Source organism: Vigna umbellata, chromosome 10 (genome assembly GCF_029865625.1).
Source record: "Vigna umbellata cultivar VRB3 chromosome 10, Vumbellata_1.0, whole genome shotgun sequence".
Taxonomy (NCBI): domain Eukaryota; kingdom Viridiplantae; phylum Streptophyta; class Magnoliopsida; order Fabales; family Fabaceae; genus Vigna; species Vigna umbellata.
The window spans coordinates 20,486,750-20,558,838 of record NC_142174.1 but is presented as its reverse complement, the minus strand read 5'-3'; the positions used below and the strand labels follow the sequence as shown (position 1 = coordinate 20,558,838).

General features: G+C 32.6%; 5 protein-coding genes and 1 pseudogene across 7 annotated transcripts; 2 read left to right on the top strand and 4 right to left on the bottom strand.

Annotated features, from left to right (window-relative positions):
* Positions 1-19,192: 19,192 nt before the first annotated feature.
* On the bottom strand, positions 19,193-23,390 carry VPS25 (E2F/DP family winged-helix DNA-binding domain-containing protein). The gene is made up of 6 exons (XM_047300984.2): positions 23,021-23,390; positions 22,592-22,731; positions 22,405-22,458; positions 22,232-22,320; positions 22,070-22,145; positions 19,193-19,466 (listed from the first exon to the last, which is right to left on the bottom strand). Exons 1-6 carry the CDS (start codon positions 23,077-23,079, stop codon positions 19,345-19,347), a joined length of 540 nt encoding a protein of 179 aa, XP_047156940.1. The 5' UTR covers positions 23,080-23,390; the 3' UTR covers positions 19,193-19,344.
* An 11,535-nt stretch (positions 23,391-34,925) lies between these two features.
* On the bottom strand, positions 34,926-35,991 carry LOC148192145 (uncharacterized). The gene is made up of 2 exons (XM_088100018.1): positions 35,928-35,991; positions 34,926-35,470 (listed from the first exon to the last, which is right to left on the bottom strand). Exons 1-2 carry the CDS (start codon positions 35,989-35,991, stop codon positions 34,926-34,928), a joined length of 609 nt encoding a protein of 202 aa, XP_087956144.1.
* A 5,452-nt stretch (positions 35,992-41,443) lies between these two features.
* On the top strand, positions 41,444-48,021 carry XLG3 (extra-large GTP-binding protein 3). Of its 3 annotated transcripts, none has more exons than XM_088100437.1 (9): positions 41,444-41,761; positions 42,481-43,501; positions 43,767-43,904; positions 44,325-44,429; positions 44,525-44,704; positions 45,063-45,258; positions 46,004-46,248; positions 46,732-46,904; positions 47,235-48,021. In XM_088100437.1, the coding sequence occupies exons 2-9, from the start codon at positions 42,545-42,547 to the stop codon at positions 47,830-47,832; spliced, it is 2,592 nt and encodes an 863-aa protein (XP_087956563.1). In that variant the 5' UTR covers positions 41,444-41,761; positions 42,481-42,544; the 3' UTR covers positions 47,833-48,021. The 3 variants fall into 3 exon arrangements, with proteins under 3 accessions (XP_087956563.1, XP_047156938.2, XP_047156939.2); XM_047300982.2 differs by having other exon boundaries at positions 42,446-43,501; XM_047300983.2 differs by having other exon boundaries at positions 41,447-41,761; positions 42,446-43,501; positions 45,063-45,240.
* A 2,101-nt stretch (positions 48,022-50,122) lies between these two features.
* Positions 50,123-51,902, top strand: LOC148192144 (zinc finger BED domain-containing protein DAYSLEEPER-like; annotated as a pseudogene).
* A 1,395-nt stretch (positions 51,903-53,297) lies between these two features.
* Positions 53,298-55,626, bottom strand: LOC124827826 (Tetratricopeptide repeat (TPR)-like superfamily protein). The gene has a single exon (XM_088100698.1). It carries the CDS (start codon positions 55,172-55,174, stop codon positions 53,357-53,359), a length of 1,818 nt encoding a protein of 605 aa, XP_087956824.1. The 5' UTR covers positions 55,175-55,626; the 3' UTR covers positions 53,298-53,356.
* A 2,038-nt stretch (positions 55,627-57,664) lies between these two features.
* LOC124827828 (26S proteasome non-ATPase regulatory subunit 13 homolog B) lies at positions 57,665-63,708 on the bottom strand. Its single transcript, XM_088100586.1, has 6 exons — positions 63,507-63,708; positions 62,030-62,476; positions 59,984-60,064; positions 59,639-59,835; positions 59,438-59,537; positions 57,665-58,187 (listed from the first exon to the last, which is right to left on the bottom strand). Exons 1-6 carry the CDS (start codon positions 63,654-63,656, stop codon positions 58,002-58,004), a joined length of 1,161 nt encoding a protein of 386 aa, XP_087956712.1. The 5' UTR covers positions 63,657-63,708; the 3' UTR covers positions 57,665-58,001.
* Positions 63,709-72,089: the final 8,381 nt, after the last annotated feature.

The following is a 72,089-nucleotide window of genomic DNA, read 5'->3' as shown; positions in this document are numbered from 1 at the left end:
TTTGAAACTCTCATGTATGGAATTTGTTCTTCAAAATCTTCTTTAAGATACGTGCTTTATTTCATTAATTGTTAGAGTTTTTCCTCTTTGCTCAAAGCATGCATTGTTTAACTTATTCCATGTCATGATCATTGATTTTGTCGATATGGACACATACGGGGAAATCTAGATCTGGGGAATCTCTCCCAATAGTAATATAAACCTAGACATAGGAGTATGATGGTTGGTTACCTTTAAGCTTCTGTTCACTATAATGCATGATTAATTGCTAGGGAGACAAGACATTGTAAACTAGTGATTATGATTAGGCTTTCTTCGCCGAGACATCGGGTTTAAGGTAATTTAGAAAGTGGCATTAACAATTAATGAAGAAAGATGAATTCCTGAATACATGAGAGTAGATAGGATGAAATTGATAAACCCCAACAACATAATCATCCATATATTTCAATTAACGTGTTTTGTTTCTTCTTACCATTGATCAATCCATGCATTCATATTTACTTTTGAGTCTTTGCATTTAAATCTTAATCAATCGGTTTTGCAAGTCTTAGCTAATCAACAAACCACACAATGGTCTAGGTCGTGAGTCCTTTGGGAGAACGATACTTGGTCTTACCAGGTTTATTACTTGATATGATTCAGTTACACTTGTCGAGGGTTTAACACCCAGCCAAGTTAAAAGCCAAGAAAAGCCCTTGTGACGAAAACATGCTTGTGAGTATGTTTGATTTTGGTTAAATGAAAGGCAAAATTAATTTGTGTGACATTGTGATAGCAGAGTGAAAGAAACACCAACACCTCACTATACACCTATGAGTTGAGTGATACAACTTTGAGTGCTTCAGTGATACACTTTTGAGTGCTTGAGTGAAACACTTTTGAGTGCTTGAGTGAAACACTTTCTTTGGTGAGGAGTAGTTCTCTGACTTTCTAATTGCATCTCTGCTTCATTGATTGATCATTCTTAAGGATAACATCTGTTGAAGTACATGAGCATCACACTGATTTTAATTGATTAAGGCATCTGTACATCTTAATTGACATATGTATGCTGAGTTGATCAAAGTGATTTCTTGCTTGGAGAAAAAAAGTTTTTGAAAAAGGTTGAATCATTGTAGTGATTGTTCTAAAAAGCTAAGTCAAAAGTTGTTTTGCTTCAGGACAAGCAAAGTTCTAAGTTTAGGGTTGTGTTAACGCTTGAAAATACCGTTATTTGTGATGTAATTTTTATACTAAATACACCCTTTTTCACTTAGAAACTTGCTTTGACTGATGGTTTTTCATTAAGTTGTGTGAATAAGAGAGTTGAGGTTGAATTTGACGATTTTATGACTAATTTCCCTTGTTTTGATAGGTAATGAGAGAATGCAGAAAGCATAGATGAAGTGCTAAGGAGTTAGAGCTCAGAAAGGCTTGGAAAAGCACCAAAAGGAGGAATCGCATGAAGTTTGGGCGCCCTATCTAGAGGCCAGACCCTCGGAAAAACGACGTTCATCGCTCGGGCGCCCTCCTAGGCCGCCTGAGCGGCGGACCCCGAAGCCTGGGCGTCCAATTGAAGGCTCAAGCCCTACATGAGGATCCTCCACTGCACGGGCGCCCTAAATGGGGCGCCCGAGCGTCGTGGATTATGCCCAATTTTTGCTCTCTTTCGACTCTATTGGACCGGGCCTTGTTTCTACTTTATTCCGACTCTATTTAAAGGACCCAGGCACTCTAGGTTTTGTATCTTTGGCTGGAGCAACACAACAGCACACTCTTCTACTCTCTAAAGGCGCATCTGGAGGCGGGAGCTTCGTCTTCTACTTTTAGGGTTTCACTATCTCATGTTTTTCCATTATTCATCTAGTTTCTCCATGTTTATGGGGAACTAAACTCTATTTGTTGTTTGGGGATGATGTAACCTTGTGAACTCTCATGTATTTGAATTGATTCTTAATTTATATGTTTTTTCATTAATTGTTAGGAAATTCATCTGTTTCAATGCATGCTCTATTTAACTCATTTAGTAGCATGATTTATGAATTGCATGAGTGCCGGGAGGTTCCTTGCAATTCAGGTTCTTGTTGAATTTTCCCAAGGGTAATATTTCTCATGGATGAGGGTATGAGTACTTGGTCGTCTTAAGCTCTTGATCTTCAGACTTAATTTTCTAAGAACGCTAGGAATTGCACGAACTAGGAATTAAGACAGGCTTATTGTGCCGAGGGATCGGGTTCTAAGTAATTTAGTGAGTGACGTTAACATTAATGTAAAAAGAATAATTCTTATATATATGAGAGTAAACTTGGTGAAATCAAACCCTAACAACATAATCATCTCATTTTATAAACAACCTTCGTTCATTATTTTGTTCTCTACTATTGATCAATTGCATTCATATTTAATTTTCTATTTTTGCATCCCAAATCAATGATCTCGTTTCTTTTAAGTCTTAATTAATTGAGTTATCATACAACTCTCTAGTGCCGAGAGTCTTCAGAGATACGATACTTGGTCTTACCATTTTATATTACTTGTGCGATTTGATACACTTGTCAATCCATCAACATCATTGGAGCCTAAAGAAAATATTGGAAAACAGTATGGGAGATCTTTGTTCTTTCTAGGATGTCATTCACAACGTCATTCTCTTGCAACATAATAAGATGAAAGCGTCCTTCGAAAAAAGTTTCAATCTTATGAGTGAAGCTTATAAAGGAATAAGGTACAGAAGACTTGTTGGACAAGTATCCACGTATGCTTTGGGACTAACTGGTGAAGAATTACAACGAGTACAACATATAGGACTAGATAAGGCAAGATGTGGATGCATACTTAGACGGACCTACGGTGTCCTCTATGCGTGTGAATTAGCATGTTATGACCCTGATGTCATTCCTTTGGCTGAATTTCATGTCATGTGGACAAGATTGAGTATTTCAGATATTGTATCAAATGAATTGCAGCCAGAGTTATCCATACAACATGAGCTTCATATGGTTGAAGAACGATTTAAAGAGGTTGATATTGGAGGTAAAGTGGCGATTAAATAAAAGTTAGGGTTAAATATGTTTTTAGTCCCTAAACTATTGACCGTTTCTGGTTTTCGTCCCTCTTCCAAAGTAAGGTACAATTTAGTCCTCAATCTTTAAAAAACGTTCGTTTTAGTCGAAAAAACGAACGTTTTGAGGACTAAAATGAGGGCTAAAAACAAAATTTTGAGGACTAAAACGAACGTTTTTCTAAAGAATGAGGACCAAATTGTACCTTACTTTGAAAGAGGGACGAAAACCAGAAACGCCCAATAGTTTAGGGACTAAAAACATATTTAACCCTAAAAGTTACTTGGCATTGATTGTCCTGCAATGACATATATGATACCTCCATTGCATAAAGTCAAGACGAAGGGTGCACAAAAGAAAAAACTTCAGAGAACAGAGAGGTCTATAAAGCGTGATCCGTCATATTTTGAGCATGAGGACACATTTCACCAACAATTGAATTTTCGTCTTGCTTCGGTGAGTCCCACTGAGCGGCATACAGTCTGTCTTCCTCGTACGAAGACACCTAACACCCTCTTCTCAACGTAGGAAAGTGCTCATATATCCAACTTTACAAAAAAAAATTAAAAAATCTTTCATACGGGAGAGGACAAAGACTATTTTATTATTTCATCTTCATTTCCAAAGTAAAATTTTATCCACATACATAATCAATATAAATCTTTTTACTTTTTTCTATAGTAACGGGTATATGTTTTTTACTATTTCAATATCAATTAATTAACTTTTATAAAAAAAATTATGAAAAAAAAGATACATTATAATATCAAATGTTAAATACAAAAGAAATATATTTAATATTAAATATTTAAAATATATATATATATATATATATATAATTATATAGATTTTAAATTAGAGTATTAAATAAAAATTAGATAAAAGTGAAATAAAATATTACGCGATTACTTAATTTTGAAAACGTTAAGGAAATAAAGTTCTTAAATAAGTTTATGTTAGGTATAAATAAACTTTAATATCTTAGGTGATATCTTAAAGTCCAACATGAAAATTTTATTAAAATAAAAATAAAAAATAATGTGAAACTCACGATAAAAAAAATTACACCTCATAGAACATAGACCAAGACCTATTATAAAAAATATTTTGAACTTATAATGTTCTTTATGAAGAAAAAAAAATGATTATGTTATCGTCACAAAGAATGTGAGAAACTTTAAACTCCATAAGTCACTTTTTAGTAGCATCATAACATCAAATGAAATAAATTGATAAGTGTTGAGGATCTCTACAAACACGTCTTCACACTTTGCTTCAAAATAGCTTAGGTAACTAGGTTTATCTTAGTCCAAGTCCTTTTTTATCCGTGTTCCAAACCGTCTGAGATACTTGTTAAAGGCACTTTGATGTTTAAGTCAGTAATTGGTCCGATCACAATAATGAATCCACCTACCTTCTTACCTTTGACCTTTATCTATAGGTTTCAAGATGGGTCTGAGATTAGTGAAACCCTAATCGCGGCTCAATCATGGCCCAAAACCACTTAGCAATGCTTACCTATAATCTTGATTTGACGTAGCATTTAAGAGTGGTTAGCGTTAAGAAATGTCCACTCGGCTTCCCCTCCTCTTCGGCCATTCGGTTCCCTCTGACGCTCTCGTTCGGTTAGTTTCGCCGAGTGATCGTCTAATCATACGATACAATAAGTGATATCAAATATGTGAAACATGGAGTCTTTTGTACCTAAAAGCCACATTTTACTAAAACATATTAGTGCTTATTAGAAGTCTTTATTTTGAAGGATTTAATAAACTCTCTTTGGTGGTCTACCTTTATGGGGTTTCCAAGTAGTTTGAATGGTTCATCATCTATTTGAGTATTAGAATTTTCTCTTTATGAATAATATTACCTCATTTAAAAGCTAATTTGAATTCCTCCGCAAGATGAGTTTCCTTAGTTATTAAAGAATTAAGAACTCTCTTAGAATTACTATAATGTAAATCAAATTATTGTAAATTCTACAAACTATTTACAATGTGAGTGTCAACCTCCAAAGAAGGTATATCACCTTAGGAATTAAACTCCATTGTCAGACTACCACTAAAAACATCCTAGTTATTATAATAAAAGAATATTCATTCAAGGCACGAGTATTATGAGGCTAAACAACAACACATTGTGACTAAGAAATAGGCTTCATCAAATAGACTTAACCAACACAGGTTGTACTGGTTGCTACCTTTAGGCTGAACCTCAATTTTCATTGACAGCTACCCCACAAGTTTTACTACAGGTTAAACCCCAGGCTACATTGATAGTTGTAGCACAAGCTCCACTATAGGCTTTACCACAAACTCCACCACAACATATGTTATAGGTTCCATCATAGTTGCACCACCGAAGAAGGTTAAGTCACAGGAACTGAATCTTGAGAAGAAAGAGTGTCACCCTTAGGATGATAATGTTGTATTTTTGTATCAACTTTTTTCTCTCTACTAGAATTAACTTTGACATCTTGTAGTCTTCTATAATTAGATAAATCATGACCAATCATTTTATATTCTAAACAAATAGAGACAGTTTCTCATACTCTACATGAGCAATAAACACAAATCTTTGTCTTTGCACTAAAATTTGGTTAGGTAATTTAGATAACAAATAAACATCCAATAAAATACAAGAAAAAAAGTTCATAAGACTTATTCATGGTGTAATCATTCAAAGATAAAGATATGCCAATTACAAGTTGATGAGTGCATATTTATGCCCACATTTATGTTTGAAAATTAAAATTTTGATGGGATAATTGTGTTTAAATGGTTGATTTTAAGTGAATTTGTGATGATTGAAATTATTGGGTTTGGGAAATAAAGAGAGGTAAAAAGTAAGTTTTAACGCATAAATTATTCTTGGATGTTCTAATGTTTATTTGTGCAGCTGAGAATATAAGTTTTATTGGTCCAAATGGCAATTCAAGGCCCAAAATCAGATTTTATTTGGAAAATTCAGAACGGGCTAAAGTGCAGATAGAAGAAATTTCAGGGCATTTGTGCAATTTTGGAAAGTCATAAAATCTAAAAGATAAAATTCAGTTGTTGAATTTAATTTGGGAATATCAACAGAAAATATCTTCCAAATAATTTTATCATTATCTAAATATTTTAGTTATTTGGAAGATATAGGATATAAGATAATTAAGTTAATATCTATCAAATATTCTTTAAAACTGATTTAATCTAATGAATATTTGAAAGATATAATATATCAACAGAAAATATCTTATCAACAAACTATTCAGAGTCCAAGCCCAATCAAGCCCTATTTAAAGAGACCCAGAGGACTTCACTACATTCATTCTCTCATACTCCTCTCACTTTTCTTTCATCTTGTATTCAACTCCATTCATGGAGAGCTAAGCATCTAGGGCTATTCTGCTGTAATTTCATGACGGATTCTGAGGTTACGTTCAGTTAATGCAATTGTTTACTTTGGTTATTGATTTAAGTTGTTCTCTCTATGTCTTTCATCTCTCTATCTTGTTAAAAGCAAAGATTTTTGCATCATAATATGTTTGAATCTACATGCATATTGATTATATGAGTTTTAGGGTTTCTAGGTTTAAATTGAGAATCTACTTTGATTTAATTTAGGAACTTTCATATGATTAAATGGTTTTTACTATCAATTGAGAATGTACTTTGGTTGGTAGTAATAATTTCAACTATAATCAATTGAGAATTTACTTTGATTGATTAACTTTTAACTTGGTTAGGAGATTTAAGAATAGACATGATTAAACACAATAGAATTTGATTGAGAATGTACTTTGGTTGAATTTATTGTGAATAATCTAGAAAGGTTTTGCATTTGATTGAGAATTTACTTTGGTTAAATGCATGATCGCCCTCAAATTAATTAAGAATGTACTTTAATTAATTTGAAACTTAAACAATAATCAATTGAACAATTATCCGTGAATAACCGATGATGAATCTATCTTGGAAAAGCAGTGGAATTAGCCTATTTAATCATAACTGTTTTTAAGTTTATTATTTGTTCTTTAAACATTCTCCAAACATCATTTTTATTCATAAGCATTGCATAGCATAAGAGTCAGATATTCAAAAGCAATTCCGTGTTCGTTGGGAGACGACTCAGGGTTACTTTAGCCCTATCTACCTTCTTGAATACTACTTGGCAATACTGAAGTTGCCTTGAAAAGTAGTATTAATTTGATAGCTTCAACGACAGCCTATCAAATTTGGCGCCGCTGCCGGGGAATACGGTTAGTATTTTAAATATTTTGATTCTTATTTTGATTTTTCTTTTTATTTTTTTAATTTTTAATTTTTTATTTTTATCTTTATTTTGTTTTATTTAACGCAGATACATTTAATTTAATTTGAGTTATTTTGTAGCCTTTAGTCATTCTTGTTTTAGCAAAAATCTTTTTTCTTGTTTTTATTAAGAATTTCTCTTGAGAAATACGTGAGGCTAGTTTGAATACACTCTGGCTAGGAAAGACTTGGTACTTAAGTTGTCCGTTGTGACGCACCTCTCTTTCCTGGGAGTGGACCCAACAAGTCTCTCTTATCTCTTATTTGAAATCTTTATCTAAAGCAAGAACAAAAGAAAAAGATAAGTAACAGAGGAACAATTTCCAGCAGATTGCGTAGTGCATGACCAGAGCTAACCCGGGAGAATTTTATCAAATTAACCCGGAAGTTGAAAGGAATTTGCGTAAGCTGCGGAGAAGATTGAAATTTGGGTGTTCTACTGAGGGAACACTTCCTACATCTGAAGTTATTCCACCTTCATTATCTCCAATCACAAACATACCATCCAATCCTTTACCTGATCCTAACCCAAACAATATGGCACAAAGAACCATCAGACAATTAGCTACCTCCCACAATACAGCTATCCGAAGTAACATTGAATACCCTAATGAGGAGTGGGAGTTGAGACCTGACCTGTTAAATGCCTTACCAAAGTTCAATGGGTTATCAAGGGAGAATCCACACAAGCACTTGAGACAATTTCACATGTTGTGTGAAAACTTTAGATCTCCCAGGATCACAATAGAGAGCCTTAAAATGAGAGCTTTTCCATTTACTCTTCAAGGCGCAGCTCAAGATTGGTGGTATTATCTCTCTGCACGGATTACAAATTGGGAAACTATTGAAAGACTCTTTCTTGAGAAGTATTTTCCTGCATCCAGATTATCAGCTATCCGTAGGGAAATTCAAGATATAAGACAGAGAGATAGAGAGAATCTTAGTGAATATTGGGAAAGATTCAAGAAACTATGTTCTTCATGCCCTCAAATCCAAATGGAAGATTTTATTCTAAGCTTTTATGAAGGCTTAAGTCCTACTGATAGGTCATGGGCAGATGCTGCAAGCGGAGGATCTTTCTTAGACAGGTCACCAGACGATGGTATAGATCTAATAGAACGGAAGGCAGTAGACAATCAACAATATGGCACAAGAGAAAATTCAGTGACTTTGCTGAAGGGAGTGCATGAAATTGAAAATGGTGCAGTTGATGGGAAGAAGATAGATGAAAGATTAAATAAGCTAGAAAGCAAACTTGACGAGATTGCAAATTTGTTTAAAACCTCAACTCCACAAATTGCTAAGAAGTGTGGAATTTGCATTTCAACTAACCATTATACTGATGAATGTCCTAGCTTGGTGGAAACCACTGTGGAAAACTCATCTCAAGCTTTTGCTGCAAACATGATTGGAGGAAATAGACCATACCAGAATTATCATGACTCATCCTCCAATAGGTATCAACAGAATAAACAACCTTATGTTCCACCTCAACAAAGGCAGCAACCTCAACCTGAAATGTCACTACAAGATTTCATGAAAACAATACTTGAGCAAAATTCAGAAATCAAGAAATCAATTGTAGAGTTGACTCAGAGGGTGGAAAAATTAGAGGCTAAGGAATCAAACAAATTGCCTGCACAAACAGTGATCAACCCGCAAAATGTAAGTGTTATTACTTTGAGAACGGGTAAGCAAGTAGAAAGCCCTGAAGGAGCCCAAGAGGATGAAGATAAGGAGAAAGAAGGAGCGCAAATTGATGACAATGGAGGACCGAGTGAACCATCACCTGAGACTACCATTGATAAATCCAGGTTAGTATCTTCTAACTCTTCTTCTAAAAATTCTTCTTCATCTTATTCTCCACCTCCTCCATATCCAAATCGGTTGAAGCCGAGAAACAAAAAAATGGAGGAATTAGATCAAGAGATCTTAAATACTTTCAAAAAGGTGGAGATCAATATTCCCTTGCTAGATGCTGTTCAACAAATCCCTAAATATGCCAAGTTTTTGAAAGAAATTTGTACAAATAGAAGGCGTTTTAGGGATAATGAGGTTGTGAATTTGGGAAGGAATGTGTCAAGTTTGATTAAGAAGCATATTGAAATACCGCGAAAATGCAAGGATCCAGGTATGTTTTCTGTTCCATGTGTTATTGGAAATTCAAAGTTTGACAATGCCATGCTAGATTTAGGGGCTTCCATAAATGTAATGCCTTTATCAGTGTTTACTTCTCTATCTTTGGGACCTCTTAAGACTACTGGTGTGGTCATTCAACTGGCCAACCGTAGCACAGTTAACCCTGCAGGTGTGCTTGAGGACGTCCTTGTCCAAGTAGACAAATTAATTTTTCCTGCAGATTTTTATATCTTGGACATGAAGGATGATGAAGGAATCAGTCCAACAACTATTATCTTGGGAAGACCCTTCATGATGACAGCACGAACCAAGATAGATGTGCATGCAGGATCACTGACAATGGAGATAGGAGACGAGAAGGTGCGGTTCAACGTGTTGGAAGCTGGGAAGCACCAGATTAAAGATCATTCTTTGTTTTGTATTGATTTATCAAGTGATGTTGTAAACAATTTTTCTTTTTCAAATATGTCGTCCCTAATTTTGGACGAAAAAGGAAACTGTAAAGCATGTGATATTGAGGACGCGGTATTAATAGATGATACCTTTGTGGCGTCCGAGTGTGATGAGAATACCTTAGGCAGTAAGATGTTGCCATCTGTGGTACAGCCACCCGTTTTGGAGAAGGATGCTAAACCAGTGAGACAACCTCAAGGAAGACTGAATCCTCAACTGATGGGGGTTGTAAAGAAAAAGGACACCAAGTTGCTACAAACAGGTCTTATATATTCAAATTCTGACAGCACTTGGGTGGGCCCTATACATGTGGTTCCCGAGAAATATGGAATCACAATGGTCAAGAACGACAAGGACAAGTTGACTCTTATTCAAGACAGAAGTGGGTCACATAATGTAGTAGTTGATCATCTTAGTAGGATTGAAAAGGGAAAAGATAGCATTCCTATCCAGGATGACTTTTCCAATGAAGTCCTACTAGCATTCCTTCCACCATGAAGGAGGTAAGTTCCCCCATACTTTTTCTTTGCATTTTATATATAAGGCATACATTGAGGACAATGCATAGTTTAAGTGTGGGGGTGTGGGGAAACAATTAATTTTGTTCCCTATTTTGTTTGTCTATTTTGTTTGTTTTAAATAAATATTTGCATTGGATTTGAGAGTTTGAATCAGTAACTGGAATGATCATGAATTCAAGAGAAAAAAAAATGAGTCATGTTGATATGAGTGGATTGCTTCTATGATTTGCTAATTGAGTTGACTTGAGAATTTCCTGATTAAATCTTTTGTGAAAGAAATTTGAAACCATGTGAGTTTTGGGCTTAATGTTAAGGATGGACCACCATGTGCCATACCTATTTTTTTTGTGTGATTTGCCCATGTTTTGTTGATACTCTAATAGTTAGCTTGATTCTATGTTGTGCAACAGAGGTGAATATGCATGATTTGATATGATTGAGGCATTTCTTGTTTTAGCTACTTGGCCAAATAAACTTGTCCTAACATTAATCCATTGGAACCCTCTTTGAGCCTTAAGCCTATTTTTTTTTTTTCTCTTGTTCCCAGTCATTGTCAAATGAAACAAAAAGAAGAAAAATCATATGTTCCTTACCTTAGGAAAGAAGAAGGAGTAATGGATTCTGTTAGAAGTAAGTGATGAATAAGTGTGTGGGTGAGCATCTCACCCACAAAACAATAAAAAGGGTAAAAAGGAAGATGAAAAATTGAAGTTAAAAAAAAAAAAGGAAAAGAAGAAGAAAGAAAAGTAAATCTTCCTTAAAAGAGCAAGAAATAGATTTGTTTTTGAAATCAAATATCATTACTCTTTCTATGTCAATTTCAAAAACTCAGAAATTCCAGAAAAATTCCCTACCTTTACCTTGGCCTCAATAAAACCTTAAAAAGCCCTCATGATCAATAATTGCATGTTTACTGAAGTGTGTGAATGTTAGAGTCATGCTAAATATCAAGGGTGTCTACTTACATGGGTATTTTGAGTGTAAACACAAGCCAAAAACACTTGAGAGAATTGGAGAGAAATAGATACATGTTGACTTGAGTATTGTCTTTCATATTTGATTTTCTTGGGAATTCAAAAAGGTTAACTCATGTGTGAAGAATAAAGTGATTCCATTTGCATGTCCATGACAAAGTAATGCCTAAAATGATTGATCTATATCTAGTGCTACTCCTTCTTTTGATCCAAGTGCAAATATGAAATAAAATGACTCAGAACAAAGTCTTGGAATTAATCAATTTTGCCCAGGAGTGCAAAAGGATAAGTGTGGGGGTGTGATGAGTGCATATTTATGCCCACATTTATGTTTGAAAATTAAAATTTTGATGGGATAATTGTGTTTAAATGGTTGATTTTAAGTGAATTTGTGATGATTGAAATTATTGGGTTTGGGAAATAAAGAGAGGTAAAAAGTAAGTTTTAACGCATAAATTATTCTTGGATGTTCTAATGTTTATTTGTGCAGCTGAGAATATAAGTTTTATTGGTCCAAATGGCAATTCAAGGCCCAAAATCAGATTTTATTTGGAAAATTCAGAACGGGCTAAAGTGCAGATAGAAGAAATTTCAGGGCATTTGTGCAATTTTGGAAAGTCATAAAATCTAAAAGATAAAATTCAGTTGTTGAATTTAATTTGGGAATATCAACAGAAAATATCTTCCAAATAATTTTATCATTATCTAAATATTTTAGTTATTTGGAAGATATAGGATATAAGATAATTAAGTTAATATCTATCAAATATTCTTTAAAACTGATTTAATCTAATGAATATTTGAAAGATATAATATATCAACAGAAAATATCTTATCAACAAACTATTCAGAGTCCAAGCCCAATCAAGCCCTATTTAAAGAGACCCAGAGGACTTCACTACATTCATTCTCTCATACTCCTCTCACTTTTCTTTCATCTTGTATTCAACTCCATTCATGGAGAGCTAAGCATCTAGGGCTATTCTGCTGTAATTTCATGACGGATTCTGAGGTTACGTTCAGTTAATGCAATTGTTTACTTTGGTTATTGATTTAAGTTGTTCTCTCTATGTCTTTCATCTCTCTATCTTGTTAAAAGCAAAGATTTTTGCATCATAATATGTTTGAATCTACATGCATATTGATTATATGAGTTTTAGGGTTTCTAGGTTTAAATTGAGAATCTACTTTGATTTAATTTAGGAACTTTCATATGATTAAATGGTTTTTACTATCAATTGAGAATGTACTTTGGTTGGTAGTAATAATTTCAACTATAATCAATTGAGAATTTACTTTGATTGATTAACTTTTAACTTGGTTAGGAGATTTAAGAATAGACATGATTAAACACAATAGAATTTGATTGAGAATGTACTTTGGTTGAATTTATTGTGAATAATCTAGAAAGGTTTTGCATTTGATTGAGAATTTACTTTGGTTAAATGCATGATCGCCCTCAAATTAATTAAGAATGTACTTTAATTAATTTGAAACTTAAACAATAATCAATTGAACAATTATCCGTGAATAACCGATGATGAATCTATCTTGGAAAAGCAGTGGAATTAGCCTATTTAATCATAACTGTTTTTAAGTTTATTATTTGTTCTTTAAACATTCTCCAAACATCATTTTTATTCATAAGCATTGCATAGCATAAGAGTCAGATATTCAAAAGCAATTCCGTGTTCGTTGGGAGACGACTCAGGGTTACTTTAGCCCTATCTACCTTCTTGAATACTACTTGGCAATACTGAAGTTGCCTTGAAAAGTAGTATTAATTTGATAGCTTCAACGACAGCCTATCACAAGTGTAATGAAAAAATAATCGCTTTCGATTATCAATATTCTAAAGAAAAACCATGTATACAAACTCAACGAAGTTTTCTTGAGTTTCATATGTACAAAGACAAATTCCTTTGTCCAACCAAAAACATGAAAAATACAAAGATATATTCCAAGTTCCAATATCTAAAACTCTTCTTATATCCTCTAACGAAGAGAAGGAAAATTCGTAGAATCCATGGTAAAAAATAATTGTCTTCCAGTGATCCAAATGCTTTCAAGCCACATCAAGTTTCTTTTAAAGATTAGGTGTGTAAAGAGTTTATCACTTTTTGTCAATAGAATACATCTAGTGATGGCAAAACAATCCTCGTTTAGGGGTACCCGTTGATAAAATCTGCGACAGATAGTTGGTATCCGTAGGTATTTATTATCCACGCGCTACAGGTAGCAGGTATTTTAATACTTGTTTATAAACAGGTCAAGTGCGAGTATTATACTATATGTACCCATGGATATCCGTTACCCGCAAAAAATAAAAATAAAATTTTAATTTCTATTTTATTAAGTTAATTTAATTAAAATTAAAATTAATTTATATTTTATTAGGTAAATTTTAATTAAAATTAAATTTTAATTTATATTATATTTTACATATTTTTTTGTAACTTTATTCAAATTTTATTTTAAAAATTTATAAAAATATATTTTTTAAATATTTGCGGGTATCTGCGAGTTTTAAAATACTTACGGGTATATTTTTAAACGGGTATTCGCGTGGATATCGGACGAGTAACGACTAGACATTATCTTGTACGACCTGATTCACTGTCACCCGTAAATACATCCATACAAAATGATTTTGGCACTCCTCCATATCCAGATAAATTTCTTCAAGAGATCATATCTCCTTTGATGCAAAAGAAGGTAATTGTAACAAATGAATATCACTGACTTTATTGAGATCTGGAACAAATATTTGTTTTTGTGCTCACATAATCGAAGATTATTTAGAGGAATATGACTAATTTTGGAAACAATCTCAACGGATACGAAATTTTGAAGAAAAATTATCCCAACACTAAAGAACTAGCAGCTGTTAGGATCACTACAGTATTAAACATCAATCAAATTTGTCTTCACCAAGAGTCATTCAATAATATTAACATCAAACAAAATAAAGCATTGATCAAGAAAGGTGTGAAACTGAAAAAAAAAATTACCCTAAATGATGGTCTTCTAATGAAATAAAATTTATAAAGTTAAAAAATATTTTTTTAAATTATAAAAAAAATTCAAATTTTTACTCTCTTCTTTTCAAATTATAATGAAATCTGATTTTAATACATCAATAAAGATTATAATATACTATTTAAATTAAATCATACATAGAAAAAATTTAACTAATAATAATTTGAATTTAGAAATAAATTTTGAATTTCATGATAATATATTAAATTATTATATTATAGTAAATGAAATATTTTTATATTTATGAGAATGAATTAAAAAATAATAAAAGTTATATAAAAATCATAAAACAATATTTTATATGATAAAAATAAGGGTTAAATATGTTTTTAGTCCCTGAACTATCAGACGATTTTGTTTTTAGTCCCTGCTCAGAACTTTGATGGTTTTTAGTCCTTATAGTTTTGAAACTCTGAGTAATAGTCCTTAAAAATGGACGGTGTTAAGTTTTTGTGGATGTGTCAAACGGCGATGCCACGTGAGCTGTGATCTCTGCCTTCACTCTCTGCCACGTGGAATGTTTAACTGTTGAACTTAGATTAAGCACTTCGTGATGTTTTATAAATGAGATTTGAAGAAGTTTGGTTCTTCTTCGTCGCTGCAGCTGAGGAGAAAGAACTTGGGTACATCTGAAGGTGAAAGAACTTGGGTACATTGTTGAGGTAAGTTCGTATGTTTTGGTTTTGGTCTTCTTCTGTTCTTCGTGTAAATATGAGGATTTGGGATATAGGGTTTCTGTGGGCACCAAAGCTGATGAAGGGATTGTTTTGTTGTAGTGAAATGAAAGGTGACAGTGGAGGAAATGGTTGGACGCGAAGGTCAATTGGTTCGTCTAAGTCGCAAAGCTGTGGATCATCTTCACGGCTACCTTCTAAATTGTGTGGTTGTGGTGAAGCATTGTTGGTTTTGAAGGCAACTACTGTGAAGAACAAAGGAAGATTGTTTTATAGATGTAGAAATTGGGCAGTAAGTGATTAAATATTTCATTTCATTTGCTGAATTTTGAATTCATCCTGTGTTGTTTTGATTGCAGAGTAATTCAAGTTGTAATTACTTTGAATGGCATGATGAAGGAGTTTCTGAAACTGAAGGAAGCTTTGAAAGAAAACGTGAAGAACTTCAAATGTGTTTGGAAAATGAAAAACTCGTATTGGATCTAAGGAAGAAGAACGACAAGTTGAAAAGGAAGTTAGAAGAAGAGAAGAAAGTTGGAAAAATGATGTTGTTGTTGTTTATCTTGTCATGGGTTTTCTTTTGTATTATGTTTTTGTTAAAGATGAATTGTAACTAAGAATTATGGTGTTGAATAAAATGAGGATTGTCTGGAAATTGTTTATGTTGTTGTTTGTTTTCCCTTTAACATTGGACTGATACTGTTACTGGTGTATTCATTTATGTTGATAAAGAAAACAGTTCACAGCATAAGAAAGCACAGGCAGAGTATCTGTAAATGTGGACTTGGAATAAATAAAGTTAACTTGCCATTATGCAAAGATGGAATACAACTCAAAGTTTAGTGGTCCCTTTGAAAATGAAGTGGTCACATACTATTAAATAACATAAGTTTAGTGGTCCCTTTCCACTACAAAAAATATTAAAAGCAACCACACCAACCACTGTAGCCAGTACTATAATTGTTCCCTTAGTGGGTCACTTTCAATTACAAAATTCAATACAATAAAGGGTTGGAACAAAGGCATCTTCAATTGGTACTAGCTTGGGACCCTAGATGTTGTGCAGCCAGTCTTGAGGATGTTCTTCTTCCAGCTTCGTGCCCTAATGCAGGTCCTGCTCCACTGGCACTTCTTCTTCCCCTTGAGGATGTTCCTCCTCCTTGGTGACTTGATGCAGCTCCTGCTTCACTGCCAGTTGTTCTTCCCCTTGATGCAGCTCCTTCTGACCTTGATGCAGCTCCTTGAGAACCTCCTGCACTGGAAGTGGCCCTTGTGCTGCCAAATCCTCCTGTACTGGAAGTGGCCCTTGTGTTCTGTAAATGGAAGTAAGCAACATTGCAATTGTAAGATTGTAAATAAGTTTGAATGTGTAAATAAGTGAACCAGTAAAAGATTGATTTTGTACCTTTTTGTTTGCCCTTTTACATGTTCTTACATTATGACCAAATTCATTGCAGCTGCTACACTTCATAAGAAGATTCTTCTTTGATAATTTTGTATGAGTGACATATTCATCAGCCTCCCTTCTTCTTAGTTTTTTAGGCCTCCCAGGGGGTGTTTTATAAATTGGAGGCAGTAGGGAAGGAAATTCAGAAGTAGACCACAGTTGTTGTCCATTGATTGGAACAATCTCAGGGCCATAACAAGTGTCATAAGCCTCTCTCTTGTAATAAGGATGTACATAGTCTTCAGGGTTTTCTTGTTTGTAATTGATGGCAGCCACAGCGTGCCTACAAGGAATTCCTACCAAATCCCAAAGGTAACAACTACATGAATGGTTACTAAGGTCAACTACAAATTTATCCATAGTAAACCCGTGAGTGATTTCAAATTTTGCTCCCCCTGCCCAAGTTGGAATCCAATTTCCACTCTTCTCAACTTCCCCAGCAAGCCTATTTCGTGGTTTAGGCATCACAACCCCTGTATATGTCTTTGCTTTTTCTCTAAGTGTTGCAAACCTCCTCATAATGTAAGTTCTAATCCATTCCATCATAGTTATGATAGGTTTGTCTCTAGCTAGTAAAATTGTACTATTAAATGACTCAGACAAATTATTTAACAAGACATCGCATCTAGGATAACTACTAAATGCATGTTTACACCAACGATTAGTTGGAATAGATAGCAACCAATTGTAAGCATCAGTGTTAACATTGGACAACTCACCCATTTTCTTTTCCCAATCCTGCTTGAATGTGGCCTTTGCAGCCCCCATCATAAGATCTCTAATAAGCACTCCTCCACCAAACTTCTTCTTGTAATTGTTATACAAGTGCCTTAAGCACAATCTATGTTCCACTCCTTCCAAGATCTCATCAAAAACTGTCATTAGTCCCTGCAAATCATAAAACTTTGTGATTAGTCCCTGCAATTCAGAAAAGGTCTTGCTCAAGAGTAAGTATTCCAGAACATGTTCAACATAAATTTCTACCTCTTCGTTATTCTCCTCTGCATAATTAGCCAAGTACAGTGCTTCTCTGTCATCACTCAATAATCTGACATTATTCATCAGCCTTTCTTTGGACCCCTTCCACCAAAGTTTGAACTCTGCATCATACTTAAATTCTCTAACTATTCCAACCGCTTCAAAATATGACCAACGATCCGGATCAACTCCTTTGATCACGTGTATCTCTCCTCCAACATACTGTAACCCCTTATTACTAACAAACTTCCCCATGTGATGCAAACAAATGTCGAAAACCATTTCTAGACCTACATTCACACATCAACGCTTTACGCACAAATTGGAACAACCATAACCGAAAAACAAAAACAATAGCTTAACTTACCTTTAAGCTTGTCTTTACGCTTGTCTTTGACGACCACCGGAACGACCACCGCAACCACCACCGCAAGGACAATCAAGATACAATGCTTCCTGTCAAAGCTTTCCACTACAATGCTTCCAGTAAAACTACGTTTTCCCCCCAATTGAAATATTTACTTTTCACAAATTCTGAACCCTATATCTAATTTCAATTAACAACGTAATTAACTGCTTAATCTAAGTTCAACAGTTAAACATTCCACGTGGCAGAGAGTGAAGGCAGAGATCACAGCTCACGTGGCATCGCCGTTTGACACATCCACAAAAACTTAACACCGTCCATTTTTAAGGACTATTACTCAGAGTTTCAAAACTATAAGGACTAAAAACCATCAAAGTTCTGAGCAGGGACTAAAAAATAATAAAAGTTATATAAAAATCATAAAACAATATTTTATATGATAAAAATAATACATAAACATATTAAAAAGTAAAAATTTCATATGTCCAAAGAATGATTTAATATGAAATTTATATATATATATATATATATATATATATATATATATATATATATATATATATATGTATATATATATATATATATTTAAGAGTACAATAAGATAAAAAATATCATAAAAATACAAAAAAAAAACTTTATAGATATTAAATTAGTCAGAAAAGATAAAAGTTATTTAAGTGAAACAAAAAGCTTTTTAAATAAAACAAAAAATAAAGATAAAAGATAACAAAAAGATTACTTGATAATTGAAATTGACGATATAGTTATAAAAAAAATATATTTAATCAAGATTATAATAAGACAAAAAATACTTAAAAAATGTGTGTGAATTTCATAGATATAAAACAAACTAAAAAAATGAAAAAATAAAAAATATCTTAAGCAAAAGAAAAAAATAATACAAAACTAAATACTACGAAACTATATATATATATATATATATATATATATATATATATATATATATATATATATATATATATATATATATATTACCTAATAACTAATAAATATTTTAGTAATTTAATAAAAAAACGATGATAAAAACGAGAACAAAGTATAAGATTAAGACGAGATGAAAACGAAATAAATATGTACATATTCATCCTCGTTTCTAATCCCATTTTAAAAAAAACAAATATTACCTATACTCATATCTATATTTTTTGTATATATACTACTGCAAAAATTTTCATCACATAACGAGTAAAAGGTGAGTATTATCCGTATCTCTGACTTTAACTAATATCATGCTTAGTTAAGACAAGGAAGCTTCCAAGATTCAAATTGATAGCAATTAACTACAGCTTGCTCTTGAACATCAACAAACTCATCAAGTAGACAGCAAAGAATTCTATTGTTGATTACAAATGTAAGATCCACCGAAATTCAATGGAGTAATACACAAAATTATATAGAAAATTTAATTCCTTCATCGTCAGCTGAAGTTCCTTTAAAGACCACAAGCTTTCCTTTCTGCTCCAATAGTTTCAGTGCACGATTCAAAATAGTTCGATCTATTCCATGAAGCTCTGCAGAATATAAAAAACAAAGAACCAACTTCGGTCAAAATATTAACACATGGAAGTATATATCTATGGGATTTTCACTTGTATTAATGTTTGGAAAAATTGGATTGATTTTCGCAATAATCCCTCCCTCAATTAAAATTCCCAAACAACCATTTTCACATTTTTTTTTCTCACAAATCATGCTTTCGCTGCCAAACTAGCTTTACTCATCACCATATCTTCGATCTTAAAAATCCCTGGGAATGGATGATGACACTACTTGTCCTTGCACTGCTTTTAGTTTTCAAGACACCACGCCCCTTTGACTCCCGTTTCAAGAAGACTATCGACACAAAGATTTGTATTCCATCAAACTACCAAGACACATCGCTGGGCTTCCGTCACCAAGACTTGGCACAAAGATCCCCGCTTGGATCCACCATCAGTTCCAATATACTCAATTAAATAAGTCACCAAGCCAAACCATTAACTTTGATACCATTACGAGGAAGAATCTCTCCTCTCACATAAAGAGGATCAGAGGTATGGGACACAAAAACAAAGATAAAACATAAAACGACATGAAACTCTTGCCACAGTCCGCAAAATTGTCTCAAAAGTATTCATTATATCACATCACATTACAAATGTTCTGGGCAAACCTGAGAAACCCTCCCCCATTACAAAACCACCCCCCTTAAATTTAGGGTGGCGACCTCCTCTCTCTAAATTGTGTGTATCATCTTCACATGATATATTTACATAGTAAAGGTTCATGGCTTCCTATAAATAAGACTTAGTGGGCCTTACTTTCCAACCTCTTCATCTGCGTCTCATTATTATAATGAATGAGATTTTCAAGAGTCAAGATAGATTCACCATCCACTTCGAATGCATCTCTTGGCTTTTAACTTTCTTGTATTAATGTTAGGAAAAATTGGATTGATTTTCACAACAATCTCCCTTTCAACCGTACAACTTTTGCAAGCGAAAACTCAACTTTTAACACGACCGATTCCATTTTATTCACCAGGGGTTAATTGATTAAGTAAAATCATCTCCATTGATTTATATTTAATATTAAACATTTATAATTCTTTTCATTTCCCAATTACTTTTTTTCCTTATTTTCGAATTTTCTGAGTTTAAAACAAAATGAAGAGGTTTCATCTTCCTCTTCTCTGAATTTGTCCGCGCTCCCATTCTCAAGCATATTTGGTCAGCAGTACAGCAACCACAGAAACCACTCTCAACATTAGGAACAAAAATTATAACATGATCTTTCACAATATCGACAGTTACTGTCGTAACAATTCATTCTCAAAAAATTATCTGATCACGTAAACACAAAGGGTTGGACAATATCAGTATAAAGTCAAAAAATTTACTGCTATTAGTTTGCCAACGTTTAGAATTTATAGATTCTGATTGAAAAAATCATCATGAAGCGGAAAATTGGCAAAAGTTACCTACTGGGGTGCATCTATCATAATAAATTGGATAAGGGTTGTTCAAGCACCATACATCTTTAGAAATTAGAAGACATATTATGGTGGTTTACAAGGGTACTTCTGATTCTGAAGGGAAGAAGTGAACTTTATGAGCTTTTTTTAACCTTCTTAAATAAAGGAAGCCACGTCCAAGGACACTATTTTCGATTTAACAAACATCCACAGCAGTCTAAAAACACCATTCACACTGAGAAGAAAATGTCTTTTGTTTTGCGTTTTTAAATTTTTATTTTCTTTTAGTTTCAACAACTTAAAAAATTATTTAAAGATAAAAATCAAAGGTTGTCTATTTGTTGGTCTAAACCTTTGCTTCAGCAATAGCACTATTGGTCTGAGGTTCAAGACAATATACTTCCTTTAATCACCAGAAAAGAAAAATAAATAAAAAATAAAAGGTTAAGACTATTTTACCGTTAGTCAACATAATATTTCAGTATAGGTTACTGAAATATTAAGACAACACCAAATCACAAAATTGAAACTAACTAAATTGGTTTTAGATTAAGAAAAATTCAAAGCTCAAAATCTGTAAACCACCACATGCGTATCTTTCCGTTTTAGTTGTTTTTCTATCTGTTCCATTGCTTGCACATTTTGCAATCACCCTTAAGTAAGATAAAAATAGAACATAAACTTCTCTAAACACTATTTCAAAAGCAACAAAAAATGTAAGGATAAATGAAGACTTAATGAATTCTTTTACCACAAATCATATCCAAAAATCCCTTTTGGCATACTGAATCTCTGCCAAGATTGCTTTCATATTATACTAAATTGAATTGAATCTAAATACAGGTGAAGAAATATTTACTGAAAGTTCGATCCTTCCCTCAACCTCCAGAACCACATAAATATTCAAAAGGTCCGATTCAACCAGATTGATTGGAAACAAATTGAGAAGTAACAATATTATTAGAAATACCTAGCAAAAGAACGACTATAAAGTCCTAGAAATATACTCGAACCCGAGACAATATGCATTGAAGCAGCATAATCGTCAAACTTGTCCTATCTCTAAGTATAGCTCACTATAGTAATCATTGTTTAAATTAGTGGAAAAAAGAAAAATAAAGGTATAGCTCACTATAGGACCTATAAGCGTTAACAAATTACCTGTTCCCTGAGACTCGGTCCCTGATCGTATTTCTTCAATCGTTACAACACCATCTTCCAGCCCATTGTCTTTTGCCTAATCAAATATTAAAGCAAATTCAATAACTAGGTAGTAAATACTAATTGCAGGCCCTGATTATCAAACTAGCAATTTAAACCTACAAATTGAATTAAAATGTCAGCCCAATCTTGAATCCGATGCCAGAGAATAAGACATTTCCTGTGTCCTTTATCCATCCATTCCGCACGGCCTGTCAAACCAGAATACACAGTTGAAACATTTTTCTCTGAGCCATTACAAAAAAAATAAATCCATAGATAGAAATTAAGCATACCTTCAGAAACTAAAGCCGAAAGGAAAGCTTCTCTGGCTTCATGAGTAAGAGACCCTGTAAGATGAAAAGTCTTAAAACAATCACAAAACAAAAGCGTGGAAACAAGCAAGACCAAATGATAGAGAAGCATTCATAGGACTTGTCAACTTCACATAAATGAAACAAAAAAGCAGGATTTTTAGCTTACTTTCAATTACATGGTTTGCAAATAGAGGAAATTCTTCTTCAAGGGCAATTACAAATGTCTTCTGTGTTTTACAATAATCCAAAATAAGCTCTTTCCATAGTTGTATCTGCTTCTCTCTTGTGTCTCTTACTGGCTGCAAACTGAAAGGTAGAAGCCAAGGTCACCGGCATAATCAACCACTAGTTAAAGACAGTCTTACTATCAACTCTCTTATCAATAAACACGAAGCACTAAACAGTGGATTTGGCAAATAAAGAGGCAAAACAATTGAACCACACAACAATAATACAATATCACACGCAACCAGAAAACATATCCAATACAGGCAGTGAAAAGGTCTCAGTAACTAAAACAAAATTAAGCTTTCTTCATATAATTGGAAAAGAAAACAAAACAAAACAAAATGCAAAGCATAAAAAGGTAGTTTACGTGAAATAGGGTGGGTAATTGAAGAAATGTGGCAGTTTGAAATCTCCCAATTTCTGCATCTTTCAAGTGCTTCAGCGCTATACACAGGGGTTTACGATCTTCTCAGAAGGTTAAACAATTTCCTGCTGATTACTTACAGACACGTAACAGAATATCGTACAGTGCACGTGTAACCGTTGATTTCTCGGGTTGTGCGGACAAAACTGCGAAGGAATCTCGACGTGGATGCGAAGTGAAGAAATGTAGGGAAACTTCGATTCTGCGAACCCTAACAAGATCACGACGGAGGAAGAAGACCACCGATACAGAAGCAAATCGTGTCGCATGAAACGACTGCGTTTTGCAGGTTGCACACGTTTGGCGCATTAAGAATTTTCTTAATGTCTTCACATAAATTAATTCGTAAATTGTAGCTTGATAATATTTAATTAGAATATAAATTTCATGAGTAAATAGACATTTATATGTTTTTTTAAATACTTATATATATAATTACATATAAAATAATTCCTCTTCTTTTATCTGATTTTGCTTTCCAATTTTATTTTATTTTCCTCTTTTAAAATTTATCATATGATAGTTTGTAATTGGATTGTAATTACATTGATAGGATATTTTAACTAAATTTAACAATTATTTTGTAACTAAAAATAATTTACCCTCGTCTCTTCCATTTTTATTTTAAAATAACATATTACTAACCAATACTCAAATAAAAATAAAGAAATTAAAATTGCTTAAAAACGTAAAAGAGATAAGAACTTTTTTTTATAGGAAAATCATTTGAATGACTAAATTATGGAAAGTTACATCCATGATATTAAAGTTTGTTAGTTTTAAAATATATATCAATTTTTTCATGTAATTTTAATAAACTATAGCATTCATATTCCTTATTCTATTTAAATTTATATTTGAATAAAATTGTATGTAAATATAATAATAAGTTAATAAACTTAATTATATATTTTAAAACTACATATTTCATATTAAATAACATTTTCAAGAGTATATTTTTAATTTTTATTATTGAGTGACAATTGTTAATATTTGTAAATATTTAGAAAATAACATTTTAATGCAGTAGTAGTTTAAAAATAATGAGATTTCATTATTTAAATCTTAAAAAGTTTTAATATAAATAGTTTTATTGTGACTTTTCTCTTAAAGTTATTTCTCTTTTCTCATATGAAATACCTATATCTCGCGTAAGTTGAGTTTTATCTCTTTTTTTAGTCTTTTTCAGTTATAAGTTGCATGTGAGTCTTCTTTCACTTGTATGCGTCTTTTTAATCATTCTCTATTGATCAATAATCATAATGATATGTCTTGATTGTTCTTGTCATATTTCTATGTATAAATAGAACATCCTGCAAGTTAAGAGGAGTTTCGTTTGTTAGGGTCCTATGAGTTTGAAGGGATTTGGAATTCCTTAGAGCAAATTCATATGCTTCTTAGGTAAGGGAAGCTAATTACACTATTTTAAGTTTTGTATATCTTGAAATAGAGAATCATATCTGGTGGGATCCTCATGTACAGAAAAAAAATTGTAGTAAGTTTGATAAGGATCGAGTGACATTGCTTCTTTGGTCCAAACCAAGAAATCCCTTAAATAAAATTCAAAATGGATCTTATTCTATCATCGATCAGAGATTTCTCTATGAAAAATATGAAACTGACTTTGAAGAATGGGGAGGAGACCTCGACCCGCAACAGATAAAGGAGGGTTTTTTTCAATCACATCGTTTTGGCTCCTAGGGAAGAAAATAGATTTATGAATGGAATAAAATATGCAGTATTTACAGACAAAAGTATTCGGTTATTGGGGAAAAATCAATATACTTTTAATGTCGAATCGGGATCAACTAGGACAGAAATAAAGCATTGGGTCGAACTGATACATTGAATTGATTGGATGATTGAACTATGTATTAAGTATGACTTGATGATTTGTGGTTGGAGTCATAAATTACACATTTTTGTTATATGATCAACTTTGATGAGTTAACAATTTTGGTTTGAATGTTTGGTTTTTGAGCTATAGGTTTGGATTTGATTTTCATTTGAGCAATTGGTCATATGGTACAAGTTTTCATATTTAAAACTATTTGAACTAATTTACTAAGAAAAGAGTAACCATTTGATCAATTTGACAAGTATAAGTTCTCTTGAAAAGCACAAAATATAGGTATCATATTTGATATAGTGTTTAGTGGTGCTAAAATGATGTTGAGCGTCATATTTCGCGAATAGGATAGTGTCGAGCGGTGCTAGGGTGATGCTGAGTACCCAATTTTGTGAATGGTTTGACACTGGGCGACTCCAAGGTGTTGTTAAGTATCATCCTTGTACTCTAAGTTTGGAGCATTTTAGCTTCAAGATGTTGAGCGTCAGAAAATGCAACTAAGCGCACCTATGAGTGTTGAGCGTCACCTTTTGCAAGAAGTATAATGTACCACCTATGAGCACCATGGTGTATGTTTGAAATTCTCTTCTTCTTTGATTGTTTGAGATAGAATACAATGTAGTTTATGTAAGTTTATGAGTATCATGGTGTTCATTCATGTATGATATTATAATGAGGATGAGTATTGTATTTGTTTGGCGTAATTCCATTGATCTCTTGGGGAGATTCTATGGTGATGTTTCATTAGTATACGCATTGATGTAGAAGTCCAAACGTTAGAGGTTATCTTGTCGCTCTAATAACTATTCAAGCTCAAGTAGAGTAAAATGGGGTATCTAGCGAGATGTGAAAGAGGTCATAGTTTCGAAGCTTTTGTTACCAATGAGGAAGCATTGGTAAATTGAAGATAAATGATTTTGATGATGTTTGCAAGAAGATAAACTTGAAGAAGTTGTTATAATTGTTGTAAAAGCACTTTGTAGAATATAAATGTATTAGAAAAGTCTTTCAATATGTAAAACTTAGAAAATCTCATACCTTTAGTTAAGTTACGCATTTAATTGATTATAAGAAGCTATAATCGATTATTCTGAGCACTCTTGAAAAAGTATTTCGCTCTGGAATAATCGATTATTCCTACAAATCATCAATTATCAACTGGTACTCTTGAGAACTGCCAAAGTCTCTGGAATAATCGATTGTTCTTCAGGATAATCGATTATCACTTTGAAAAACCCTGTAACGGACTCAAATAATCGATTATCACTAACAATAATCGATTATCTGTGGCAGTTATAATCTATCTCTGCGAACTCAGACCAGTTGGCTATATAAGGTTATTCCAAAACTCTTAGAAAAAATGCTGAGCTTTTTGAGAATACAGTTTGTCTGAGGAAGTTCCAAAAAGCTAGTTCATTGCATTGCCTAGTCTCGTGAATAAGAGAAGCTCGCGCTTTGTGAGTCAAAGGTCGGAACGGTTCTCTTCGAGTTGGTAACGCTGTTGTTCTTCTAGTTCGTTGGTCGAAGGAAGATTATTTCTGCACTATTCCGGTTCGTTGGTCGAAGGAAAGTGCAGATTGATTGCTTTTGGTTCGTTGGTCAAAGGAAGCATCCTTCCGGTTCGTTCGTCGAAGGAAGGTTTTATTTTATTTTTCATTTACTATATTGTAAATCTGTAAAACTGTTTTTAGTGAAAACGTTGGACGTAGATTCTTTTGAATCGAACCAGGATAAAAATTTTGTGTTGAATTTTCTTGCTCTCTATACTCTTTACATTTTACGCATATCAATTGTTTGATAAATTTTCTCTAAGAAAATTGAATTTCTAAAAATTGACTATCTTAAAACAAGTTTGACCGAACACACTTTCCGCTATCTTAATTTCATTCCGCTGCGTGACTCTATAACGGTACCGATTGTTCTGACAGCTTTACCTTGGCCAAAGATGTTGACAGACTAACATTGTGTGTAATAGGGTAAAACCCATATATAATGGCCTTACAAAGCAGTAGAAATCACCACAAGTGCAAGACCCTCGAGATTTCACATCAATGTTTTATTTGAATAATTGAGTATAGATTGAGTCTTTATATGTAATATGGTTATTTTTTGAATGAGTGATGTATGATGATATTTCTATGTTTGTTTTATGAAACCTCTTTTGCACATTAGCTTACCATGTTATTTTTATTTTATTTTTTTGTGTGTTTGTTTGTTTATTTTGTAAGATCACCTTATTGGTTTGAGCAAATGAGGTGTTCAAGCATCTCAGTGGAGGATGATGTTGTAGAGTATTCTTCCTCATCGTGGTTTCTCTTAATTGTTTTAGATATATTTTGTTATTATAGTTTTTTTAGATAACTATATTAACATCATATATTATTGAGACAATATATTTTATTTATCAATCTTAAAATGTCTTATTTTATCACTTGTAAACTATTAAAATTGAGATGTTACACTATTAATATATAAAATTTAAGTTATTTAATTTATATAAAATTTTCAAGTTTTAAATAAGCTTTAATCAATATATTATTTTTAAATGAAATAAGAAATGTGTTTAATTTATTAACATAATAGGATAGATGAATGTGATTTATAAGTATAGTGAGTGTTTATTTTAAAACCAGAGGGCGAATGTCATTTTATAAATATCCAAGAGGGTGTATGATTATTTTCAAAATTAAATATATAAAGAAGGTAGATGTTTATTTTTAAATTAAAAAGGCTAGTACAATTTAACATGACATGAGATTATATACGTGTAATATTTTCTAAACACAATGGAGAAAGTGATATTTTCATTCTTCAAATTGGTAATAAAGAAGCATAAAGAAATAGACATGATTTTCCACCTCTATGTCTCTTTAGGTAGTGCTTGGACCAAGGATCTCTCAAAAGTGAAGACAAACCTCATTAATGATTGAAGAAAAAATATTCAACTACTATCAAGGTTTACACTTTTGTCTTTATGTTTTACACAATTAATAGAGATGATAAGATAAAAGGCAAGAGCTACAAACCTAACCTAAAAATTAAAATTTATTGTTCTTTCCCACAAATAAAGCCATAAAAATGGAAACAAGCAAATAAAGCCTACAGAATTGGTAATTTGTTTCCTACTACTAAACCCCATATCGAAAATCCCATTTGCACTTCAAAGGCCCAATATGTGAAAAGCGAAATAATAATAAAAAAAACAAAAACTCAATTCCCCTTCCCCACATGATAGCTTAATAAAGTGTATATATATATATATATATATATATATATATATATATATATATATATATATATATATATATATATATATATATATATATATCGACAGGTTCATCCTGCTATCTGCAAATACTACAGCCCTACCCCATCCCTTTTCCTCGGAAGAAAACAAAAGGGAAAAAACATAAATTACGGTGATTCTGCTAACCAACTAAGCAACATGCTATGCTATATCTACCAAAACCACATAAGGAAGTAACAGGTAGCAGTTGCTCCTTTGATTCAGTAGATATATAGCTTCTCATTACATATTATAAAACTACTTCTTTTATAGGATTTGGATATTATTCTTAAATATACTTTAATACTTAAAAAAGTAATTTCTTTTATTTAATCATTAATTTAACAAAATTCATGTTTTAATTTCTCATTTAGAAGAATAAAAGTACATTTTTTTTTTAAATTCTTAAGAATTAATATGAATTTCTGACCGGGATTGATAGAATGAAGTGGTTTATTTTCTCGGATTACATACATAATTGTCCTAATGAGTTAAATATATTTTATTCTCTAAATTTTAATATAAAATTAGAATTAATTGTGTTTTAAATTTTAATATAATTTTATTTTTAAAAATAATATATATGGTTAGCCTAGTTTAATTGTATTAAATTTTTATGTATAAATAATATTTCTTGATAATATTTGAATTTTTTATATTGTTCGATAAGTTTTATATTACAGTTTGAAATACAGTTTAATACGTAAAAAAATTAACATTATTTAACAAAATTATATTTATTTAATATTAAAATTTGGAAACTAAAACTTATCAAAATTTAGAATAAAAAAATTAATTTCTTATACAAGTTTAGAAACTACAAATATATTTAACATATTTTAATTTATTTATTTATTGAGTTTAGTTCGATAAATTATTTTTATATTTACAAATCTCTGATGTAGTTTTTTTAGTGTAGATTTGTGGTAAAGTTTGAAATTGAAGCTTATTTTTCAAAATTTAAGTTTTTTAAAGCAATTCTAGTTATTTTTCTACTTGATTTAAAACCAAACATAGGTGTGCATTATAAAAGGGCAAATCAAACATGGCCTTAGATGTAAACAAAAAGACATAACCTTATACGGTATCTATTTTTTTCTTATAAACTAAAGTAGTATTTAATGCATTAAAGAAAACTACTTCCTCTAACTCCCATATACAATTAACAATTGAAAGTTGGGTAAAGTGGTTTTAGTAAACTTAATTAATATTCCTCTGGGTCCACTCCCATGTGGAGTGAAATGTTTTCAACTTGAGTGTGGAATTTATTGATTACGGTGAAAAGTTAGGTTTTCACTTCTTTTTCCCATTTAAAATTCTTGTTCTTTCTAACCATAATTTTTTCATTAACGTGATGAAATAGTTTATACTTAAAGGTTTATCTAAACATTAATTTTAAAAATTTTCTGGTTAACATGTACTTACCTTTTTACATGATATTAAAATAACAGTTAATTATTTATTTTCTCTAACACGCTTCTTTTTCCCTCTTTTAAATTTTGTTCTATTTTCATTTTCCATTTCAGTAATGTAAAAAAATTTAGTCATCAATTATTAATACCGTTAGTTTTTTTTAAGTAACAAACAACGTGTCACGTTCCCATCCCAACTCATTTAAGATACCTGTTACAGTTACAATTGCGACATAAAAAAAAAGTTGATAGTTATTGAAATTAGAGTATAAAAAAAAAAGCTCATAGTTGTTGAAATTAGAGTTTAACTACTTTAAGGAAATTATTTCAGAATTAACAAAGAGGAGAAGAGTTGTGATTAGGGATGGCAAAAAAACTCGTACCTGCGGGTATCTATAAAATCTGCTATGACTATTTAGTGCTCGCAGGTAAGAGATACCCGCAAATAGCGGGTATTTTAATATCTGCTTGTTAACGGGTCGAGTTCGGGTATCACACTATTCATACCCGCAGGTATCCGCTACTTGTTAGAAAAATGAAATTACAAGTTTATCCTTTAATTTTGTTTTTCTAATTTTTCAATTAGGTTTTTTTTCTGTTCAATCTGTTGGGCCCAGCCCAAATCCCTTTTAGGGTTTTTTTTTTTCAAATTAGATTAAGGATCCCTTCTTAGGGTTTTTTCTTCAAATCAGAATAAGAAAGCTAGCCCCTATTTCTCACCGAGTTGGCCGCCTTCTGCCGCTCCGAACGAACCTGGATGAAGAATATCAACAGAACGGACCAAAGGGTCCTCTATGGGAGGAGATCTCATCCTCGATGTGGAAGCTCAGGTACAATCGAAACGCGAAAAGGTGCAAAGAGAAGTGGGAGAACATCAACAAGTACTTCAAAAAAGTGGAGGAAAGCAACAAACGGAGATTGAAAGATTCGAAAATGTGCCCTTATTTCCACCAGCTAGACGCGCTGTACAGGGAGAAGAGCAAAGTAGAGGGCGTGGCAACGGCGGTGAAGCTGGAAAGCACGGTGCGTCGCTGATCGTGCGGCCGGAAAGCATGAAGAGGATAAAGAAGGTGGTGGTGGTGGTGATGGGAAATATGAGATAGTGGCGAACAAAATGAGTGGTTATTTGTTCCGCGCTGTACAGGGAGAAGAGCAAAGTAGAGGGCGTGGCAATAGCGGTGAAGCTGGAAAGCACGGTAGCGTCGCTGATGGTGCGGCCGGAAAGCATGAAGAGGATGAAGAAGGTGGTGGTGGTGGTGATGAGAAATATGAGATAGTGGCTAACAAAATGAGTGGTGGTGGAAGGTCATAAAGAGTGCAGGGTTGTCAGAGGAGGGGGTGGTGGCCATTAGGCTGCTTCCCTTTGTTTGAGAAGAAGAAACCCTAGTGGTTTCTGATATAAAAGAGAGTAAATGGGCCAGGCCATCAATTTTTTTTCATATGTTCTTATCTGCTTATTATTTTTATTATTTCCTTATTTTTCTTCCTGCACCTTAACTTGGATAATAATGCACAAACTATTAAAAAACGGGTATCCGCGGGTAGTGAAAAATCTGCTGGTTTTTTTTATGCGGGTATCCGGCGGGTAGCGAAACGGGTAACGGGTACAATTTTTATATGCGGGTCGGGTTCGGGTATCACTTTATATGTTCCCGACCCGACCCGTTGTCATCCCTAGTTGTGATTTATCGAGTTTGCATTCAAACACAGGGATTTCTAAAGTTTGCGTTCAAACACAAAGGTTTGATCAACCAAATCACGATTTAGCATGGAGGAGCATTGGTTCAAGAATGTCACAAACATGTGGATCGTCTTCACAATTAGCATCAAAAGTTTGTGGGTGTGGGGAAATATTGTTGTTATTGAAGGCAATACTTTAAAGAATAAAAGAAAGATTATTTTGGAAAATTAGAAATTATAGAGTAAGTGAAAATATACATTAGTTATATTGATGAAGTTTTTATTAATGATTTGTAATTTTTATCGCAGACCAGTACACATTGTAACTACTCTAAAAGGGTTGATGAAGGAGAATATGAAATTGAAGCTATTGTACAAAGAAAAAATGAAGAAGATTAAGTTTGTTTTAAAAAGGAAAAAGTTGTAGTAAACCTAACAAAGAAGAATGAGAAGTTGAAGAGGAAATTACAGCAACATAGAAAAGTTGAAAAAATTATGCTAATTTTTTTGTTGGTAGTGCTGTCAAAATGAGTTAGAATCCGCAGGCCAACCCGGTCCACCACAAATTTGGACTGAGTTAGGTTTGAAAAAAATGTTATTTTTTTTATATGGGCCAATTTTCAACTCGGCTCACTTAAAACCCGACTCACCCGGGTTGAACCCGTGGTGAGTCGGATTGACTCATCAATCCACCTAATTTAATTTAATTATTTATGACTTTGTGTTCAATATTATTGGTTAACACTTGTTTTATTGTATTATAGATGGGGATATAGAAAAGGATGTTTTAAGAGAGCAAACTATTATGGATTTATCCATTCAATATTAGAAACTTATTTGTTCGTTTGTTGTGTTTGCTTTTGGATTACACTTGGATTGTATGGTTTTTTTTTTTAATTTTTAATTGTCTTTGGAGTTTAACATCATTTTAGAGTGAAATTTATTTAGATTTGAATTACAAAAAAATGTAATTTTTTTGGATTAAAAAAAAACTTGTAATTAAGTGAGCCAGTAGGTCAACCCATTTAACCTGTGGTGGGTCAGGCTGGATTCGAATTTTTTGGCTCAGTAATAAGTGAGTCGAGTTGGGTTGACTCACTAAGTGACAACTCGTGGTGGGTCGAGCCGAGTTACCTGTTTTAACAGCACTATTTGTTGGGCATTAAAAAATTTCCTTTTTGTTTTGTTTTTTTAAAAGGTTAATTGTAATTAGTATTGTAATATTGATTAGTGTAAAGTAATATGATAGTTTTGGCTTGTACCAATGATGTTATAAAATGTTGGTACTTTAGTTTGGTGGTTTTTTTCCAAAAGAGTGATGTCGTAAAATGTTAGTGATGTTATGTTATATTAATTAAGCATGTTATACAAATTAAGCATTTAAAATCTTTTATTCAAATTTATGTATCCAAGCATTCCACTTAATTGAGGTAGCAATGAGAGGTTGACAAGATAAGTTGAGAGGTTGAGAAGTCAAAGGTTTGCAAGACATGTTGAGAGGTCGACAAGACATGTTGAGAAGTCTAGAAGACATCTTGAAAGGTTGACAAGACATGTTGAAAGCTCAGAAGGACATGTTCAAAGGTATGGAAGAAATGTTGAGAGGTCAACAAGACATACTAAGATTGGAAAGACATGTTCAGAGGTTTATAAGACATCTTGAGAGGTCGGCAAGACATGTTAAAAGGTTGACAAGACATGTTCAGAGGTCCAAAAGACATGTTGAGAGCTTGATGGGCATTTCACATGGCTTTATGTAATTTCATTATTTTTTTAGGTCATACAAGTGGTCCATAACAACATTCAATCAAATACAATATTATGAATTGAATTAATGGTATTGGTAGGATATCATATAAGTGGTCCATAACAACATTAAATTGAATAATGCTTTCCTTACAACCTTATAATTGAATAATGTTATTGTTGGTGTTGGTTCGTTACTTGGTGCAACCATGGGTATGGGTCTTCCTCCTTTAACTGACCTCTAGTTTGATGGTTCTGCAGAGTTGCTACATCCACTTCCAATTGAAATTATAGTCTATCACTAGGGTATAATAATTATATTCAATATTGTATCAATAAAAAAAACTTCAAAAAAACGTAAGATGATATTGTACCTTTATAGTTTTCATCCCCTTTCTACAACTTCTAATATTATGTCCATATTGATTACACCTATTATACTTCATAATAATATTTTTCTTTTAACATTTCTTAATGATTGACATATTCATCAGCTTCCCTTCTTCGTATCTTCTTAGGCCTCCCAAGTGGTGTTTTATAAATGGGTGGAAGTAGTTGTGGACAATTACCTTTAGGTCATAATTGTTGTTCATTGATTGAGATAATTTGACGCTCATAATAACAAGCTTGACAGGCATCTCTCTTGTAATATGGATGAACATAATCTTTAGGGTTTTTTTATTTTGTAATGAATTATAGCCACAACATGTTTACAAGGTATGTCCACTGAAATTCAAAAATAACAATTGTAACTATGGCTAGTTAGATCCACAACAAACTTTTCCATTGTGAACTCCTTAGTGACCTCAAACTTAGCATCCCCTATCCACACAGGAATCCAATTCCCACTCTTTTTTAACTTCCATATCAAGCCTTTTTCTTGGTTTAGGCATAACAATTTCAGGATATGTTTTTACTTTTTCTCTTAGTGTTGTAGACATACTCATGATGTATGACCTAATCCATTCATCATAGTGGGAAATATTAGTGAATAGGGTCTCTACCTATGCAACTAATAATTAACTAGGGGTGGGGAAACTGCCCTATAGTGTACTGCACTATTAAAATCTATAGATAACTATAAACTATTTCAACAAAATTGCACTGAACTAAAAAATAGTTCAGAGTAACTGAACTGAACTATTTTTTAGTTCACTCATACTGCAATATAGTTTCAGTTTGAATCAAAAACACTCTTCTTCATATGTTTCCCTTTCACGTTCAGTAATGGAAACACACAAATGCAGTGGCCAATTTATGCGACTTTGAGCTAACGATGCAGAAACAACTCACAAAACTCTTCAATATAATAATTCATCAAATCAAATTACCCATTGTCTTCTTTCAATCTTCTCGATTCTCTTTCCACCATAACATCTGCATGTGCATGTTAATACTTTATTTAATGTAAATGATTCACCATCAAAATACAAAAATATATATTTCTTACCAAGGGAACAACAACATTATGCAATGAGCATTCCATAAAGAATTTGTCCTTGTTTCTTCAGTCATTTATAAAGGATAGCAATTGACTACATCACTACTGTAATGTAAGTTGAAGAATATATGATAAATAAACAAAGTTTCAACCCGGTAAAATGGAACATCTCAGTTAAATCAATTGCTACTTCGACAAGATTAACAAAAGTACTTCGATGAGATGATAACAACATGGTTAAATTTGTTCTCTTAAGTAATCCACTTGCTAACTGGCAGATTCTACACTGTCCTCCCTGTTTTCTTGGAAACATTTTTTGCTCTGATAAAGCTTTAACAGTTGAGACGATTCCTCCTTAAAACGCATCACAAAACTTTTAAGAAACAACTCTTCAGAAACACCAAACGGGGTATACAACTTGACATTCTTCTCTCTCAAACCTTTATCTTGGAAGGGTCAAACCCCATTTCCTTAACTTCATCAATAGTCTCCCTCAAGTTAGTAGACAAGAATATAGAAGGTCTCCCTCTGAACAAATAGCCGATGTCGGAGTCCTTGACTCCAACATCAAGCAACATGTCCACATTCTGCACTCCAACATTATATCGAAGGAAAGGTCTACAGAAAACATAATCAATGGTTTTCTGGTCAGATTCGAGAAACCTTCTCACCAATTTGAAGGAAGGGATCACGTTGTTCTTGAGGGTGGATACAAGGATTTTGGGGCACCTATTAACGAGGCGAACGATATCAGAAGCAGAAGCACCTTTTGAGCATAAAAATTGGAACTTTGGCGAAAGCCTCTCGTCAACGTTGCATATGAGTATGTTGGGTATGCTTTTGACGATTTTGTTGATGTGAGCGTGGGTGAATCCATTTCTGTTGAAGAAAGCAATGACTGAGTCGGGCTTTTGAGGGGTATCAAAGCTAACGTGCTTGGAAACCTTGAGATCGGTTTGTGGTAAGAAGCCAAAGGTGTCTATTTAATGTAAATTGACGCTGGAGCGAAAAGAGAGCCGATGAGGAAACCCTAAAGGGCTAATCGAGAGAGATGGGCAATGGCAGGATGGGCGATGGCAGGATGGGCGATGGCGGGATGGGTGACGGCGGGATGAGCGACAACAGGATGGGCAGCGGTAGGAAGGAAGAGGGCAACGACAAAATATGTGTGAGGAGCAGTGGTGGTAAAGAGAAAGATTCTGATGGAGAAAGGATGAAGAGAAACATGTGTTAACTAGTTAACTAGTTAACCATACTAAAATTATTAAGTTTCAGTTTTTTTAATTTGAACTGTGAAATAATTTAATTTGTTTTTAGTAAAAACAGTTTAGTTTTTTTAAGTATAAAATAATACAGTTAACTGCAGTTCAAGTTCAGTTTGATGAACTATGTCCACCCCTATAATTAACCACCATAGAATGTCTTTAGATGACAACCGTCAACACCAATGAAGGGCCTGTAACCACCCAAGAATCCCTCCTTACAATCCTCTAAACACATGTACAAACACTCAAACCTTGGTGTCAAAGTCGTTTGGAGTTGTGTAATGTTTATTTTGAACCCTTCCACCAAAGTTCTACACCGCCACCACATTTGAACTCTTTAACTATTCTCAATGCTTCGAAATATGAACATCAATGAAGATAGATTCTTTTAACCACATTCTTTTAGAACTTGTCCATGAAAAATGACATGAAACCTATTTTGAAACATATATTATAAATCACGATTTTGAAACATATATTATAAATCACTATTCAAAATCAAACTACCATAATCCTAAACGCACTCAACATTACACAAAAAGTAAAACCAATTTACAAACTACCTCACTTTAATAAATTACGATTTTGTTAATGAAACCATTGTGTTTAAATGCGAACTTTAGAAATTACAGCTATTCTCATCTTCACTAATTCTAACATAAATGTCTTAAGAAAACTAAATCCTAATTTTATCAACAATTTGTTTTTAACATCACAATTGTAATTATTCAAGTGTCTTAAATGTATTTGGGATGTGACATATATATAAAAAAATCCTAATAACATTATCATAAAAAACTAAATTCATAACATTCTAACAGAAGAGGACAGAAATTAAACAAAATTTGAATAAAAAAGAAAAAACAAAAAATACATAATAATTTAGAGAAAAAAAGATAAATAACTATTTCGCTTTGAACTCAGCTTACAATTGCATACTTAACAATGACACAGTATTCCAAACCTATGCATTCCTAATAACGACTAAGAACTCACATGGTTTCTGAAACGTTTCCATAGACTTACACGTGAATTCCTAGGAAAGATCTCCATATAATATATACATTATATATATATATATATATATATATATATATATATATATATATATATATATATATATATATATATATATATATATATATATATATATATATTATTCTTTGACTAACTTTAATGTGTGCAATAGCGGTCCAAGGCAACTTTCTCTCTTCAAACCTTATTGACTTTTATTATATATATGTTATGTACATAGAAAAAGTTAAGGCAAGTCATAGATATTTAACATTTTATTTCCTCTTATAATGCATTTTGATTGAAAAGTAAAAATATATAAACATAAAAAGCTGTGTAGCTTATATGATTGTAAGGTTTCAGGGTTCAATCTAAATTTGAAACAAAATGTGTTTAACTAGAATGAGGTATGATATTCTTTTACTTATTTTTTGAACAGTTTTAATTCAATGAATAAACAGAAAAAAAAATTAAGTTAACTTTAGTTGCGAGAAAAGCATAATTAAATACTTGTTTGTGTTAATCAAATTTAAAATTTTATCTCTAAGAATTTACATAATTACATTCACTAAGTATGAATATAGTATAAAAGACTAAATGTGATGATGAAAAATACAAACAATAGTGTAAATCCATTTTAATGTTATGGTTATAAAAATAATATATTTAAATTTGTGAAGTTTCAATGGTGATCTCTATTGTCAAAATTATTAGTTTGTTGTTCTTTATTATATTTATTGACATAATTCTCACCGATATTAAATTTAAAAACAAAGCATGCTCAACTAAAATTAACTATGTTAATTTTTGTTATTTTCCTCCCTCAACCTCCATTGTTATTAATGTTGATCATTTTGACTAACACATTTTAATTTTGTTAGTTAAAATAGATATTTGAACTATGAATAATGTTTTGATTAAAGATTGGAAGATGCTCTTACAATGCTAAAGTAATCCTATTAAAACACTAATATACTTTTATATCTTCAACTGAATCTTTTATCTTTTGATGTTATTTTGGTCTTTAGTATTGTTTTACAGAGAAGTATCTACAAAGTCACATTAACGTTTAAGAAAATATTTAAAAAGATATTTAATTTTATAAATATTAAGAAATGAGAAGTTAAAATTTCATTTTGAAATGTTCATAAACAAGTGTATTATGTCACTCAACTTACGTTTAATCAAAAGATATTATATATAAAAAATGCGTGATAATATTTTTGTAAATAATTTATCAAAATTTAAATATAATGCTTGTAGATAAAATGTAAAATTTGATTTTTATGTCTAACCCTTTTTATCATACATAAATTTACATCTAATAAGTAGCGGACCAAATATAAATTTACATTTAATTAAAGGGTGTGAAATGTAAAAATCAAATTTTATGTCTGACTTATATATATATATAGTCCTCAATTCTATTTTATTTTCACCCCCTTTTTCGATTTCTTCCACTATGGTTTGTGATTTAGTGGAAAACTTCTTCTTCCCTATTATTTTTAAAAGCTAGGTTGATTTTGTGTTTGTTATATTAGTGAAAAGACAAAAATACTAGACGTAAAAAGCATTTTTTTTTTTTGTTAGTGATAGTACATTTAATAAACCTTTTACCTATATGGATTATTAGATAAAACTCATATTCTCTAATTACTATTTTAGTAACCTCTAATTACTATTTTAGTAACGTTTAAGTGTAATTTTGTTTAAATAACGTAATTAACTAGTGTTTCAAGTGTAGGGTTAAACATTCGCTTAAAAAAAAATTCTGATCTTCATACTTCAATGTTATCCTTTTCATACTAAGATAATTTTACTCATCAACCAATCATAAATACTTGCAAAAAAAAATGTTATGATGTTAAATTCAACTTAAATTAATTAATTAAAACAGTTAATACTATAATAAAAACATAATTAATATTTCAACAACTATACTTTTGGTCTATATTTATAATTTTTCGTACTATTATATATGTATATATATAAAAGTCGTTACGTACAACTAGTAATATTGTAAATAAGCATTTGGTTAGCGTCGATTTTTCTAAGTATGTGTCTCCACATATAATTTCAACTACAAAAGAATTCCTTATGGTCAAACCTAGGTTTCTCTAATCATAAATATAAAATTACTTAAGCCTTTATTTACCATAAACATTCTTTGAGAAGGTTAGGGAAATTAACATAATTGTGCACCCTTAGTTGGTGTAAATGAATAATCATGCATTAGATCTGATGATTACACTGAGATTAAAGTGAAGACACTTTTTACGGTGTGGGAAACTACAGTATGCACTGTTACGAAGCATGTCCATTTAAAGACAAGGTTCCTCAACTTTCAAGCGTGCAATATTTTTCTAATCAATCATCCACTTTATTCTTTCGTTGTAAAGATTACTTTCATTATTTTTTACTTTACTTTAGTCTAAAGAAGGACAGAAAAATACTACAGAATTAATCTTTTACCTTCATTAATTTTGTTATCTAAACATTAAACAATTAACGTTTTGTACAACTATTTTTTATCTTTTTATTTATATTTTTACGTATTCCATTTTTACTTAAATATAATTTTTATAGTATATTTTTAACTTATATATTAATATTCAAATTTGAAAGATAGGAATGGCAAATGTGAAAGATAATGAATTAATTAATAACTTGTGACCTTGATTCGAAATATCAATTCTTGAGTCGAATATTTACAATTAGATTAAAAGTTATGATTCATAGTTAAGATATGACTTTTTTCTACTTAAAAAAATAATTCAAGTACCTCAATTTGACTGTAAATTTTAGAATATTGATTTACTTTACAACCATCAAATATTTTTAATTTAGCTGGATAAATTAATATCTTTAACCTATTGGTTCACTCTTACTTACCAACTTGTATTTTTGTTAAAAGTAATATATTTAAATTATTTTATTATATCATTTGAAGATACAAAAGTTTTAAAATAAGAAGATCTACCATATAAATATAATATTCCTTATAATTTATTTAATTAAAAAGTTAATTCATAAATTTAAAATTAAAAATAATATTTTATTGATTAAATGTGTCTATTTTAATATATATATATATATATATATATATATATATATTGAAAATATAAAATATAAAAAGGTTAATGGATGGTCTTTCTTTTTACAAGCAAGTTAGGACTCTCAACTGTCTATTAATGTTTAATCCATTTTTACGGAAAGAAGCCAAAATAAATTGTAATCCACACAAAAACAATTTAAGCTTTAAGTTTAAATAATAAGTATATTGTTACAATTCCTCAAATTCTCTATTTTCAAATAATTATTTTATTATTATATTTATTGAATTAAAATTATTTCTTGAGTGTATTATAAATTACACTATTTTTTCAATTAATAAGCAGTTGCTAATTTTTTATTCCTGTAAAAGACATTATTTATATTTTTTATCCCTGGTGATAAGATTGCCATGAGGTTAGGTGGCATATGCCTTCATTTTGACATTGTCAACAAATTCAAAGTTTTGAAACATCAATAAATGAATAGTAAGATCCATTCACACTCACTACCTGTGGCGCGTGCTTGATAGAGGTCTACTCAAACCCTTTCCAATTATTCATACTTAATATTTAGTGTGAATTACCTTACAATGTTAACTGATTCAAAATAATATTTGTATACAATTTAAAAACTATTATTAAAATTCATTTTTATTGTATATAATAATTTATGATTAAATAAAAATAGAAAATACATTTTATTTTCTCAGTTTTTTTATTTTTAAAAACTCATTTATACCATACATATACCATTTTAAAATGTTTAAGACTCCAGACAAAAGAATCAAGGAAATTATTATCATATGCAAAGTTACTTTTAAACCGTAAGTTATATTTCTTTTTTATTTCTCAATATAATCAGTTTAATGTAACCATTATCAGATTATGCCTGACTAAATTATTACCGAAACTCCTTTCCAATGTGAAGTGAGTTAAGTTTATAGAAAACAGATAAAATATTCATTAATTAAAATTAACTCATGCTTGATTAATTTATAATATCGGTGTATAAAGTCAGTTTTTTTATTCCTGGTTTCAATTTATATATAAAGAAACTCATAATTTGTTCTTATTTTCATTTTCTAGATACCTTAAACCTGAACCAGATCTCAAATCTTAATCTAACTTATACCTTGTCGTATATTCTAAAAATTAACACAACTCCAAGAAATTGGATGAATAAAAAATCAGAATAACCTCTTATACGACACAACAACACAACAGAGTTAAAGTAGAAAAATATCTATGTGATGCAATGGCAGTGAGTGAGAAGTAGGCGCGTGGGGAATGTAGGGTCTGACAACAGCCCCACGAGTTCGTTGTCTTCCTCATCACAACACGACCAGTTTTTTGTTTTAATTAAGAACAAACATCATATCTTATGCATCCACACACACACTAATTGCCCATAAACCATCTTCATTAAAAAACTCAACTTTACTTATTTATCCCTTAAATATTATACTTTTAGTAATAATATATATTAATATTTTTGAATTTTTAGATGCTTAAATGTCTTTTTACTAAATGTATAATGATAGTTTTCATGATTTTTAATTATGTATTTAAGTATTATGATTATTTGTAAAGCATGCCACCTTGTTTGAATAAAGAATAAGTGGAGAGATCTAACATGGCATATGAGAAGAACACAAAGAGATACAGAGTGAGATTATTACAATTTGGCAATGGGGTGGTAAGTGGGACCCACTGAGTTTCACCCTCATCTTCTTCTGGTTCTGCTTCTGTTTCTACTGCTCCAGCTTCTACTTCTTACTTTCTGAGCCTCACCTTTCCCTTTCTATCTTTTCCTCCTTTCCTTCATCAATGGTGGTGGTGGCTTTTGAGAAAGCTCTGTCTTTTGGCTCTTCGAGCTCAAAAGCAAGAGCACCTTAGATTTAAAGATCGGATTCGCTTTCATTGTGTCCCTTTACTCAGGTACATTCTCATCGTCCCCTCTTTCTCTCTCTAAACTATAAACTCTCCCCCACTTCCTTTCTCTCACTATAAAGTTTGAAAGTGATGTTTTTTTCACCTTCTCTTTTTTTGGCTTTTCTTTTTATTTATCCTTGCCTGAAAATTCCAGCATTTGAGTCTGTTTCTAAGTTGGTTTTCTTCGGGGGGACATTTATTAGCTAGTGGTTTGACTCTGTTGTTTTTCAACACTCTGAAGAACATAAAACTTGTGACCCGTTCTTCCATCTTCTTTTCCTACTAACTTCTAAGCTTGATAAAGTTGAACGGCTTTCACGTTCGGTTCTTGTTTTTGTCTATTTTTTTTACTGTGAATATTTCACCTTTTCATGTGTTTTCTGTGATTTTGTCTGTTGTCATGCTGAGATAAAATAAGTTGAATTTGGTTTAATTTCATTCCATTTTATTTTTGTTTAGCATACTTTCCTTTCTCGTTTTTTTAATACAAAATGAATCCGTTCAACTATGAAGGCTTTCAAGTTTCAACGTTTGATTGCGGCTGCTTGATGGGCCATGCCTGTGACTCATTCTATTTTTGCCAAAACAAAACTCCTAAAACCCCTTTACACTGTAACATAATTCAACTTTTTTCCTGAAGATATATGTTGATTTCTATCTAGTTACAAGATCTTTGATTTGTTGTTTTAGAGAGTAACTTACAGTTACAGTACTAATATCTGAAGCTGAAGATTGAGGAACTTATGGTTTGAAGTTTAAGGGGTGTCTGAGTTTGTGAATACGAAGAATATGGATCAAAATAGAGAAGAGAGTTGGAGGGAATTAATGAAGAAGATGCTTCCTCCTGGTGCTTCCATACCTGATGATGCTTCTAATCTTGATTACTCCATAGCTATGGAATATGTTGGTCCACCAGTTTCATACGAATTGCCAAAAGTTGAGCCTCTTGATGGAAACTCAAGAGCAATTCCCACTGCTGAGCCACTCTCTGGATCACAAAGATCAAATACTCATGTGGGGTCTATGGTGATTGAGCCAATCCCTCTGCCAGTGTCTCGTATTGCCGGTATAACAAGTTCTCCTAATCAAAGTCCGAGGGTGTCAGGAAGCTCAGATTCTGTGGTTTCTGTCTTACAAAACCCAGATCTTTCTTCCGCTTCACCATCTGCTTCACCTGCCTCAGTTCATAATCCTCCACAGCCGTTGGTTAATGAAGTGAAGAGAGCACCGGTTGTCACTTTTAATACTGTTGATAGATCTCAGAGGAAAGAAGTGGAGGTTGTGAAGCCAGTTTATTCAGAATATGTTGGAGTTTTGAAGGAAAGGAAGAAAAAGAAAATAAGAGTTTGTTATAGGTGTGGAAAAGGGAAGTGGGAAACTAAGGAGTCTTGCATAGTGTGTAATGCCAAGTACTGCAGCAACTGTGTGCTAAGGGCAATGGGATCAATGCCTGAAGGACGCAAATGTGTAACATGCATTGGTCAACCAATTGATGAATCAAAGCGTCTAAAACTAGGTAAATATTCAAGGGTGTTGTCCAGATTGTTAAGTCCTCTAGAAGTCAAGCAAATTATGAAAGCAGAGAAAGAATGTTCTGCTAATCAGCTTCGGCCGGAGCAGCTTATCGTCAATGGATTGCCCCTGAAGCCGGATGAGATGGCCGAATTACTTGGATGCCTGCTACCTCCACGTAAACTGAAACCTGGTAGATATTGGTATGACAAAGAATCTGGTCTCTGGGGAAAGGTGATGGATTCATGCTTTATTACTGAGAATATTTCTGCTTCAATTTTCCCTTGTACAAATTATTATCTTTCCATTTGGTATGGGATGGAGTGTCATAAATTATGTTTTCAAATTCACATGTTAACTGAAACTATATGTCATATTTCCATTTTTTCTAGCATTTTTAAAAGTTTTAGTTTTAAGTTCATGTTAACTTATCAAAGGAATATATTTCAATTGGTCATTGGATAATGCGAACTAACTTCTGTCTTTATTTATTTAATAGGAAGGGGAAAAACCTGACAGAATCATAAGTTCAAATCTAAATTTCACTGGGAAACTTAGCCTCAATGCTAGTAACGGAAACACCGAGGTTTACATGAATGGTCGAGAGATCACAAAACTTGAACTGAGGGTACTCAAAGTAAGTGTTTATCTTTACTAAATTTTAACCACTTACAGTTACTAAATTTATCTGCAATGCCAGAGGTGGAAGAGAAAATGGAAACACTGGGATGTGCCATCAGATTGTTTAAGATATGAACAACTGGCTGCACCTGTTTTCCAAAGCTGAGAGGATTTTGAAAATGATAGAATATTCTTACATAATAGCTGTGGAAAGATAATAATAAAACATGTCAGCTAGTAAATACACTTACTACTTTGCTTGAAGACCTTTCTAATCTCTGGATGATCCATAAGGACTATAGTAAAATATTCACAACCAGTAAATGTATCATGAGGACCTCTTTTAATTTTTGAATTATCTGTATCATTATCATATTATCATGGGATTATGGTATTACTAGAGTTGATGGATTAACCTTTTTCTTTGATTTTTCAGCTGGCAAATGTGCAGTGTCCTCGTGATACACACTTTTGGGTTTATGATGATGGTCGTTATGAGGAGGAAGGTCAAAATAATATCAGAGGAAACATTTGGGAGAAGGTATTTGCCAACTAAATATTTCTTGGTGGGAACATTTGATGTTGTAGGAGCATGCAGAATATGAATGAAAGATCTGTTTACTTTTTCATTGACAGGCCTCAACAAGATTCATATGTGCCTTATTCTCTCTACCCTTTCCCCATGGTCAGCCTCATGGGCTAAAGGATGAAACTAGTCACTATACCACAGTTCCTATTTATCTGGAACAGAAAAAAACTCAGAAGCTTCTTCTTCTTGGAATACAAGGATCTGGTACTAGCACTATATTTAAGCAGGTATGTCTTTTATTCCAATGTTTAGACCCATGCTTGTGGTAAATATGTCTGAAATAAGCAACTGAGTTGTTTCAAATCAACAGTAGCAAAGATGTATATGAACTTGATTGATAACTTACTTTTCTTCTAGTAATTTTTTTTCTCTTCTTCCTTCTCCCCACTTTATTGAATTCTTTTATTGGTAGATGGAAGGGTGGGATGGAGTTGGCATGAGACTGAGTAAAAGATTTTGTAATCTCTTCATTTACTCTAATTGAAATAAAAAATTTAAAAAAAAAAACATTTTTGGGTAGTAGTGTTTGTTACTGATTCTCTAGTAACTTGATTCTCCTGTGGCACTCTTGCAATTGCTGAGCAGGCCAAGTTTTTGTATGGGAACAAGTTTTCTGCTGAAGAGCTGCAGGATGTTAAACTGATGATCCAGAGTAACATGTATAAATATCTTAGTATTTTACTTGACGGGAGAGAGCGATTTGAAGAGGAGGCTGTTTCTAGAATGAATGGACAAGCTTCTCCTGGTCAAACTATGGAAACAAGTAATATTTCATTCTATGGTAATTTAGTTTTCAAGTTCCCACTTCATGTGTTTGCTGTTTATCTTACAGGAAACAGCATATGAAAAATACATTCATTTAATATGTCATCATCAACTACATCCAGTAGAACCTATACACTTCATTTGTTCTGGAATTGGTTAAGCTCTCTGCATTTCTTAGGCTCCCTGACCCTGATCATGGATGGTGGAACTTACGCTCTTCTGCATGGCTGGGTTCATTAGATTGATAGGATACAGTAGTTCTAAATTTTAGTTTTTTTGTTGTTGAAACCTGAATATTTTATCATTGATTTCGCTATATTTTGGGGAAATATAGGATTGCTAGGTAAATTGAGCAACTGAAATTCTGTGTGAACCTTTCCTTTTCTTAATTTCAATTTCCAGGTACACTTTCTGTGTGATCAAATTATCATTTTGCTATGCAAAGGGAAATCCAAAATTAATAAGTTTCTACAACTATTATTTAAGAACTTAGTGCCCCAGCATTTTACGGGGATGAACAAAATTTACCTGAATACTAAGAACCTTCGTTGCATAAAGTGAAGACATTGAATTTTAAATCTATTTTGGGTGGAACAGGCAACTGAATTTGGGTGGAACAAAATATTTGCAGAAAGCTGCTGCAAATATGCTGTTTGTGTATAGATCTGTATCAAAGTTGAATCTCGTGGCCAACTTTTATGTAATCATGTTATGGCATCGTAATGCTTCCAGAATATAACCTGATTTTGATCTCTATTCAGGTAGCAATGGTGAAAGTAGTACTAGTGAATGCATCTATTCCCTCAACCCAAGGCTAAAACATTTCTCTGACTGGCTCCTGGATATTATAGCCACTGGGGATTTAGATGCCTTCTTCCCTGCCGCCACACGTGAATATGCACCATTAGTTGAAGAAGTATGGAAAGATCCTGCCATACAAGAAACCTTCAAAAGAAAAGATGAGCTTCACTTTCTTCCTGATGTTGCTGAGTACTTCTTAAGCCGGGTAATTGCTTAAATGTCATCCATGAAACCGAGCCCTTTTGTTCTGTTAAAGTTATCTGATGTTTACCAAATCTTCCCTTAGCCATCTGTTCTTTTTCATGCCATTTTTTGCTAGTGTATGTTCTGAGAGGAGGTGTAATATTCCCAACTCTTTTTATCCATATAAGGAAATATGCTATTGGTTTGCCTGTTGTGTCTTCACGTATTTATGTCAGTGCAATATCTTTGCAATTTGTATATTAGAATTTGTTGGGAGGAAAATTTTTGAACGAAGAAAAGTTTAAAGTCATCTGTACTTGGGTTTGCCTGGTCATTGTTTATCCTGATTGTTAACATTTATTGGTGTTATTATAAATTAAGTCCATTATATATGTATGATAATTACAAATGATTGTTACTTTGCTAGAATGGTATGCTTTTCAGCTTCAAGAAATTTGATGGTATTGGTATGTATAGCTAGATGATGAACTCTTGCTTCCTTCAGGCTGTGGAGATATCTAGCAATGAATACGAACCTTCTGAAAGGGACATAGTATATGCAGAAGGAGTCACTCAGGGAAATGGTTTGGCTTTCATGGAGTTTTCACTTGATGACCGTGTCGCTAAGTCTGATACTTACTCAGATAATCTCGATGCTCAGCTGCCACCACTGACTAAGTAAGCTATATTCATTCTCTTTGAATTCCTGTTAAGAGATATCTAGAATATAACAACAAAGTATTGTCTCATTTACTGAGATCAGTTACATAAATCATACATTGTCATTCAGTCAGTTAAAGATCAAAGTTCTAGTGATGTTATTTATCCTAAGATCACTGAGTGATTTCTAGAATGATGTCAGAAAAGTTGTTTACTCATGACATTGTTTGAATCATGTAATCGACTCCAACCAATTGTTTGTTGTTGCTTTGCTTCCAACTTCACACACCTCACTCAAAAAGAACAGAAAGTAAACTCAGACTATAAATCATTCTTTTTTTGTCTTAGGTATCAACTCATAAGAGTGAATGCCAAGGGCCTTAATGAGGGCTGCAAGTGGGTTGAAATGTTTGAAGATGTTCGAGCTGTGGTGTTTTGCGTTTCCCTAAGTGACTATGATCAGTTGTGGCTTTCCCCAGACAGTAATGGCAGTGGAACACTTGTTCAAAACAAGATGGTACAAAGCAAGGAGCTTTTCGAGACGATGGTGAGACACCCTTGCTTCAAAGACACCCCTTTGGTTCTGGTCCTTAACAAGTATGATATCTTTGAGGAAAAGATCAGCAGGGTGTCCCTAAATACATGTGAATGGTTCAGTGATTTTTGTCCCGTGCGTGCATACCATAATAACCAGTCACTGGCCCATCAGGCCTACTTCTATGTTGCTATGAAATTCAAGGACCTTTATGCATCCCTCACAGGGAAAAAACTCTTTGTGGCACAAGCCAGGGCAAGGGAACGAGTCACTGTTGATGAGGCATTCAAGTACATAAAAGAGGTCCTCAAATGGGATGAAGAGAAGGAGGAAAATTTCTATGGTCCACCTGAGGATTCATTTTACAGCACAACAGACATAAGCTCCTCTCCCTTTGTCAGACAAGAGTGAATGAGTGTGCATAAGAAAAATTCTTATTTGGCTATTGAAAAAAGGGTCGAAAATGTGACATGCTGGCCAGCCTGTGCTATGGTATTTACATATTCTGAAATGTTAAGTGAAAGTTATTGATGGTTTTGGTAGAGTTCTTTAAAGCTGAACCTTTGTAGTGTTTATCTGCATGCTTACTTTTTCTTTGCATGTGGTGGCGCTGTTAATCGGTTCTCGTGCCTTCAGACTTTATGAAACATTTACTTTAGCAGTAATAGGGAATGTAGAATGGAAAACCAGGATAAAGAAAAGTGAAAAAACAAATAAAAAGGTAATAAAAAGATGTTGACATCTTAAAGTTATTGAATTGTCTGAGACTGAATTTGCGTTTAAAAGTCTTATTATGTATATAGCATGTAGCAGGAAAACCAGAACAGAAAAGCAAGTGAAAAATTGTTGAGTACTAATTGTTTACCTGATGTAAGATTTAGTAGTATGACTAGGTAACAAAACCATTCAACCAATGTAAGATTGTTGAGAGTTTCTTAGTCTAACTAAATCAATATCAAATCAATCTACACGGCTGTATTGATTTTCTTCTACCAATTTTTTCTTTCGTGACAATTACATAAAAATGTGTAATCATTGATAACACTTTTGTGCCACGATGGAAGAAATTCGAAAAAGTGAACTGTACGCAAAAACTGAAGCAGTATTCAGATTCTTTGCCCTGAAAATTAGGTTGGCCAATTGACATTATCACCACTACAAACACATACGCACGAGTACAAGATTGTTCTCAAAAGTTTCATATGAGAATAATGGCCTTTTTACGGTGAGTTTTGGAATTCACAATAAAGTTATTGAATGTCAGAAATCAGATCCAATTAAATAACAAATGGTATGTATCAAAAAGATATATTACATAAGTACAACTCAATTTAATGATGTCTAAGTTTCAAAAAGAATAATTACAAATGTGGAAATGAAAATCTTAACCCTGTGAAAGTATCTTTGAACTAGGATAATCAAAACTCAAAAGATGAAACTCTTTACCTAGTTTGCTTGAGGTTAAAGGATGTAGTAAAATGAATTTGTAACAGAGTTGTCACATGTTTATAGCAGCTGCAATTCTCCAGAGTGTTTGTCCTTTCCATATGGTGCACATCTGCTGCTGTTTGTGTGTCAGCATTATTGTTCTTTCATAGACTTGGTTTGCTAAATACTGAGATGCCCATGTGATATTAAACGTACCATCATTGTATATGACTATATGCATAATGACATGCAGTGTGGTCATGTACAAAAATTGACCCATGATATTCATTCTGTTCACTTCCACCTACCTACCTGTCTCAACCCTATCTCCACTCTCCTTAACTTAACCTCTGCATTTAATTTGGAATCCCACTGAAACAGTAATGCCCATCCTTTCAGTCTCTTTCTTCAGATCATCTCCTATTCATGGCCCACCATAAAAATTTCGTAACTTCATCAAATTTCTTCTCTCATCCCATCAAAACCTTCCGTTCTGGAAATGATGAATGATGGAATGCAGGAAGTTGCCTTCGTTTAACCTTATTCATTTAGTCCGTTTTCCAACCCTCAATAGTGAAAGCATTCCCGTTTGTCTCTGACCCTCACAGCAGCCAAATTCTCAGACCAGCACAGCAACAAAACATCAGGTTTGTCTCTGCAACGGCGTCTTTCTCCCTGTGGTTGGAGCTTTTGACACTGCTGATTATAAGCGCAATATTAGGAACGGGGTTTATGTTTTTCTGTTGCATTATGTGATTGGATCTCTTTGTTCTTAGATTAGGGGTTTGTTCTCTGCTGTTTGGATTAGGGGTTTCTTAAAACGTGCACAGGAGGGTTAACTGCAAGGTGAGAGGGGAATTAAGCTCTACAAGTTCCATAACTTCCTCAATGAACATCTGCATAAGTGAGTTGAAGTCAATAAGCTGTAATACTTCTAAAAGCACATGTTAATGCTTGTCAAAGGTTGCTGATTCCTGAATATCTTTTGTTTGAGCAATGTTATGATATGTTGGAACGTAACCGGGTTTAAGTATTAGAAAGCCGTTTCAGCCTAACTCAACCCACAGAATTAGGCACCTTATATTATAATTGGGCCTCTCTTTGAGACTTCCAGCAGCACACCCCTTCACACGCTGAGCTGAGGTATAGTGTGATAGTAGAAATTGAGTGTATTAAGCACATGTTTTCATGTTTAAGGATACCACGACTCATTGTTGGAGGTATTTTACTAAGATTAGGGTGGGTAAGGATAGAAAAGAGAGTGCAAAGTGCAATGGTTGTAACAAAATATTTGTGTGTGGTGGAAGAAAGTATGGTACTTCTCATTTGAAAAAATTTGTAGGTTCTTATTGTCTTTTTATGATATCAGTATCTACCTCTAATTTGTACTTTTTACAATGTGAAGGATGACAAAGAAATTAAGGATGTGATTGAATTGATGATAGTCAAATTTGAAAAATATTGGAATGAATATAATGTTGTGTTTGCTTTTAGGACAATTTTTGGTGCAATTTTAGAATCAAGAATGAAATTAGAAACATTGCCTTTTGCTTTGAAAAACTTGATCTACTTTGGAGCTAAAATTGGAGAAAATCAAAGAAAAATTGTACAAGCGTTTTATTGAATATAATAGTAAAGGTTTGCTAACATAAGTTAAAAGCTCAAACATGGACAATCTTCATCCTCGTCTGAATCTAAACCAAGCCTTTCTTCATCCTCGTCTGAATCTAAACCAAGCCTTTTTTATGTAGGTTGCTTATTTTTAATTTACTTCACTTCATTACACTTACTTGCTTTTACATTATACCGATTACTAACTTATTTTATTATTATTTTATTAATCATAATTTTATTTTATTAACTATTGCATTTGATCCGTTCATATATTTTTTCTCCTGTAACAAAGATAGTTTTTGTTAATTTATTTGTAGTCGTGGTGACTCTTCAATAATGACTTTATTTACTGGATGTCAACAATATATCTTTAACGACAATTTGCAAGAGGTGACAAAAAGGAGGTCAAAAGAAGTCATGGATGAACATGAGAAGAAACCTTAAAAATTCAAGATTCTCCCATCAAGACACCTAAAAAAGGAAAAAGAGCAACATCGATGCTCTAAATAACTGTCTCAGAGTATACAGGACGTCGACCACACACAACAAACCTGAAAGAGGAAAAAGGGTGACTTCAACACTCTGAATTGTTGTCTAAAAAGAGAGCAGACCCACAACTTTAAAAGTCGCTGAGAGCGCATAGGAGCTTTGATAAGGCATTATTGATGGCATGATGATCACTTGGCTGAGATGATCAAAATCGTGTGATCGGCAATCGAAATTGGAATTCCAATAGTGCCAACCGTAGATGACGGTGGTAGACGATGACGTCACTGGTAGCGGTGGATGTAGTGATAGAGACAAATGAAATTTTTTTTTTCTCAAAATAACCCAGCTCTAGATACCCTGTTTAATATAGTGAAAATCATGTATACAAATAATAGAATAAATATGGACTAAGTCCAAAACACAAATAAGAAATAATAACCATTTAACTAATAAAAAGAGTGCAAACTTCAATTAAGTAACAAATATGGAAGGACACTACTTGACAATTATTTCGATTAATCAACTCTAGATTTTGAATCTTTTGAGCACATGGATGTGTTAAAATGGTGGAAGAATAATCGTCAAAGATTTTCTGATCTTGTTTTAATGGCTAAAGTCCGGATAAGCATTCCAATAACTATCGTTGCATGTGAATCTGCATTTAGCATTGGTTCTCATATCATTAACAAATATAGGAATTTTCTTTTATTTGAGGATGTGACTTTAGTTGGAAGTATGGATTTGTTCTTGAAGGTAATTATTTTACTTTCTTTCATACTATTCTTTATTGTATTATTTGTTTCAAATTTATACATAGTCATTGTTTTGTTAAAATGTATGTAGATGATTGAGAAGATATTAATTATCAAAATGTAGTAGATGAAGGTTCATCCAAAGTTGCATATAACGTTATTGACATGGAAAGCGAAGAATGATAGACTACCATGGTGTTAGAAGTATTAGTTCTGATCTCAAACTTTATTTATGGTTCAGGAGCTTGTTCCAAGTGTTTTTTAATGTGTTAAGGTCCTCAAAGCTTTTATTTAAGAAAAATAATCTATTTGAGGTTTTTATGAAGTTTTGATTATTTGTTATAGGATGTCAAGTGCCAGGACAGTTTCTGAAGTCTTTTTCCTTTACGTTGCAGATCTCACATTTTTAGAGTAGATTGTGTCTTGACGGCCGCCTAGTTTGGTTTTTGAAGCTTCTAGATTATTAGTTTGACTGTTGGATTGTAGAGGAAGCGTTCTGCAGGCCACCGGTGATCCTACTGATGCAGCATGGGAGATTTTCTTCCCTTTTGTTTGAACTTCTTTACCTCTAATAGATATCACCATAATCTGATTTTGAAATACCACGTTAATTACGTCAATCACCAGCTAAACATCTGCTAAATTCAAGCTCTTGTTAACGCTAGGTACTTTTTTTATGTGTACATGTGTGTTTGGTGGGATGTTTAGATTCTCAGAACTGTTTCAATTTCTCAGAACACGCTAAGGCACACACTTCATACTATGACAAGTAGGAATAGACAATTTCATTTCTAATAAATTTTAACATACAAGGAAAAGGTATGTTCAACAAAGTGTTAAGACATTTAGCATCTCTATCTTCTTTAGTGTCATTTGATCAAGTTCTTGCTGCTACAAGAAAACATCCACCCACAAATAACAGACAGAAGAATCAGCTCATATCAAGTGCCACCCAGATCAAAGAAGAAAATTTGGGCAAAAGAATGAAGGTGAATGCTTGGGCCAATTCAACCAAAAATACTTTTAAAAGTCAATAAAAATAGCCGTATCAAAGAAATTTCAAGATACACAGTGGAAAACCATTCAGCCACCATATCTTAATATTTTTAAATTTCTATTTTTATATTTCTTTTAAAATAAAACTTTTTAAATAAATTTCTATACTTTTTCTATTTTCAACCCCTATCCAACAGTCCTTCCAAAACTTTACTTTATTTCCTTCTTCTATATGCTCGTGTAGTTATAGAACCAAGTTCCTTACTCAGAACTTCCACAGACTTTTTGCTCAGCATGTTATTTTCACACCAGTTTCTCTATGACCCATGCTTTGACTCAAGTACCTCTTTCCACACACCTAGTCATCCGTTTCTAGTCTCCAATTCCATTTAGCTAAGAGAGCTATATTGAAGTTTTCGATGTTAATTATACCAAAAGAAAACAAGAGTTACTCATCAAGATTCATAAATTCTTCGAAAACAATTTTTCTTGACATCATTGACAGCAACATTATTGGAGCAAAAAGAGATGCAAAAGATGGCAGTGTTCAATATTATATCAATCAGTGTCTATTTACTGCAATATAACTATCAAGTGTAACACGGGAAAAAAATACTAGCCCTATAAGAACCCTTTATGCATAAATGTAATGAAATTTACCAATAATCTTTACATGAACAAGTTCCATCTTTAAAATGGTGGAAGCGATTACGGTCTCTTACAGAAATTTCCCGTTCATAGATCATGGAAATGAACTTAGTGTAAGTATGACAGTCACTACACATCCTAAGATTTCTTGATATTCTTATTGGAGATCCTTCAGATGTCTGTATTAGTGCAAAAGCAATTGCCAACTTCTGACTATGATGTTTCAGTCTCTCTCTCTTTTCTTCTTCATCTACATCAAGCAACACATGTGAGGTGTCTGGTGCATAGCCTTCAAATTTCAACTGCCATTCCATTTGGTGAATCATTTCATAGATCGTGTCACATTCTGGTTGAGACTTGTCCTGTGACACAAACTTGTGAACCTTCCTATTTGCTTCAACCAAACTAAACCCGGGTGTTTGCACCAAATGTTTTTCAGCCATTTCTGTTCTGATCCTGGCTACATCAGTCCATTTTTGAGCCCTTGCATACATACTTGCTAGCACCAAATAGTCACCAGGGTTGTGTTGATTCAACTTGAAAATATTCTCAGCTGCTATCTCCCCTATTTCTAAGTTAAGATGAACCTTACAAGCACTGAGAAGGCTCCTCCAAACCACATCATTATGCTTAATTTGCATGCCTTTTATGAGCTCATAGGCTTCCTTCAGCATCCCTGCTCTCCCCATAAGATCCACCATGCAACCATAGTGCTGAATTGTTGGTTTGATCTTATGCACAAATTGCATGCGGTTGAAACACTGAAGACCCTCGTTGACAAGACCAGCATGACTGCAAGCACTTAATACACCCACATAAACAACATCATCAGGTGCCAAACCTTCTTCCACCATTTCACAGAAAACTCTCAGAGCTTCCCTTCCACGCCCGTGAAAGGCAAGCCCTGAGATCATGACAGTGTAAGAGTATCTGTTCTTCACAGCCATATTTTGGAACACACAAAGCCCTTTGTCAAGGTTGCCACATTTTATATACATATCAATTAGTGAAGTCTTGACAACAACATTGAGCTCACTAATGTTCCTCAGCAAGATCCCATGTATGCACCTTCCAATATCAGGAGACCCCAAATGAGTGCAAGCAGAAAGTGCACTAACTAGAATGCTCTCTTCAGCCCTGTGGCGTCCCTCATTGCTCATGTCCCCAAGAAGCATCAAGCAATCTTGCCACAATTCCACACTAGCGTGTGCACCAATGATGGAACTCCATGAAGCCACACTCCTTTCATCCATTTGCTCAAACACGTCACAAGCATGCTTTATTTCCCCACACTTCCCGTACATGCTGATCAAGCCATTTTGCACATAGGTATCATCCTCGAGACCTGCCTTGAAAACCTGACCATGGACTTGCACTCCCTCCTTGAGAACACCTAATAGAGAACATGCTTTGAGTACAAACGGGTAGGTGAAGTTGTCATGTTCAATTCCTTTTTCAAGCATTTCAACATACAGCAACAGAGCTTTTTCTAGATTCAAGTTATTGACATTTCCTCTGATCATGGTATTGTACTCAAAGCTACCAGGTTCCTCAATTTGCCTGAAGATTGAGCAAGCGTACTCCATGCTGCCCCATCTGGATAGAGCACAAGTGGCAACAAGATTGCTGCCACAGAAAGAATCCCAGAAAAGGCCCAATTTTAGAATTTGGGCATGAACTTGCTTGAATTCTTCCATGCTCTTGCATCTCTTGAGCAAAGACAACCATCCCTGCTCATTGAACTTTGCATTCAATTCAGAGTTTTGGGGTGGATTATTTGGAAGTGACAGAAGATGGGATTGGCAAAGAACAGATGTCCCACTCATCCTTCCATCCACACCATGTTAAACCAGCAAGCTAAGCTAAAAACATATAACTGTATGCAACACATTATCTAGTCAATAAGATACAAGTTACAATTGATGAAATTAAATTTTCAATACAAGTAAGAATTTGACTCAAAATCTGAATATAGAAACTGGAGAGAGATGGTTATGCACCAGAAAAGGATGAACTTTATGGTCCATTATGCAAGGAAAGTTGATCAGATGGCTGCAGAGTGTTTGACAAGTGTTTGTATGTATGAAACTGGGGTGTGATTATCCCAGTTACTGAAATGGAATGGGGAGGAACTGTGATGAGCATTGGTGTGGTTTGGGCCTTTTGGGGGCGTGACAGGGAAAAGATTTTCCTTTTTTTTCATAGAGTTTTTCAGGAAAAAAAATGGTAATTTTCATAGGATTTGAATGTGATCCATGAAATTTGAGGCAGCATTTGCGGCCACAGAAGAAAGAAAATTGCATTATGAGACATGGGATTTCTGGATAGGATAATGATTGGACCCACCAGATTCTCCTTGCAAGTTAGAAGGCCTCTCATATCTCTCCACGTGTAGGCTTGGATTTAGTTGTGTAATTACTTTTCAAGCCCTTGAAAATTACAAATTTATTTTCTTAATTCGATAGTTGTGATTTACTGTCTTCTTGAGACTGTGTTCTAATCTGATACATAAGAACAACAGTTAAATCTGTCATGAGGACCCTTTTAACCTGTTCATGGTATTACCACAGTGCCTATATATCTGGAACAGAAAAAAACAAAAACAAAAAACTCAAAAGTTTCTCCTTCTTCTTGGAATTCATTAGGCAACTAAGACCATAAAAAGAAGTATTGCTCTCATAATGAAAAGCACTTCCAACAAAAATTGAATTAGACTAAGTGAGTAACTAAATCTTACAGATGTTACAGTCTGGTCTACTACCTAGTTACAATTAATTGTTTTAAACTAACCAGTACAACTCAACCATGTTGCTATAAGAAAAAACCAGAAGGGAGCCAAGAAATAAAATAATCGTCTATCCTTTTTATTTCTTCACAGAAATTGGACCACAAGTCACGGTAACAAAGAAAACGTTGTATTACATTATAACTTATTCTTACAGTATTTCATAACAATCATGTTATAACATCATTATTCATTATTATATTTATGTGTTATAATAAAATATTTTATTATTGCATTTTGTAATATAATAATTTATAATATGGTTATAATTAATTATTGTTGCACACAGACATAATGAACTGCAACAATTTTATAGGAATTATGATGTTTGAAAATATAAAAGATAAAAAAAAAGTATGTTATATGAAAAAATTTTCATTCTATTTTATTTATATTATTATATTTTGTTAAGCATCCACGTAATTTATATATAATAAAAATGTGATGAAGTTTTAAATATTTTTTAAATTTAAATAATAATTAAATATATTTTAATCCGAAATTTTTTCTGAAAGTCAATTTAATTAAAAAATTATAATAAACAAATATTTTCAATCCAAATTATATATTTAATAGCATAATTTACCAGAGAGTTATATATACTTTGATACAAAATTAGATATGTTTTAAAGTTTGATACAATTTAATTTTTAATCTTTAAAAATTAATAAATAAGATACTCTTAAACTTTAAAAAATAAATAACTAAGATTCTCTTAACTGAATTTGGTCTATTTACGTTTCATTTGTCTGGAACATGTTTAACATAACACATAACAAAAATTAATATAATTAGATTATAAAGATTATATCTATTAACTTTTAAAATTTGCAATAAAAATATATGAAAATTTAAAACATAATCGAGATTTTGAAACTACAAACTTATGTATCCCTTTACTTTTCATAAATGCATATATCAATTATTTGTATTTATAAAATAGATTATTATCAACCTTTACTTTTATTTAAAAAGAAAAATCATTCTTATATTCAATCTGACTTCTACGTAAATTTCCACTCTGCCTTCTAATTATCTTCTTCTCAATGCATCATTTTCTTTTCCTCTATCTGCGTCTTCTACTATAGATTTAATTGATATTTTCTTACGGTTCATATTTCTGATTGGACTTATCATGAACGTAGCAATCATATTTCAAATGAAATGGCAAATCCTCCATAAATTCATTCATTCTTTCACGAATATTTTGTTTTTTAATGCAAACGACCACTTATTCATACCGCAAAGCATTTCAACCAAACATTTCGATGAAAAATGCTAGTAAAACACAAACTTTAATTCCTAATAAATTTTAACCTAAAAGGAAAAGGTATGTTCAACAAAGTGTTAACATTTATCATCTCTATCACCATTCGAGTCATTTGATCAATTTATTGCTGTTACAAGAAAACAGCCTCGCACAAAAATAACAGAAGTTGGAATAACAGACGGAAGATTCAGCTCATAGCAAGTACCACCCAATCAAAGTGAGGAAAAATTGGGCAAAAGAACGAAGATGAATGCTTTGGACTGTTCAATGAAAAATACTTGTAAAAGTCAATAAAAATGGCCGTATCAAAGAAAATTCCAGATACATAGTCTGTCATTTACTCTAATGCGTAAAAACAGCGAGGGTGGAAATGAGTTACCATGTCTGTAAGTTTGCAAGCATAGAACCAACAATTTCTCAGCCAAGTACAAGGGGATGCTCTTCCAGCAATCACTCAGAAAGCAGCTGGTAACCCAAATAAAGCATACAAAGTTGGCCCCATGTCACTTGGAAGTCTCCTCATCTTTTGTCGCCTTAGGATGTGTTCTCTTTAACCTAAGAAATTGTTACAAAGGGCAGAAAACAAATAAAAGAAAATTCACGATCCGATTAGATCAGGTGTTTCTGCCTCGATGGATAACAATGCAGTGTGTACTTTCCCCGTCCAACTGTCAAGTCGATCCCGTAAGGATTTGATCTGTTGAATACCCAGAACTCTTGGTTGCACCCAGGAAACATGCACTGTGCCCTCAACTTGATCAATTATACCCTCAATTAGATGAACCTGAAAATAAAGAAATTCACTTCCAAGCTTTAAATTTTAAAACGTTATTTGCTGAAACATCTATATGATAATAATAAAGTTCTCAAATGCAGAAATTCAATTAAAGAAACTTCGGATTGCTTTGCTAAGAACAATTCAAGGATGACTAAAATTCTTTGAAACAAGTACACAATACTATAAATACATCAGAATGAAGTTGTCTTATGTACTCGTTGTGATTCAGTTAAGAAGTAAAGTAAGTATTTCTAAACCACTGCCACAATATTCAACAAGATTCTCTGCTTAATCACTGAAAAGGTGTAGAAATACATGTAAAAACAACATTTATTTGAATGAGAAAAAATATCCCACGTCTAAAGCAGCCTCAGGAGGTAATGAAAGGACAAGATGAAACCAACACTAAAAAATTAACATAACAACAATTCAAAACAGCCAAAAATAATGCATTCCGTGCGAAATTCCCAAGATCTATAAAACCTAGTAAAAGACGCAAATGCTCCAAAAAAAAATTAACCTAATACACCTCTTCGCTTTATGTCAACTAAACTGTCCAAATCAACCAATTCACTCGTCCCATTATAACCCACTTTTTAGCAGTTTTCAGGTGATAAAAATAGAGTTAATTGCCAATGAAAACTAAAGAGAATTATCTAATAGAAAATCAAATTCAAAACAGAATACTCGTGTTGCAACATACTACCAATAATATAGCAAGAAGTTATGTATGCCTTAAATGAAATCAAGCATAAAAAGTTCTTAACATGTTTGAACATGCAGGCCATACCACTCACTTCGACAAATCTGCCACCACAAGATGGGAGGTCAGTTTCCGCATAGCAAAAGTATAACATTAGGTGTTGCTTATGTATCACGGTTAATAACTAAAACTCAAAATAATCAACTATACATTTTATGAGTAACAACCAACACAACATAATTCATCAACTGAGTAAGGACATGTCACAGCTCAAGACTCAAGAATATCGTTAGACTATAGTTTATATCTCCATTCCCAAACAAAATATATGCTTAAAAAACACTATGACCACACTATGATTAACTGTCATTATAGGTCAAGCCTTTGTAAAAATAATTTAGACTAAGAAAAATGAGAAGAAACAAGAAAACATCATAAGCTATTTCACATTTACAGAGATGTTTGGGCTGAAAGTGTACTACTTTAAATGGTTGCAAAGAAAATCAAACAAAATTTCTATACTGTTTTCCGTAGAACTTCCAATACAACTTACAGATAAGCTCTTCATTAGGAGATGTTCCACATTCTCTATAGAAAGTTTTGTACGCTCAGCAATTACACTCAACGGAATAGTTCGATCTTCTGAAGGCCGACTGCAAGCAACAGCAATCAGTTGAGTTGGGATGAAAATAAAAAAGGATATAAAATACACCTCAACAGTTGACAACAGTGACAATCTAATTAAATTATACACCTGAATATAATCTCCATCAGACAGAGAATGTTGATCTTCTCCAACAACTTCTGTTCATTTTGAACCAGTGCTGGTTGGGCACTTAAAGCAGCATTATGCACCCGACACAATTCTTGATATCGCACTAAATCACCAGAATTGAATGCCTGCAGAATATAGTAAAGCCATTCCACTTTTGTCCCCAGAAGGCTCTTGATCTGTTTAACATAGTATAGGCTGTGTGAACCAACGTAGTAAAATGATAGACAAAACAGAGTATAGGGTGTGTGAACCAACATAGTAAAATGATAAAAACAGGAAATTTCAGAAAATAGGTGCTCCAAATATTTTGATGTAATTACTCACTATAGGATGGGCAAGTAGCTCTCCAAAGTTGTAGATGTTGTCCCCAAGAAGGGCAGAGAGGGACAAATCAAATGCTAAATCCTAACAAATAAAAAATAGCACATCAATTCATATAAAATCTTCAGATAAATAGAAACAAACCACAAATGAGATAGACAACTACGAACTCTGTGTTACCTCTTCTTATTCCTTATAGAACATTATGCACCTAAATGTATTTATAAACCTCTGATGAAGTTTCCATTTTACTAAAAAAATGCATCAACCTATCTTCAAACTCCTCCACATTAATCTTTCTAAGGATGACACAATAAAATTTGCAATGTTGTGACGATGCCACCAACTAAAAGTAAAATAAGCTAAAAAATTTAATAGATAATAGATAAAGTATTACATAAATGAAGTGGTTAAACACATCAACTACCTTTAATTACAACAGGAGAACTTCACCAAGTCCATACAAAGTATAATTTAGCTACACCATACTCTCAATTTCCTAACGTAAATAATGCGGTCCTAAAGTGCAGGCCAATACAAGAGAAGAGCCCCAACATAAAATTGGACTTCAGCTGCCACGTGATTTATGCTCCATATATATATATATATATATATATATATATATATATATATATATATATATATATATATATATATATATATATATATATATATATATATATATATATATATAAAATGAAGGTTCTTAACATTTCAGATTATTAGTTTTGGATTAGAAACTAAAGATCCATTAAAATCGAAATATGAGAAAAGGGTTTCTGATAATTCATAAAGTAGATTTTATATTTTAATAATTCAATTAGTGCCAAATCAAGAAATCTATTTTTTGTGGTTGTTGAAGGTCTTTTTTTTCGGTTTTCTTCTACATACATACATACATATATATAAAGTTATATATATATATATATATATATATATAACTTTATAGTAGCAAAATGTGATTCAAGAGAATAAATATCACTCCTAAATACCAACACTTGGATGTGCAGAAAACCACACTAATTGTCATTATCAGCCACTGTAAATTAATAAACAGCCTTAGTCATGCTTTTGGAAAGTATCACCATTATCAAGTCCCTTATCATTGTAATCTACCTTCTTCCCCTCCCCTACATATTTTGTTCAAGTGAAAAGACAATTTGCATAATTCAGAAAGAATTGCCATGGCTGCACTGTCACAAACAGCGTTGCCTAATTCAAAAAGGTCTGGCATCCATTGCCATCCACTGTTTGCAGATAAGGAGCTTGATGGATAACAAAAGGAAGCAGTTTGCAAATGAAGAGGGTCAAGATGGAACATTATCTCAGTTTTTATAAAAGGAAAAGGAGGAGCTTCTGAAACTGGAAAGGGGTAATAATAAAAGAATCGAGAAATTAGTAGCAAGGAAGAAATGGAAGAAGGATTGCCAAATATTTATTTGGAAATGTTAAGAGAAAAAGCTGAAGGCGATGCCTCTTTGGATGATGAGAAGAATGATTATATAAGGTTAGAAGAGGGGATCAGGATGAGGATTTGTTTTCCAATGAGTCACTGTGTCTTTAGTATTGCGCTATTGTTACAATCATGAGATTGAGACTTAGATGAATGTTATGAATTTTAGTTTTATGTTGCTTTTGACACTTCTACAGTTTTTTTTTTAATTTGTATGTGTGTGCATATGTATAAACACATTGTCAGACAGGGCTTCTGCCATCCAATGAGTCACTGTGTCTTTGGTATTGCCCTATTGTTACAATCATGAGATTGAGACTTAGATGAATGTTATGAATTTTAGTTTTATGTTGCTTTTGACACTTCTACAGTTTTTTTTTTTTTAATTTGTATGTGTGTGCATATGTATAAAAACATTGTCAGACAGGGCTTCTGCCATAAGCCGTTATGCCAACCACTCTATGTGGCGGATTTTTTGGCTTTCTGTCTCCTTTTGCAATACAAATCATAAATTGACTCAAAAGTAACCAGTATTAGTAAATAGCCATAATTTGAGACAACAGAAAGGGAAATTTGCAACAATTGTGAGGACACACCAGCTTAAATGATTCTGATAGAGACTCCACTGATGTGTATGCCAAATAGAGAAGGGCACTTTTGTAGAACTCAGCAAATTCTTGGCGGGTCTTGTGGTATTGAGATGATACCCAGTAATAGTTAGCATATACAGATGGATCAATATCTGTCATGCTGTCAAGTGTAGTCTTCCCATCTTCCAGGAGTTTCTTGCATTCCTTCTGGTCACCTTGCTCAAGCTTGAATATTGCTATTTGCATCTTAATGTAAAGAATCGGTTCTTCTATGCGCTGCTCTCTAGTGGCCTGCAACTTCTCAATGACCCCTCCAAGATAACCAACAGCAGCTTCCTTTTCAGAATACTGCCGAGAAACTATAACAGCAAAATGTGCAAGCTTCAGAAGGTTGATTTTAGTCTCGAAGTCTGTGATGAAATTGTGATATAATTGAATCAACGCATCACCAGCCTGAAAATTTAAGTAATAACCATTTATGAAACAAAAGAAATATAAATTATAATAAGACTACACACGCATACCTGAAATGAGTATTTGTCTATATGAGAAGCAGAAAGAACTAGCAATACGCACAAACTAACATAACGAATGAATCATCCATAATCGTTAATGGTTGAGTACCATGAATAAACTTGAATAAACTTGGTCTTACCTTCTGGCTGCTTCCAGCCAATGATGTGATATAAAAGTTTGACAGGTTAATGACCTAAATATTTGATGCAAAGATCCCGACTCAAAATAATGCCACCGAGCATGCAAGGGGGGAATTACCATTTCAACCTCTTGATTGGCATCGACAGAATAAAATTGCATTCAGTTTAATTACTTAAGCCATTCCCAAATTTAACAGAGCATGCTTGATCTTGTTTGAAGTGAAACATCCACATTCAGTCCAATGTGGCTAAAGTTCCATTCCATCCTAACGACACTGCCCTCTGATCTTCATGGTCCTTGACTTACCAATCTCATGATCCACACGTTATACCACTATATACCAGGTCGCTAAAAATCATCACTCACCACTCTCCTCAAAATCTAAATAACTAAAACCATAAAACTGGACTCCAAATCAGGTCCCCAAAAATTCACTTTCCAGCAGAACCCTAATTTCACAAATCCCACAGCTCAAAGATTTCAATCCTATAACAACCCCGTCCACGTGCCCCGCCCAACATCTTCCATACCTAACGAAATCCAAACGCAATCCCTGTGAAAAAAGTTCCCATCTTTCCCACCGTTCCAAACACAACAATTCAAGCCCCCCAAAACAAAACCCTAACAGCAGCACAATCACTCTCTCCAGACAACATCACCCCTAACTCCCAAATCAAGCTCAAACCAACAACTACACACACAAAAACAAATTAAACCTAAACCTAACAATTTCTGAAACAAAACAAACCGAGGTACAGTACAGCTTTCCATCAATTACGAGTGCAAAGAGCGAAATAAAAAATGAAGTCAAGAAGAAGAGTGGAACCTGAAAAACAGCGAGTGCGACAAACTGCTCGAGCTTGAGGGTGAGTTGATGCCAGAGCTTCTTCTGGTACAGATCCGCGAGCGAATTGTACCATTCGGCGAGCTCAGGGTGCGCGTTGCGCAGCGATTCCAAGTATTGCAGAGCAGCCATTACGATTGACGCAAGAGAGAAACCCAAAATCCGAAATAAAGAAACTTTATACTGTGCCCTCTTATTTCTTCTCTATTTATACCCTTCTTCTTTATTTTTAAATTTAACAGTTACTTTTCTCTTTCCTCTTTTACTTCTTCTCAAAGAAATGTATCGGGCATGAGTTGGGTTAGATCAACATTGTTGCTTTAGGAAGTCAATTTATTTGTGCATTTTGTAATTTTCTTTATATAAAAATCTTTATTTTACCTTTTTATTCTTAAAAATCAGGGATAGAAAAAAAATCATATATATTAAATTTGAACGTATAAATAAATAAAATTGAATAAAATAAATAATTGATAGTCGATTTCGAATAGTAAATTAAAAATGTATGAATATTCAATCTAAATTTATATTTTAATGTTTATAAATTTATAAATATATTTTAATTTTTAATTTTTTAATATGATAATATTTTGTTAAAATTTAATAAAAAGTTACATAAAATTACAATTCACTATAATAATTATTATTAATATGTCATTTTCTTTTTAAAATTTACTATATTTATATAATTTATTCAAAGTTTAATCATTCTTACAGTCTCTTTCTATATTGGCTTTTTTAAATAGATCCTTTTCTTTCTTCTTCTTTTTTCAATTAGGTGGAATTATTAATTGACATGGCAGATGCAAGATCATATTAAGCTGAGTTATCACCATATTCTGTCACGTCATCATCTTCAACCTTTCCCCAAATTGAAAATCCTAGTCGTCCATGGCAACCACGGAAAAACATCAAATTCAACACCTAGAAAACACAAAAACAGTAGCAACCTTTAATCGCGATCACCATCATCGTGAATCCCAATCCAGAAAACAAAAACTCAAATACCAGAAAACCCAATTGCGACGCCCTAATCGCAAGTCTATTTATTATTGCACAATATTGAACCACTCGCGACAACCATGGCAAACCCTAGAGTCCAAAACTCAGGCCATCGTGATGCAATTGTGAGCATGAGCAACTTCATCGCGAGTAACTCGCACTTCATCACCATGCACACCAACAAGGAAAGCATACCAAAAAGCGAAACCATGAACCCTGATCGAGTTCTCTAATTCGTACATCCAAATCGCGAACTCCATGGAAACCCAAATCCCTTCGTATTTTTCGCGAACCTACAAAGAGAAAGTCAAGCCCCAAATCGCAACAACCAAAATTGCAGCGCTGCCGTCAGCAAACACCATCGTTATGCAAACTCCTTCATGGCACAAGCAACCCTCGCACAACCTTCAACCTGCAAATGAAAAACAAGACCAGACCACCACTAAATCATAGTTCCACCACTCCGAAGGGCTACCTGAACGCGAATTTAGTTTTCAAAAACATCATTCCCAATTTGGTTTTCAGGAACCCTAATTTCATCATTCCTAAATTCAATTTTCAAAAACATAACTCAGCTTAATTTTAATCATGTTAACCAATTTAATGATAGCGACCTAATTACACTGATTTTTCACCTTTAGAAACTTAATTGAGAAAAAAAATATGAAAGAGATTTATTTGAGAAAACTTAACATAAATAGGAACTCTTAGAATGATTAAACATTTATTCAAAATAAAAAAAGTTATTAAAAGAATTTAATTTAATATAAATTTATAATCTGAAAAATTTGACCAATAATAAAAAATTGATTAATTCAATAAATTAAATGGTCACGTATAAATTTTAAAATATTAAATTTTGATTATATTGGATAAGTGGATATAAATCTAATTCAACTTTTCATCTTCACCATTAATGAAAATAATAATTTCAAAATGATGTGATATGAATTTTTTTAGAGTGAGAAAAACTTTTAGATTGTATAATTTTGATTTTTTTTAAGTATATAATTTAAAAGTTATATTTTATATTAAAAAATGGAAAACAGAGTTTAAATGTCACTTCTTTTGTAAATACAAAAAAAGTAAAATAAAATAATAATTAAAAAACTTTAAAATTGTAGGTGCTTTTATGTCTTTTACATAGAGGTGCACGAAATAACCATGCAAGTGTAAGAAGAAATATATCTTTCTTCTTAGGAAACTATCTAACTTGGGCTTTGTGCACCTTGGTAAGATCTAAGGTACTTTCTTCTTGTATTTCAAAATTTTCTTCTTACACCTTCAAATTTTATTATGATTATAATTTTATCCTTTAAAATATATAAATAAAATATAAAATAAAATAGGTAAGCAGTAATTACTCCTTATCAAACATATTTACTGTGATGAAGTCTTATATTTATTAACGAACTTGCACTCCAAGTCATTTTGGAATCAACGTATTTTCTTTCTTCTTCTCTTAACACCAACATTCAACTTCTTCTCCTTTGTCTTACTTCTCTTTCTTTCATCTCATCTCGTTCATCTTCGTTTAGGTACATGCATGTATTTGTTTTTGTTGGTTATAATCTTCGATTAGCTTCGATTAAAATTTTATATTTATTTTTATTATATTTTGCATGAATCTCGTTTTTTTAGATAAAGTGATTATTATTTTCTACCGTTATAAAATAGGTTATATTTACTAATTTTATATTAACAAATTCATTTACAAAAAAGTTGTCTTTTACCGGTGATAGATATCATATCGTTTATCCATCGTTACTTGAGGCTTGGGCATGGTCATATTCTTATGTCAGTAGGATTCAAGCATTTGTAGAGTTGATGAACGTCAATACTGATTATGTAGACTTGCACCAGGACTGATATTTGTGTTATGTAAACAGATTATACAAATGAAAATATTAATTACGAAATTGTTTAATTACAAACATTATTCTGAAGTTCAAAATAGTGATATACATAATAAAAACATTGTTAGCCAAATGATGATAAATGTTTGTCGTGTACATTGCGACATCCTCTACTGTTGGGTGTATGTTCTTCAAACGACGCACGAGCTATCTATAATGTCTCATTAGTCCGATCCCAGACTACAATGTCCTCACTCACACCACGACAATCAACCATCATTTGTAAGATTGTCATAATGCGTTTGATAAAGGCCTACAATGATGATAAGAACAAGTTAATTAACATTGTTTAATATCATAAACACATAAACATTGTACTGTTACATACCAACATACCAACATACCAACATACCAACATACCAACATACCAAATTCTGACTCCAATCACTTGCGAATTAGAATGCCATTTGGAAGATGTTGATGAAGTCGAGGTATGAGACTCGATCGGTCGTCCTCAGAAGCAAAAGAAATATAAGGTTGGGATACCTTTCTGAACCACTAGAGATATCCCTCAACACATGTAGATGGAGAGGACGTCGTTGGGACATTCACTAATATTAGCACAAAGCTGAAGAGATGAAGTTTTGATGATGCCTCAAAGTCAAGTCTCAAGTTCTCTTGTCACAATAAGATCTTCATGAAGACTTGTTTTGTGTTAAAGCTTTTGTAATGTAGTAGTTTGATGTATAGGATGTGGTTTATCTTTGATTATATGTATTGTTTGTCTTAGGTTGCGTTTAAGTGCGTTTTGAATCAAGAAAACCTCATTTTATACTCAAGATAATTGATTACAAACTAACGATAATCGATTATCACGAGAAATTATGAGACTTTTAAGCAAGCTTTTGACCATTGTGCATTCATTAATGCATAATCGATTACCATAAGTGGATAATTGATTATTACACATTAAATAGCTGACAACGAATTTTTGGAGATATCCTTGAGTGAGATCTTTATAAATTAGATTTAGACTCTAATTCTAATATACGAAATAAGTTTATTTTGAATTTCTTATCTACTGTGTGTTGTGATAAGTGTTTTAGGGTTTGTGTAACCCTTGTGTTGTGGCTTTAAGAACTTGGTGTTGGCATAAAGCGAGAACTTTCACTAGGAGATTGATTGAGTGTTGTTGTTGTTGTTGCTGAGTCGAAAGTTTGTCATCCTTTGTGAAGATTCAAAGGATGTGTTCATCCTTTGTGAAGATTCAAAGGAGGTGGTCATCCTTCGTGAAGCATTCGGAAGAGGTGTTCATCTCTTGTGGGTAAAGGGAAAGTGAGTTTCATCTCTTGGGGTAACAAGAGAAATGTTTTAACCTTAAACAATTTTATTTCTTTGTGATTGTAAAAATTTGTTGGTTTGTGATTAACAATTGGATGCAGGATCTATGTGATCCGAACCAGTATAAAAATCACCTGTGCAATTTTCTCTCTTCCTTACTTTTTAATTCATTTAAATTGTTTTTAAGGAATTTATATTTTTACGAGAAATTATTAAAGATATTATTTGCGATAAGAAACCAGTTCACCCCTCTAGATTTGTTGAACGCGCTAACCATTTCGCTGCACCGCTCTAACAACCTACACGTGCTCAGTGAAGCATAACCAAAATTATCAATTGTTGTTAAGTCAGTCTCTAGAATAACATTTAGCAAATCCAAGATAAGATGCTTATACCCAAATTGTTTTAACACACATTCAAACAAATGACGGTGTACAATCTCAACCACTTTAATTTAGCCAAAGAATATATCGATTGCTAGATGTGGATGACTAATTTGATGTGATTCACATGGGTCCAGATCACCCCATCATATGTTAAGGCATCCAAATGTGTCTTGGTCTAATGTAGGCTGGAAAGTTGTCTCTTTGTCAGAAAATGTGTGGCTTGAGGCATACCATCATCATAACTAGCCAAAAACTGCTTCCTTCCCATCCTAAGAAAGTCATCGTATATCCAACTCCACAAAAAATTAAAAATATTCTTCAATAATTAAATAATAATAAAGGAAATCAAAGTGTAAGATATATTTGTACCTGTAAAAGAGTCATATATCAAACTAATTGTTTTGTCTCTACAATGCTAGTATCTTCAAGTTGCTCGCACAAATAGGCAAGTGCAACAACTCTTTAGATATATCTGTCACATGACTGCAGTCTTTGAAGAGCATCAAGTACGATACATGAATGAATGTGATGCTCTTATCCGTAAAAATTGTGTATCCAACAAAATTCAACAAATAGGCTCGTGTGACGTACTCCCATTAGGTTCTTATAATAGTCGTTATATAGGAGGTCTCTAAACCAATTTAGTCTTACTTGGGGACCGTGACATTACCTCAACTCAAATGTAGCCCTCACGCAATCCACACCCAATGGGTCCATGAGGGTTTCCAAAGTCGCTTCAAATTTTAGGACTTCATTCGGACATAATTGTCCCATTACAGATAGACGTAACATGTCATGTAGTGTGATGGTCATCTCACCAATAAAAGCATTAAAAGTGTTTGTCTCTCTATATCATTTTTCAAGAAACATTAATATCAACTCCTTGTTGACATAATCATAATAAATATTGCATAGAAACATCAAACCAAAATTTATCACAAAATTCTGAACAATCATATGACATGTTCCAAATTTGTTTAATTTATTTTCATGAGAGATTAACTTTATCTTTCCTGGATCCTAGACAAAACAACTGCATGAAAATTTGAAACAACTCATAAGCTAATATATATATATATATATATATATATATATATATATATATATATATATATATATATATATATATATATATATATATATATATAATGGTTTTTGAAATCTAATATAGTACTTAACTTGATTTCAAAATCCAGTTAAAGAGTTAGTTGGATTTTAAAATTTAATAATCAACCAAAATTCAAGGTTTCTTTAATTAGATTTCAAAATTTGGTACACAATTCTAAACTGAATTTCAAAATTTGATATTCAATCCTAAATCTTCAAATCCATAATCCTAAATCTCCAATTCTCTTTCGACGTTTACAAATTTTTATAAATGTACTAAAGGAATGTGTACCGTGTTTGTTGCACGAATTGCTTGAAGGTTGAATGTAGATTGTAAGATGCACAAGGGATGTCTTATATAAGGGGTGATGGAGAGGAAGAAGACTTTATGGGTGGGTGGTACGGTGTTAGGATTAAGAGAAAATAATGAATGAGTACAAGTGGATGGATAAGATAAATAAAAGGAGAGAACTTTTTGTTTTACATAATTAAAATGTAAGTTCAGTGATTTAGAAAAATTTGGAGTTACAGGAAGAAAGCCCCAATATCTAATTTCCATTATACCAAAAGAAATTTCGTTTTGCACCTCCATGATTTTTCTTTTGCTCTCCATAAATATTAAAATCTCTATTTTACCCTTTAGAGTTTGAAGTTACTGAACAAGAGTTCATACTTCTATAGGTCAACTATATAGGAAGTTGTTACTAAAGTAGAATTCATACGTCTCATTAATATTATCCAAACAATTATCATTTAAATAAAAGTATTTTTAAAATAAAAATATCGAAAAAATCAAATTATACTCAATTTACCTTTTACTAAATTAAAATTGAAAAAGTTAATTTCAATCAAACTTAACATTTTGAACTTAAATCCAAACGCACACATAGAATTGGAAAAGAAAACCATGTGCAATATAGCATATACCTAAAACTAATATGCATCAATCACGTGATAAGACCTAACTTCGTCACCAAATCTGAAGATGAATATTAAAAATTTTTAAATCAATTTTATTTAACAGTTTCTTTACTTTTCAGGTATCCAGTGAATATACAATTATGATTTTTTTTTCTCAGTAGATTTTTTTCCTAAAAATATGATCTCTAATTTATTTTTAAAATTTTGATATTTCTTTTTCCTTTCAATCATACGCGTGCATTTTCATAGTTTAACTTGTAAACATCACCCTGTTATTTTTAGGTAAACTAATTAATTTAAAATGTTTTATGAATTTATTAAAAACAGGTTCAAATTATTACGATTATACACATAATAAATAATTTAATTTATGTACCCAATATATACTGTTAACATTGGTTTTATACGAATCTAAATGATCATTTTTATTGTTTAGTTGTTCTCAACTTTCCTCAAACATAAAAAAAAGAAAAAAAGTATAATAATTCTATCTCGAATTCCTCGTGACAAATAAAGGATGTGGACATAATTATATTTTATATTCACACGTCTTTTTATTTCGTATTATTATAAAAATGTATCTCATTTTTAAATTAAATTGTAGAATATAATTCCAATAAAAAAATATGTCAAAGTTTATGTAAAATATTTTCTTAACAAATAATACACGTGAAGTGTTTTCTATGATAAATGAGATTTTACATTAGATCATAATATAGGAAAAAAAGGTTACTTACAAGATCATTTACATAATTTTTATTTTTATAAAGGGTAGGAACTAAATAATTTCTTATTTAATTTAAAAAAACACAAAATTTAGTTAAAAAAGAACATATTTTTCTAGAAACTATAAACTGATGACAACATGCAATGATTCCTTGCTTGCAGACGATTCTAGGGAGGAACTGAATCATATGATTGAGGTCATCCAACCAAACAAACAACACTTCCACCAAACAAGTCATTTGAAGTGTGACAACATAAAGTGTCTTTAATGATAGGTTTTTTCTGACTTTGGTGCCATAATCAGTGGCAATTACTAAACCCACCATCATCAAAAACCAACCCAATCTGCAACAGTTCCACCAATCCAATTACTGCACAGACTGCAACTAATCATTTATCATGTGACTTCATACCAAAGCAAACCTATCCAACCCACAAAACTCTTCTATATTAACACCACACAACAAAAGTCACAACAACAACAACAACACAAAAAGCAAAATGGTGCACCAATTCAGAGTCTCACTCACATGCTTTATTCTTTTCCTCCTTCTCTTGGCCACTTCCTTCCTCTCAGTTCACTCCAGGAACACTCTCATCTCAGAAAATCACAAGATTTTGCCGAGGAAAAGAAGGTTTAACCATGGAAGCCACCGTGGTCCCAAGAAGCACCTTCTCAACCCAACAAATCAGAATCTATTTCAGTCTCGTGAATTCCCTCTGTAGCTCTCTGCTTAGTCATTTGTCTGTAATATGAATCCATTAAGTTCCTTTTCTTAGCTTTTTTTATTCATTCATGCATGCCCATTTCTCTGTTTATGATATCTATTGTTTCTGTCTATTACACACACATATGTCTCTCTGTGTGTGTGTATATATATATATATATATATATATGAGATGTTACAACTAAGGTTTTCTTTTATGTTATAATTCTTAACTCGTGTCTGATTTAGAGGAAAACCACTGATTTGGTGGAAAGAGAATGAGAGGCTCAGAGGGTAAAGAAAAAATTTACGTATGATGTGGAAATGAGTGTTTGATCGAAATGGAATTGCTTGTTTACACAAAAGTTTGTGGTCAATGCTTCACTAATGGGATTGAATGGTCGTTGCAACCAATGTTTTAAAAAAGCACAACTACCGAACTCGTTATAGTATGTACTGTACAGTTTATCAAGTTATGCATACTAACCAAAAACGAAGGCTTTTTTTTAAAGTTGATTA

What these genes read in the sequence shown, in the direction of transcription:
- LOC124827828 (XM_088100586.1), bottom strand. Translation starts at nt 63,656, where the DNA reads ATGGCTGCTCTGCAATACTTGGAATCGCTGCGCAACGCGCACCCTGAG. An exon ending in TCGCACTCGCTGTTTTTCAG is followed by an intron (nt 62,477 to 63,506) that starts GTTCCACTCTTC and finishes TTAAATTTTCAG; the next exon opens with GCTGGTGATGCGTTGATTCA. An exon ending in TATCAGAATCATTTAAGCTG is followed by an intron (nt 60,065 to 62,029) that starts GTGTGTCCTCAC and finishes TTTATTTGTTAG; the next exon opens with GATTTAGCATTTGATTTGTC.
- XLG3 (XM_088100437.1), top strand. Translation starts at nt 42,545, where the DNA reads ATGGATCAAAATAGAGAAGAGAGTTGGAGGGAATTAATGAAGAAGATG. An exon ending in TTGAACTGAGGGTACTCAAA is followed by an intron (nt 43,905 to 44,324) that starts GTAAGTGTTTAT and finishes TTGATTTTTCAG; the next exon opens with CTGGCAAATGTGCAGTGTCC. An exon ending in GAGGAAACATTTGGGAGAAG is followed by an intron (nt 44,430 to 44,524) that starts GTATTTGCCAAC and finishes TTTCATTGACAG; the next exon opens with GCCTCAACAAGATTCATATG.
- LOC124827826 (XM_088100698.1), bottom strand. Translation starts at nt 55,174, where the DNA reads ATGAGTGGGACATCTGTTCTTTGCCAATCCCATCTTCTGTCACTTCCA.
- LOC148192145 (XM_088100018.1), bottom strand. Translation starts at nt 35,991, where the DNA reads ATGTGTTTAGAGGATTGTAAGGAGGGATTCTTGGGTGGTTACAGGCCC. An exon ending in GCCCTTCATTGGTGTTGACG is followed by an intron (nt 35,471 to 35,927) that starts GTTGTCATCTAA and finishes TACATTAAATAG; the next exon opens with ACACCTTTGGCTTCTTACCA.
- VPS25 (XM_047300984.2), bottom strand. Translation starts at nt 23,079, where the DNA reads ATGCAGAAATTGGGAGATTTCAAACTGCCACATTTCTTCAATTACCCA. An exon ending in TTCGGCTTTAGTTTCTGAAG is followed by an intron (nt 22,321 to 22,404) that starts GTATGCTTAATT and finishes CTGGTTTGACAG; the next exon opens with GCCGTGCGGAATGGATGGAT. An exon ending in GACCGAGTCTCAGGGAACAG is followed by an intron (nt 19,467 to 22,069) that starts GTAATTTGTTAA and finishes TATATTCTGCAG; the next exon opens with AGCTTCATGGAATAGATCGA.